The 72089-nt window shown below is 40.9% G+C and overlaps 4 protein-coding genes across 7 annotated transcripts; all 4 read right to left on the bottom strand.

Annotated features, from left to right (window-relative positions):
• Nucleotides 1–14428: 14428 nt before the first annotated feature.
• Nucleotides 14429–16315, bottom strand: LOC118795121 (homeobox protein Hox-B1-like). Its single transcript, XM_036553489.1, has 2 exons — nucleotides 15697–16315; nucleotides 14429–14751 (listed from the first exon to the last, which is right to left on the bottom strand). Exons 1-2 carry the CDS (start codon nucleotides 16313–16315, stop codon nucleotides 14429–14431), a joined length of 942 nt encoding a protein of 313 aa, XP_036409382.1.
• A 13239-nt stretch (nucleotides 16316–29554) lies between these two features.
• Nucleotides 29555–31571, bottom strand: LOC118794115 (homeobox protein Hox-B2a-like). The gene is made up of 2 exons (XM_036552277.1): nucleotides 31157–31571; nucleotides 29555–30311 (listed from the first exon to the last, which is right to left on the bottom strand). Exons 1-2 carry the CDS (start codon nucleotides 31566–31568, stop codon nucleotides 29587–29589), a joined length of 1137 nt encoding a protein of 378 aa, XP_036408170.1. The 5' UTR covers nucleotides 31569–31571; the 3' UTR covers nucleotides 29555–29586.
• Nucleotides 31572–34700: 3129 nt separating this feature from the next.
• On the bottom strand, nucleotides 34701–48345 carry LOC118794110 (homeobox protein Hox-B3a-like). 4 transcript variants are annotated; one of them, XM_036552269.1, is made up of 4 exons: nucleotides 48142–48345; nucleotides 42972–43038; nucleotides 37238–37814; nucleotides 34701–36448 (listed from the first exon to the last, which is right to left on the bottom strand). In XM_036552269.1, the coding sequence occupies exons 3-4, from the start codon at nucleotides 37704–37706 to the stop codon at nucleotides 35685–35687; spliced, it is 1233 nt and encodes a 410-aa protein (XP_036408162.1). In that variant the 5' UTR covers nucleotides 37707–37814; nucleotides 42972–43038; nucleotides 48142–48345; the 3' UTR covers nucleotides 34701–35684. The 4 variants fall into 4 exon arrangements, with proteins under 4 accessions (XP_036408162.1, XP_036408161.1, XP_036408163.1 ...); XM_036552268.1 differs by lacking the exon at nucleotides 48142–48345 and adding an exon at nucleotides 45016–45148; XM_036552270.1 differs by lacking the exons at nucleotides 42972–43038; nucleotides 48142–48345 and adding an exon at nucleotides 45016–45148.
• A 9955-nt stretch (nucleotides 48346–58300) lies between these two features.
• Nucleotides 58301–61310, bottom strand: LOC118794112 (homeobox protein Hox-B4a-like). The gene is made up of 2 exons (XM_036552273.1): nucleotides 60816–61310; nucleotides 58301–60016 (listed from the first exon to the last, which is right to left on the bottom strand). The coding sequence occupies exons 1-2, from the start codon at nucleotides 61237–61239 to the stop codon at nucleotides 59706–59708; spliced, it is 735 nt and encodes a 244-aa protein (XP_036408166.1). The 5' UTR covers nucleotides 61240–61310; the 3' UTR covers nucleotides 58301–59705.
• Nucleotides 61311–72089: the final 10779 nt, after the last annotated feature.

Raw genomic sequence — 72089 nt, 5'->3', positions numbered from 1 at the left:
TGCCCCCCCCCCCCAGCAGGTCCCCTGAGGCACCCGTGGCCTCTGGGTGGCTGGCTCACACGCAGGGCGGGGCTGCAGCTGTGGGGAGTGGGGGAGCGGGGCAGCGGGGGGGGGGTGTATGATATGCGGGACCAGCGTCCCCGGCGATTCATCATACCCCTGCTCCGGCGCGGCATTCCCACCTCGCTGTCATTCATAAACAACCCCACAAGTGCGCCGGCCCCAGGAGCAGAGGCCGTATTAATCAATGTGAAAGGCCTACTCCTGCTCCTCTTTGCACCTAATTATCACCCAGATTTATAGGGACCGGCCGCCGAGCCATGGATCTCCCTCGGCCCCCAGGTTTCGTGATTTACGCTGTCCCTCGGCGTGGGTCCCTGTTCCTCTCAGTCAGTTCGGTCCTGTTCTCGATGACTCGCTTTGTAGGCATGTCAGGAATACATTTGTGTTGCCAATCCAGATGCACAGCTAACAACTGCAACAAGCAGTAAATGTCATCATATTTTTGAGACAAGGCAAAAAGGCTTAATTAAAGGATAAACGCATAAGCCAACATTTTTAAACCATTAAATAACACTATTTAACTGACTATTTACAATGTCATGTGAGGTATTCTTGAGTTTCTCAGTATCTTTCAGGCTATGGCATAGATACTTGGTTGACGGTGCTGTGCTCTCTGTTGGCTCCAAAAATGGACAAGGACCTGTGAACACATCCTCTGCACACTCGTCCTCCTCCCTCCCTCCCTCCCGTTCCTCCCTCAGCCGTCTCCCACCCGACACCTCTCTCATATGTGACTCACGCTTTCCTCTCTCCTCCGCCCGGGCTCCGCGCTCTGTGGTTGGACGTCCTCCTGACAGGCCAGTGAAACATCCCCCAGCCTTCCCCCCACACCCCTCCCTTCCCAATCGGAGCATCTGTCTCCCCGGTGCGGAGCTCCGTCTCCTGCTCTGACACCTCCAGATGGAGCTCACGGCGGGGGCTCCGCCGCGCCGCCGTCTCCCTGACGTACCGAACTCTGCACCTTCGCGTTTTCGCCGACCCCAAGCTCCCGAGAGCAACACATTATGCGAAAACGCCTCCGTTTGTCCTTCTGCATTGCACCAGGCAAAAGCAGCAACGCTCCTGTAATCTGCTGGTGACGATTCTCAAGTGGCATGTTATTGAAATAAGCGGTGCAAGTGCTGAAAATAACTGGAAATAAAAGGCCAGCAACAGGAAATGTACGCCCATATTATACTGAGCTGGTGCCACAGGATCAAAACCAGCACAGAAACAGGTGTTCGTCACAGACATGGTTAATTGGACCAGCCTTCAAAAAGTGTGGTCATTACAAGCCAATCAACAGCAACATTTCAAAGTCCCATTCACATTGAATGAACCGCATTATTTTTCCCTCCTTTGATTTACAGGTAAATGCTGTGGAATTGGTGTAAAGTTGTCAGAAATGGCAAATGATTCACCAACAACATACATCAGTGTTGAAGCACTTTTGTGCCACAAAACCCCATAAGATTTGATAATGTCCTTTCCCAAATAGAATGCTTCAGGGATTTTGGGACATAAAACACGTATTTGCTTACATGCATGTTTTATCATTTTTACAATTAATAACGGTGTATCTTTAAATTATTATGTGGCATATACTATTTACCATCTTGTCTAGGCACTTTCTATTGTGATAAATCACTTTTTGCAATACACTAGAAGTGGGTTTGCAGTTAAGAAACGTGTGTGGCTACACCTCTTGTTATTGAAGACTGTCACTTAACAGTCAAGAATTATTATTGTTCAGACCTTCCCAGAGAGTACCAAAAGTAAGTGTAATACTAATTCTCCTGTGTCAGCATCAGTTTACAATCTAGGAAAATGCTAACTGTTCTGAAGGGACAAGAAATTTGCATTATATGCACATCAGGTGGCAGTGTGGCATGGTGGTAAGGGGCAGGGTTTGTAACCGAGAGGTTGCTGGTTTGATTCCCCACAGGGGTACTGCTGCTGTACGCTTGGTCAAGGTACTTAACCCAGAATTCCCTCAGTAAATATCTAGTTGCATAAATGCATGACATGTAGGAATTGTAACCGATGTAAGCTGACCTGGATCAGAGCGTCTGCTAAAGGATAATCACATAATGTAATATACATATGGATGGCTGAGACAGGCCTTTGCAGCCTTAGACCCATGACCAGAATGTTTGATGCATACCAGAGCTCAGCTTTCCTTAGCCAAACTTACAAAGTGAAGCAGGTGATCCTGTTCAGGAGGCTGCAGAAAATATCCATGAAATGGGCGCAGGTGATCTCCAACTCTCTGTGTCCTGTGATATATTTCACATTCCCTTTGTGCTCCCATGGAGAAAGGGACTGTGGGAAACAAAGGCTGCAGCCTCAATCATGAACAGCTTCCGGTGCTTTGAGATGAGGGTAATCAACTCCGTTTCAGGGCTGCCTCCATCATGTAGACCTCCTGAATGTCACAATGCATGTGTGTAATAACAGTGAGTATTGTCCATCCAGTCATATTTATTTGAACACCTGGCCATGTATACACTATGGGGCACATTCATTAACTGTGAATTATCATTCACTGATGTCCCAGTCCTGGCTACTTACCATGATGTTGAAAGCCTATGCTTTAGAATTGACTGACCCTGCTTGGACAAATGCCGTTGAAGTGTCACTTGTAAAGGGTCTGCCCAACATCACAGAGATAAGGTCGGGCACAGATAGACAAGCTGCTGATATCTAACAATGGCAAGTACGCAAATGATGCCAAAATTGTACAATCGCTTTTTGAATATGGATCACCCAAGCGAGCGATAGCCCTAAGCTTCCTGGAAAGATTCAAAATTGTGTCGCTTTTACAGTCATGTTCTGCAGGTTAGACTGAACCCATGTGTGGCTAATACAGCCGTGCCAGCGGGAAGGAGGAAAAGAGAACAAAAGGCAGGGGCCTTGGCTTCTTTTTACATCCCTCTCTTTCTGGAACCTTCCGTTCTCAGCAAGCTTCCTCTTCTCTAGAAACGGCTTCTCATGGTGAGAGGTGTGAGCGTCAGTGTGATCACGACCGTAAAGCCTTGCCCAACCACAGCCAGACAGAGAGTGGCTTTTGTCACGTCTCAGCTGGGCTGTCCCAGGATCCCAGGTCAACCCCGTCCCCCTGGCAGCGGGAGAAGGAAATGGACGTGCAACAAACGCAGCGTGATGGTCTTAAGACGGAGGGGACTGCCAGGGGGCCAGAACCGAAAGCAGATGGAGAATTTCACCTTCCCAGGGAAAATCACTTGTCACCTCATCACCGCCGACATGCCCGCCTGCAGCTTCTCCAGCAACAGACGAGAAAGCCCGTCGATATCAAAGCCAGACCTTCCCCGGCAACTCTGTGCTCACACTGCAGGAGCGGCCGCTTCAACACAGACGCTCCTCGGAGGGTAACCTGGCAAGCAGGGAGATGGAATATGCATATTGCCCCTGTCTCCCCGCCAGGGTTAGGTGGAACTGGCCTCTCTGTCAGCCCGCGGCTTGATCCTTCTCTTGAGCATCAGGTCCGGCCTCTTCTCCAAGGCGCTCCTTGGCCTCCCCGCTGGATTCCTGACAAGCCCCAATTTGTCACATGACTGCCCGGTTCCAGGGCTATTGGCAGAGTTCTCAGAGTAGACTTCCTTCCTTCTGCCCTGGCAGTCGGAATGCCCCGGCAGGGGAGGGGAATGGAGGCCGCCCGACAGGAATTCGCCATCCCTTGACACAGACGGTCTTGTCATCCCTCCCCATAAGCATCCATAACAGATGAGCGTTCTTATAGCCAGAATGACTGTGTACAGTCAATCAGAGACACACAAGCTCTGTAGCAGCCTCACATTCACGCGTCACATGACAGGGGAAAAAAAGTGAGAGGCACAGGAGACTGCATGCCAGTTGGAGGGGGCGAGGAGGAAGAGAGGGCAGTTTCATCCATGCCAGTCTTCCTCTCATGCCAATCCATTATGGAGGATTTCGAATTTAATTCCCACCCCAGGACACACCTCCTTCTCCTCGCGGCCTTTCTACAACCCCCACCCCCCGCCCAGAGGTGTTATGGAGGGGCAGGGGGGAACATACTGTGTTTGACCTGTCTCTGTGGAATGGTCCCCCCCCCCCCAGCTATTAGCAGCAGCTGGTCTAGAGTTTCAGTCGTAACTATATTTGGGGGGAGTACATTGTTTATTGATACTGATAGCTATGAGAAAACTGACAACTCATGCAGATAGATTTCAGCACTTCATGCATCAGCGGCAGCCGGCTGTGGCAGGCAGAGTGTCTTGTTTATATACGCTGAGTCCTGCGGAGGGGGAGGGGGGAGGGGGAGGTCAGCGGTGGGGCAGGGGCAGCAGGGGAAGGGTGAAGGGAAAGGGTGAAAGAGAGAGAGAATGGGGGGGTGGGGAAATGGACGAGGGCGTGACAGGCAGGTAAGTTCCTTGGATTGCAGGTGTTCTTTTCGGAACGTGTGAAACGATTGAGTCACGGTGAGTCAGCAGGGAGGGATGTCGACTTCCCGCTGTGTGTGTGCGTGTGTGTGCGTTTGGGCGTGTGTCTGTGATTTCTCAGAGTAAGAGATAGGGGCCATCCAGGCGACCGCCTTCTCAAAAATCCTGCCACAGTTGCACTTGAAAACATGTCAAGTATTTGATGCTGACTCCACCAGTGATGACCTGGTAAACCATGCTAGAGACTATGCACTGCTCACGCCGGTGATGAAGCCTGCACCAGCCCAAATCACCAATATTTCACTCACCGTTTTGAACTTCTTGTAAGGTCCACCTCTCTCATGCAGGTACAGCCCTTCCTCCCCTTGTCCCACTTTCCTGGATTCCATGTTGCTGGAACAGCAGTAACTATTGTGTCTGTCTGCCTGGTACTCTTAACCCAACCCACACACATGCACACCCACTTAATCATTACGTCCATATTTACTTTCTTCCGCCCACCTGCTTGAGAAGGGTCCAATTAATAGCTAAGATGGGATGCTATCATATATGGTGTTATGCTCTCCGTAACACTATCTTAAGCGCTCCTAAGATATTCTGTTTAAGTGTGTGTTCCTCAACATGTCAGGTTGTATGCATGTTATGACAGCTTTGACACAAGGGGGGGTTTCAGTCAAAACCGCAAAGTCATCTTCTGGTAAAATAGAATTCAATCAAACATTTAATTTTATCTGTATTCAATAAAATCTATGTTCATGATGAGGGTCTGTCATCATTATAATGGTCTGCTTTGTGTTCATAAAGCCCTAAATTCAAGGAAACAGAAAATTGCAATTAAGTGTGGTCAGGCTGTAGGCGGTAGCATTCTTAAAAGGCTCACACCAACTCGTACACTAGCAATCTTCTTACCTATCTACAACTTCACAATGCCATTTTTTTACTTTTAAATAAACTGCACCATGGACTCACAAAAATCAAAACTCTTAAAGAGCAAGTAACTGAATTTACGTGGAACACCAGCAGAAGCAAGCAATCTGTCAATGAACACTTACATCCACTATGAGGTGACTGTTAGCCAACCAAACACAATAAGGAGATGAAGGCCTGCTCTCCTTTGCTGGCTCCAAATTTGAGGATCAAGCGCTTGAGGCACTCCAGCCTCCGTACCTTTGACACTTTGCAAAAGTAGTGGTTAAAGTGCTTAAAGTGAATCTCACAGCCGGCTGAGTTTATTTTAGCATTAGGATCTTTCTAATACATAGCCAAGGCATTCCTGTAGACCACGTCAATGGGTTCTGACAAATGATGTCCCATGAGAGAGGTGCAGTGGCAACTACAATAGAGGTGTGGGGGAGAGATCCAGTGGGGGAAATGGCACAGATTTCGAGCTCAAAGACCTAAAAGGGCGTTTGGATGAATTTAAAACTTCAGCACAGGGGGAAGAGGTAGCAGGGCACCGCTACCTTGGGTAAGGGTGTGCCCTGTAGTGGCATCCCACACAAAGCAAGCAGTCTCCAGCTACACCGCGGCCCAATCAGTGACTCACAGAACGTTCCTCTGCCATTTCCTCTTGCTGGTGTGGCTGGGTAAGTGTGATAAGGGCCGGCTGTTTGATTGATCGCTCCGGGCATGTCTGTGATCGTGAACGTTGCCACGTTTGCCGTCCACAGTGATCACGCTAGAGTCAGAAGAGCTGTAGCAAGACAGGTGCTGCTCTCATTTACACCTGAGAGAATAAATTAATCCATGCATGCATGCATGCATGCATACATACATGCATACATACATACATACATACATACATACATACATGCATACATACATACATGCATACATACATACATGCATACATACATACATACATACATGCATGCATACATACATACATATGTAAGCTTCCAGATGCTGAGGTGAGTTTATTTGCAGCAAATGTGTTTTACCAGCTTTGTGTAGTGTGTGTGTGAATCCTCTGCAAACTCCCCCCTGGGAATAAAGTTAGATGGGAGAGGTTTTGTGCTTGTGCGTTCATTTCTAGTAGATTTAATTAGTGGGAGGACACGGAGTGATGATTATTGACGGCAAAAATGTGATCTGTGCCCACACCTGGGTGAAATATTCCATTTATTATTCAATAGACGGCGAGAGGAGAAGGTATACATTGTTTTGATTTGAGTTAACGGGACAGAATAGCTGCGTGGCCTTGTTTATCCGTATTGCATATTTGAATTTCGTTAATTGCACGTAATTCAAGTTCAGTGGTAAACCGGTCGATATTGTGCGTCAGCAAATGTCTTCGCGTTAGTCCGATTTTACATGCCATCTGGACTTCTTCATTCCCACGCGCAGAGGTTTGGAATTCTTCAACGATAACCTTTTGATCCGAATTCAACGAAGAATGTGATACATCCCAGAAAAGATGGTTTTCCTCGGAATTAAAAAAATAACGCCAAAACTGAAATTATGTCAGTGTTGTATGTTTAATGTCAGAATATGTTAGACTGTGAATACGATGCCAAAAGTGGACAAAAACGTGCCTGGTGCGATCATGTACCTAACAGTTAACATCGTTTGAATGTAGTCCTATGTGTGCATGCAATAAGCGTTTGAACTTCTAAAAGCGTAAAAGCGAACCCCATACAACAGAAATACTTCTGTTTTAGTGGTAGATGAATCTGCTTGTTTCTTGAAAGCACGCTATTTTGATAAAATAATGTGTTAAATTACATTAAGAAAATGGCAAATCTGCACTTCACACGACTTCATGTCAGAGTTAGTAACGTTAGAGGATAGAATAACGAATATATTCTAGACGTCAGAGAATAATAATAATAAAATAATCATAACAATAATAATAATAATAGTTATTATTATTATTATTATTGTTGTTGTTATTATTAATATTATTAGTAGAAGTAGTATTATTATTATTATGTTCTTGTTGTTAAACTGTGTCAGATTTTGTCATGGATTTTGACCGAACAGTATTGTGACATACAGGCTGCATGTGATATATTAACTAAACGGAAACTAAAAACGAAATGTTTTACCAAATCTGCATAATGCAAACTGTTCTTGACTTGATTCACATGAGTTATAGCAGGAAGGTATTTAAAACCTGATTCCCAAAATGTTAATAAATTTATGTGGAAAAAAATAATTTAGTAGGCTATTTTTATATCATCAAATAATCAAACAATTACATAATATCAACTATATACTTTAATTTATGATTACTTTTTGAAATAATTGTGAAACGCATATTTGTTAGTACCGGTTGTGTTGTTTGTTAACTGAATTGGACCAAACATGTTAGAACAGCGATGAATATTATGTTTTTAATTTTAAAAACCTCTGATTTGTGTTCTCATGTTTATTTAATGAGCAAAAAGGAAGGGCGTGAACAAAGACGGAAATGAACTCACATGCAAATTTGCTTGTCATCCATGAGGTATATGGAAACTGCAGCCGCCAGCCGTTGTGAAATGAGCCATTTAAAAAGCAGGCAAAACATAAAATAACGTTCCGGTTAGAAATTCGTTCCGTTAGAAAACATTACGATAAATGTGATAACTTGCAAGTATAAAAAATATCGGTTTTAGCCTGAACTTGAAAATTAGTCATTGTCATTGCACCGATGTGAAGAGTTACATTTGAAAATATTCTGGTTAGGCCTGTTATGAAAACATAAAGTGGGATTTATTGAACAGTTGTTAAAAGCATTGCGTTTTATGTTGCAATTTCACGTGCATTCTTTAGTTAAATAAACCACAAATTATTGAAATAGTGGCAAATATACGGTTCAGTATCATGTCTTCGCAGTCAGAGGACATCTGTTGAATTAATATGAAACCTGAAAGCATACAGATACCCATAACTCTCCATTACTATTTTATCACTTATTGTAAAAAACATAATAATATAATTTTAAAAAATTAAAATTCGTTCTGACATGTTTCATATTGCACGTTTCCCTTAAGAATGTAAATTGGTTCGAGTAGCAATATCCAGATAAATGCAAATACCTGATAACATGTTTATATAAATATTTTAAAAATAACATGACAAACCGAGCACATTTACCCGTAGAAAACGTTGATCACTTTCTAACATATTTCTCACATTCGGATGCATAATTTCTATCGTTTCTCATTAATAACTGCGGAAGTTAAATGAACATCACACGTCGGAACAATATTTTACCAAGATATTGTGTTGCTGTTGTGATGGTTTTATGTCATTTTAGGACGACATTGCTAAGAGATGTGTAGACTTCGGGCAGATGTAATACAACAGCATATGGACTGTTACACCTCAGCAAGACACTGTGAACGAGACTCATTTGCGCATCTCTTTAGCGAACCGTTGAACTCTGACCTTCTTCTCGGCAAACGTTCCCAAAGTTGGGTGGATGGGTTTCGTTGCTCTTTCGAATCGAATCTGCGTTCATTGTTCTCGGAGAAACAGTTCGAGTCTGCGGACGATGACAAAGGAGAATATTGGAATGGGTTTATCGAAATATAATACTACAACCGAGAGAGGCACGCGGCGCTGCTTGGGGGCAAGAGGGAGAGAGGGAGACCGGCGTTTGACCCTGAGAGATGGAAGCTCACGCGGGCTCCTGACAGCTTGACCCATGCCGTTCGACAATTAATTTGGGACTGAACTCCGCGTGAACCCGGGCCTGAGGGAGAGCAGGTTGGCAGGCTGGGGCTGCTCGAAGCAGGCTCTGGGCAAACCTATCAGCCTGTGTAAATATTGAAGCAGTCCATCAGAGGGTCGGAGATGAAATGGAGCTGTCAGGTCCGCGTAAACTTTTAAGGAGAGGTGAGACCACGAGAGAGCATGAAAAGTTTGGCAAACCCATTTCCTCAACAGTTCTCTCCCCCCCCCCCCCCCCCCCCCCCCCCCTGTCTGCGCCTCCGACTCAGATCCGAAGTTCCGCCACGATTGTGGCTTCTCTTCACCTGCATGCATTAGGCTTGACGATTGAGTTTCTGCCCTGGTCCAGAAGGTTGTTGGTTCAATCCCCAGCTGTGTCATGCCCCAGACATCTTTCTTATGTGGATGTAGGTATTCTTTGCAAAGGCTTTAAATTGTCAAGCTTCTAAAGAGGGACTTTAGGTCTTAATTAAAGGGCTCCACCAAGTTGAACAGAACAGCAGTGAGGCCTTTGGGAAGTCAGAAGAGTTATGTTTAGGATGGAGTCAGGAGAGGAGAGGGGGAGTTAGATTCTTTCAGGGTGAACTCATCGGCTTAACTCTCTGATTCCTATTTTTCCCTCCATATTTCATGTCAAGTTCAGGAGAGGGCAAAAGTTTCCATGTTTTTTTCTTTTTTGGAAGGATTCCTTAAATTTGAGGTGGGTGAGGGAGGTCATGGAAAAAGACTACTACTACTACTAATAATAATAATAATAATGATAATAATAATAACAACAACAATAATAATAATAATAATAATAATAATAATAATAATAATAATAATAATAATAATGTCATTATTGAAAGGAATTTTAAGTTATATTAACAGAACTATAAATTAGTCAAAATCTAATTGGGCATACCATGACGTCTTTAAGTAGTCTTTAATCAAAACATGGCTGTAAGAATCTACAATCGGAAGCTGAAGCTGATTAAAAAAATTGTATACATACTCACCAAATCAGTACTAATTACATTAACTATTATAGTTTATAGTTTTATTATAGTTTTCCAGTAGTATACCTATAGGCAATTTAGGACTGCATTCAAGGATAAATTAAAATAATAGTACTGTGAGACAGCTTCATAGGATAGCAGGCCCCACTCAGTTAAATAAGTATTTTAAGGAAAAGGAAAACGTTTATTTTGCGTTTAAATTATTGATTTTAGCTCTTTGGTTTTATGTTGGGCAGTTAGGTCAAATCCAGTCCTTAATGTCGGTCGTTTCACTTATTTTCTGATGGCCTTGCAACATTCTCAGTTGCTGAGTAAGACATTCACGTTCATCTTTTGCACCAAAAATCGTTTTAATGTGCCAATACAATAACCGTGTAGGTCGATTATGGGTAAAGGTAAAAGACAAAAAAGACAAAGACAAAAAAGATGTGAATCTGACAACAGCTCAAATACATATTATTACATGAGAAATAAATGCTGCCAAAACATAATTTTACACATACCAAATCATGTTCCACGCTTGCAAGCCGCCTACTTTTGAGTATTGTCCTGTGTGTATCATAATGACAGAATACCAGGCCTATTCTCTTTCAGTGCCTTTTTATTTTGAGGCTGTACGACAAACTGTTCAACAGAATTCCAAATTACAAGTTTTTGAACAATTCAGTTTTGGTCCCAAATAACAAACACATTTTCAAAGATGTTACAGTTCTCATTCCTGTAAACTGTAAAAAGAGCTATGGCTATTTATACGCAACGCAATGGATTTCACGTGATGCGATGAAAATCGTAAGAAAATTGTTAAGCAAAGCAATATCAATATTAAACGCGTAGTCTGATAACAGCGCAGGTCTTCAGAATTGATTGAATCTGTAAGCCCATATATTACCTTTCCATTGAGTGATGACCAGTGTAATAAGTGGCAAGCATTGTTGTAAACGGCATTTTCACCTGTCAGTTGTCAACATTTATAAAATGAATAACATAGAGCCTAAAATGGCAATGATGTTAGGCCTATGTGTTTCGTTGGAGTTTCGACAAACTAATTAGATTAAATTTAGTCGTCAGAATTCCCTGCGGTTGTCCTCATGTAGTTAGACATCTCTGATCTGCCGAAGTGGAAGAATGCACATATACTGGCAACTTAAGTATGTCCATAAAATTCAGAGAGTGGTAGCGAGAGGTTTTCGATCAAAGGCGCGATCACAATTGGGATAAACTCCAATCCACTTAACTAAAAGCCTGCGCATTCAAAGTGTTAGAATACAATGCAAAATATGCGCATATCACTAAGGGACCATTATCGACATCTTGTTTACAATAAACATGTGTACAAACTTTCTAACCCCTGTACTGAAAGAACGCATCTCTCTGCATGACAATAAGGGCCGCGGGGCAGTGCGGCCGTATCAAAGGACATTGCAAGGAGAGGACAAACGTTCGCTCAGGCCAGATGAAATGGACACCAACTGCTCCGAAACAGATGGTCACAAGGGCAGGTCCTCTTCAGCGTATGGATCCAGGACAGTGTCTCCACGTCTTTTCGTATTCAGCGTCTATATTCCATGTACTAGCCTGCAGCCTAGCTATCTGGGGGAATAATCATGGGGTTATGTAAGGACATTGGAGAAGGCTCAACTTATTTTGAGTACGCTGCAGTGGCACGGCTGTTTATGTTGCATGGGCTGTCAGTTATCAGGGCAGACGCTCTTTCAGAACGTTTTGGAAAAGTATTTTTTTTCTTTCTACAGTGATCCGTCATTTTTACGTCTAAGGTTGTTCGCAAGTTAGTCATCATAAACTATCTCGAGGAAATAAAAATGACTTTTGATCCTAACTTGCCCCTGTTTTGGGTGGTAGTGTGTTTTGAAGTGAGAAAATGAGTGGAATCGTGGAAATAACACGAGTTGAGGGCAACCGTTGAATGCATTCAAACACGCATTTGTTCCCGGATTCCCAGACTTACCGTGAAAGGAACGACATTAAATCGCAGTTGCTCAACATCAGTTACCCACATCTGCCCCTCTTTATATCCGTTTCTATACTCTGCAAACAAGGGGCTTCATTTTCTTGGTTTGTACATATATTTTCAATTGTGCAGTTCGAACAGGTGTGATCCAATACAAACCGCTTGGTGCTTTCATGTATATAAAATATATTTTAATTACAGTTTATAATAACTTAATTAGAACATATAACTGTGAAATATTTATGTGTAACCAAAATGGGAAAAATTAAACTGAAGTGTATCACAGCTGGTGTGTCAAACGTGCGATCTTCCTTCAATGTGTATTTTGCATTAAATCGCAAATTCATGTTCAATATGTCACGAGCTCTATATGGTCACAGCAGTTATATGAGCTTCTTTAAATTGACTTATAAGTAACATGTCGCTGTATCTGACCTGAGAGAGACACCTCCCTCAGCTCTGGATGTTAACAGAAAAAAAACAGTCCAAGTAAGTCTTTTTCCCCTCCATTGAGAAGTAAATGTGTTATTTACGAAACTGAATACACAATACGTTGAATCGGTGTTCTACAGAAATGCATTTGGCTTGCAGATTCAATGGCTGTGAGGCTCTGAGAGTGTGTTTACATGTTTAGAGATCCCAGGGGCGTTAAGAGGTAAAAAGGTCAGCACGAGCTACCCGGAACGCACTGCAACATTCCAGGCGTTACACAGCGCACAAAACAATACAACCGGCGCAAGCGGCCTTTCACATATAAAAGCATGTTAAACAGATCTGGGTAATTTATTTTAGTAAAAATGCAGGATATCTAATATATCATGCGCGTAGGCACATGTTGAATGAGACTGATGTTTTCTTTTTAATGTTGCCTGTATCCCACGAAAAGGAAGAGGGCAACCGAAGGCCCTTTCCAAATACACAACAAAATACATGAGGGAGTATTTCTGTTAGTAAAATATCTCCATCGAGATACTGGTGAGAGGAACTTGGAACAAATATTACACACACACACACACACACACACACACACACACACGCACACACACACACACACACACACACACACACACACACACACACACTGCATACTTTGCCCAGTACATAATACACAATTATCAGTCCTTTTCAGTTTAAAACAAAACTCACGCGCGCGCGCACACAAACTCTCTCACACACACTTTTAGATAAATATCGAAGTGTAATGTAAATAGACAACGAGTTTCAAAATGAGGCCAGTTTTATTTGAGGTAGTTGCGAACATGAAACAGACATTTCGTTCCGATATTAACCTTTTCTAAACAAATATAATGCAGACAATAACTAATAAAACTCAGTACCTCTGCACACATACATATCATACCGCCTGACGTGTGACGGGAATGCAGAAAACTTGACTGGCTCACAAAATACCTTGCTGCACCAGATCATTTCCCTTTATAAAGATAGTATTGTTGGATGTGCACTAAGATATGTTTTACTGTCTTTTATGGCAACATTACATCTTTAATTAGGCAAATTTCCTCCACATGTAATGACATGTAAAATTACATGTTTTGAGACAACCTCGTTGCGACAGTGTACCATTTGACGTTATAAATACTAAAACAAATATTCTACTTAAATTGGAAAATGTTATACATTCACCCAAATCGTTGCATGAATATGTTGAATCCCTAAAATTTATGACGTGCGCTCGCGCATTTTATTCAGAATATGAACTGACGGGATCTTAATCAGTTTAAGGCTTTTGTTGATTTCTCCCAGACTGTAACTGAGAGACAGACACCTAGCCCTTGAACAGGAAGAATTCATTTGGTGAAAATATATACCCTGTATCCACATAGTGCAAAGAGCCAAGGCTCTTTTCAGTGTCACTAATAATACCGTTGCTTTCCTTCCCCATATATACATATTTAATTAATAAACAAAAAATCACAAAGGAAAAATACTACATCTTAAAAAAAACGAATAATATAAAAGCAAATTGTTAAAGTAGACGTGTTTGCTCACTTTCAAATATGTAAACTTGCAAAAGTGCATCCCCCACATGGGTCTGAAGAACAGAGTTCTTGGAATAACACTGGCCTTGGATCTATAGGTACCTTGGCACAGACCAAGAGCTGCTATAGATATGTCATAGAAACCACTTGATTTAGTAATGTTGTGCTCATTGACTTCATTTTGTAGGAAAAAAAAACCTCACAAAACTGAGTTCTGAATAAAATAAGACAATGTTTCCTTGACTTACGAAAGATTGAAAGTCATTTCATAAAATTGTACTGGAATGATTGGGTCTTCTGCCTTAGATGTTCGGGGGTTCAATGTCAGTTAGCATTGTTTCATGAAGTCTCTGAGCTGGGAGACGCGCTGGGAGACGGGGAAGTTGAATGGTCCGAGTTATCTCCGAGGTCCTTGGAGGAAGCCCGGTTGACGGCAGGAGCGAGCCCTTCTTTCTCGCGTTTCTTCTGTTTCATCCTGCGGTTCTGAAACCAGATTTTCACCTGGGTTTCGTTCAGCTCGAGGGTGGCTGCGATTTCCACGCGCCGCGCTCTGGTGAGGTACTTGTTGAAGTGGAATTCCTTCTCCAGCTCCGTCAGTTGCTTGGTGGTGAAGTTGGTGCGGATTATGTTCTGATGACCGATTCCATAATCTGCTACTTTCGCTGTGAGACAGAAACAACGCCAACAAATTACATAACGAATAAATGAAAATAAATTAATGGACCATTCGTTGTAACTACGTATTAATTTTCACACCCAAATGATTCATGTCTGCCTCAAAAGCTATAGAATACTTTTTGCATAATGCAATGTTTGACACCCTCTGTCCATAGACTCTCTGATTTTGGCTATTTGCACCGGGCACATTGCTATTTATTGCCACAACGCTGAGTTCCATAGTTGAGATGTCACTTTTTACCATAAAGACTATTCACACTGGAGTGGGGACAGGCGAACATTAATCAATGCAAGTCTTTTTTTATTAATATAGTGTTAACATTTCCCGAATTACAGCGGAAATAATTCCCCTGTTGATCATGGAAGGCGAATGCACGATGAAAGGACTCGGTGTTCCGCAAGTTTTTTATGTCCCCTGTGATATGAAAATAGAGTATTGAGTAAGTTAATTCGAGGGTTGAAAAGGTATGAACTGGATTCGTGTTCGCTGATATTGAAAGGGGATAATGGAAACACAACGGAGGGGAAAAAAGCGACCCAGGCCCATCAAAACACTGGGCAAGCTAAAAATAACAGAATGATACCATTTCCTGCGGTGTAAATAGTTGGCCTGCACGAGGTATTCGCGCAAATACTGGGGGTTAGCTAGGTATTGAAGCAAACAGGGTTTGGCAGGTCCGGAGAGCAATGAATATTCAATCAAATAACATCTGTATTCGCACCGTCGCATTTGTAAAAAGAGTGTGGACTGGAGTGAATTAACGTTCACACTCTGGCCCCGCAGACTGATCCAAAACTAAAATACGCGACAAATATTCAACATAAAGTAAACGGACGACACATTCTTTCATAATCTCGGAGGAGAGCTCCTTGTTTCTACGGCAAAGTTGTGTGCTACTAAAGAGGCATTACTGTTCTGGTTAACTGACCTGTTTTAGGGGGGTTCCTCTTAACTTTCATCCAATCGAAGGTCTTGCCCGATGAAATTTGTTCTGGGTGACAGTTCGGATCCTTCTCCCCACCTTGGGAAGGAGACACGTCGGCGTAGGTGCTCTGAAGAAACCCCTGCTGGTGCTCCTGCGCCCCACAGCCGTGTTGCTGATATGGGCCCGTGGGGACCACCCCCGGTGCCCCGCCGTAGACAAAGTTATGCCCCATGCTAGAGGCCGCGATGCCGGACGACTGAAAATATACTCCGTCCGGCTCTTGACTGCCAAAATACTGATGGTGCCCATAGTCCAGATTCGAACCCTGCGGCCCATACGCTGTGGCCCCTGTGTTTGCGTAAGGGGGACCTAGGCCCGCAAAACTTGGTTGGGAATGGTGATGTGCGTAGCCCTGGTGCTGATGTTGATCAGAGGCAACCTGAGCACTGTCGCCCACGAAAAACCGTCCATCAGTATTATAGCTGTCACTTGTTGTACCAGCGGAAAAAGGAGCCGTGATACCTTGGTCCAAATGATGGTATACTGGCTTAGGGGAGTAGGCATTACTCCCACGGTTATAAATTGTGTACTCCAGGAAAGAGTTCATTCTAGAATTGTCCATGTGCAAGTGATGACGAAGGATCGGCCTGAGTTACGGGGGATTCCTCCTGCCCTACAACCTCTAAGCAGTATGTCAAAGCTGTAAACACATAATAAAACGTCTCTCCATGCATTCGTTTGGGGCATCCCTAGAACACATATCACCTTCTGCGGCGAGTCACATGACCACCGCGGCGCCAATTGCGAGGGGCCGCCAGAAGTTTGTCAGCGGACCGCGGTGATCCATCAAACGCCTGACATTTGCATGACAAAGCCACTTCAATCAAACTGGCCCATCAATCTGATAACAACACGTAAACGTCAAACCTTTCTTCAAGCTCCCCTGACAGAATGAAATAAAGAAAAAAAGTAAGAATTATTCAATAGTTACCCCCTTTCGCATTCCCTGCTCTCTCCCAACGTTCCTTTAATGTGTTAAAAAACATTGTTAATGCTGAGGCCCTGGAAACTTCCAGACGTTTCGGGCTACAGCTGGTAGATCCTTGGAGCTCCATCTGAAGGTAAGTGAGACCCTTTTGCACACTGTACTTACTGATCCAGCACTGGTATTGCAGAATCTTAAGGAGTTCATTTTTCAGTATTGACATAAGGATTCCTTCCTGCAAAATTCAATATCTCCTTTCGTTGAAAATCAGTTTATTATCAGAGTTGGAAGTGACGCCACCGTTTCCAGACCTGTGACGAGTCTGTATTGGGCACAGCTAATTGAATCAATAAAGTGATCTATTACACAAATGAGGTTAGTCCGACAGCTCTCCCTTCTGTACCTCCAAAACGGGCAGATAAAGCCAAGAGACTTAAAAATGTTGTTTTGTTGTTGCTTTTGACATATACGACAAATTTAGTGTTTCAAGTGTTGCTGTAATAAGAAAGGCCGTGCCTTACTAACTTATCAAACACATAGAAAGAACTGCTCAAAACTGTTTCTACATTATAACCTTGATAAGTGCGAAGAGATGCCTCGTGAATGCGCTGGTCGATTGTCTCATAATATTTCGTATAGAACTCAACAGTTCAGGAAAGAGGAATAGGCTAATTATTAAATGTGGTAACAATGGAAAAAAACGCCTACCGGTTCATGAAAACGTGTGTTTTCAAAGGGGGAACATAAGTATCTCGCATTTATTTACTTGTCGATGTATGGGAGACAAGAGAAGCCAACAATATGACGCCCACAGTAATTTGTTACTTGTCAGGATGTTTACCGTTGGCTCGCATCCCTGGGAAAATAAAGTCACTCTGGCCAAAAGTTGAGAGTCAGACCAAGCAATTTGTTACTTGTTTTAGTAAGACGTTTTCCGTCCAAAAACCCTTTTGCTGGTGACTCACAAATGTCTTCATCAGGTAGTGGCAGACAGGCCCGACTTAGATTTATACCAAAATACTGAAATAAGCAAAACAAGCAAATAAACATAAAAATGGACTAAGTGAACCTGTGTTTTTAAATTATGTTGAAACTTTGTTTAATTTAAAAACAGATATGGACATATCCCAGGTTACTTAATTTAACCACACGAAGTACAGTAAACGCGTTTGTTAAACTTAATAATATTGCTGCAGCTTTGTATATGTATGTATATTTATCTAGCTTCTTTTACTGTTCCTTTGTATCGTATTTTTATTTATTTATTTATTTATTTATTATTATTATTTTTGAAGATGAGCGACATAGGAAAAGCATATCAGAACGACAGCATGATTAATAAACCGTTTATTTTAAAACCAAGAACAGTTTCCTCAGCAGCTGCGTTGAAATGGGCCTAACACTGACACGCTTAATAAGATCTTAAAAACGGTACACATCTTTGTCTGATTATTAAGAGTCAGCAGCTGTGCCTTGCCTGTGGATTTTATGTTCACAGCTACACCCCCCCTCCCCCCACCAAATCTTTCACTGGCAGAATTGGGCCGTCTCGTGGTATTGCCCCCAATCTTGTTCATACTAACAAAAAAGTAAGATTTTATTAATTACACTACGTTTCTGTGTTATTAATTTGTGATTGAGATATTCAAGGATTAATTGCATCCAGACATTTTGTCTTAACATTGGGCCTGTATACTCTACTGGTCTACTGCATAACAAAAATAAAAGACACCAATACCAATACACCAAAGTTTAAACTAACAGTTTTGAAAAAATATAAAAATACAATCAAAAAACATTAAGCTTAAGCGGCAGTCTAAATATCAATTTAATTCAGGCGCGAAATCGCTATTAAAATGACGTTTGAGAGTATTGCTTCATGAAATATAATAAAATAAATAATAGAATAATAGCAGACATTGATAAGAAAATCATTACGTTAGAACACAATGCAATACTGCGTGTATTTTTTTCATTTAAATAATTACTTTGGTTCGACAGCGTCACAGCTCATTTAAATACACTTTTATGCAGTGTTGTGCTAATTAATTGACATCTAGCTAGCTACCTGGTAAAACATCGACGAAAAGCTGAAGCCTACGCGATATCGCGACACCTCCTGGAAGGAAAGCACAATCTTCATTTTTTTGGCTTGAGGCTTGAAGCCTCGGAATAGCCCAGATCGCTAGAGGGCGAGACTGAAGACATTAGCGAAATGCCCACCGGGAACGGTTTGGAACTGTAGACATGTTACTCAATTACACAGTTCTCGTCGGAAAAATGGATACATTTGAAAACATGACCAAAAATAAATGCAACTCTCTTAGGAGTGTGGAATTATGTCAAAGTTTTTTTTTAATGAAACACTTTAATTAATTATTTAGACTATAAGACAATTTCATATACGTGGGTTTATTTTATATTTTATTTTATTTTATTTTATTTTTATTTTATATTTTATTTTGCATCAATACACGTGAATTTACGTAACTTGGTATGATCAAGCCTTGCCGTAAATTGTAAAGAACTCAGAAAAGGATTCACATCTATGGCAAACAGTTGGCTTCCTACAATAACGCTGACATAATGCAAAAGTTGCAAAAGTTCACTGTAATGACCATGACAAACAGAAGTCACGTGCATGTGCAGTAAGACCTTTCTGGATACAATCGTGGAGATTCACAGTTTCCACTGCACGGAGCAGAGCAAAACAGAGCCCAGGCACCACAGAGATCAGCTTGCACTCCAGTTGCCTCATACTGGGAGACACTAATTTGCGCAACTGTATAAATCTGATATATATTTTTGATACATCCCATAGAGATGAAAGTTATCAACATTGGTCACGACGATATTCAATTTTTGTGATTTAGGATGCACATTAGGAGATGCACACATGCGTAGTTTAGTTTACACATCAGCCCCACTTAAACTTTTATGTTTAAAATGAAAGTCACATGAGAGTGATGTACTTTGGCTCATGAAAGGTCAGAAAATAGTAAATGTAATGTTCTACCTCTGTATATTTGGGTAGGCCATTTTTTAAAGCACCTTCCCAGTACTGGCTATACAAGCTGTCTTAGTTCAGAGCTAGACAACACCACAAGCAAGTTCTATATCTAAGAATGGCAGTCTTCAAAGAGAGTACAAACTAAAGAACCTGCCTGCAGAATTTCCCCATGGGTGATTCACCTTCTGCAGAAGAATAAGAGAAAGACTTTGGATGTGTATAATGCTTTTAATCTGCTTTCATTTTTAAATTAAATTAAATTAGATTCTCTGTAAATTCCGAGAAACACATAGCCTTACTTCCAAGATATATTTTCAGACTTTTATCACATACTTTATTGCACGGAGACCCTAACTGAATGAATGAGAATGTTACTTTTAATGCTTAAAGCTCAAGTACAGCATTTTACCATCTAATACTTAACTTGAATCTGGGGCTGGAATTACATCACAACACTGGCCCACATGCATGTTTAAAATAGAACTAAAGTAATGGTCACAGTTAAAAATTTCAACAGCTCGAAACGCTGACCTTTTGGCCTAACACTTTGGCACAATTGGCATAGCACCACCATGTTAAAAAAGAGTGGCACCAGACTTTTCACTTCTACAAAATAACGGCCCAGCCAAACTGTAAGTTTACGGGTTTTTTTTTTTCATTTTTATTTTGACAAGGTGTTTTAGGGTTTTTTTTTATTTCATCCAGTCCTGAGATTAGTACATGGCAGAGAAAGGAGGGAAATTTAGCTGATGAACCATCCAGGGGCTGCCTAGACCACACCCAGCTATCCTCCATTTGTTGGTTTCAACAGTGTCATAACAGAATGCTTCAGGGTCAAAACTGTGTTGTGAATTCCACTTTCACTTCTCACCTCAGAAATGTATTCAAGCTCCCAGTCATGTCACATTTTTTCCTGTAACATTCTTGACTGTAAATAAACACTAGGGGCAGGGCAGGGCAAACTGATAGCTTAAAGAAGAGTGTCATTTACTGCTGCTTTGATGCAGAGCTGTATATTTTACTACTGGCTGCAATTAACCCACTGCTTAATTGCATCAAGCGCAGTATTGTGATGAGCAACCTGCTGGTGGAATGAAATGGTGAGTGTCTGAGCACTGTTCAATGATCTCAAGAGACTGATCACACTTTTGATGGACATAACAAATGCTTTGACCACAGAGGTCTGCATTCTGTCCTCACGTTACACAGAGTAACCTTTTGTATTGTATGCTGCTACTTCCTTAAGCAATGTCTTTCCACAACGTATCAGTTCATCTGCAGACAGTAATATACAGGTCTGCAAGTCTACAGGTCAAATACTACCAGGGTCCCTCTCTCTTTCTTTCTCTCGCTCTCTCTCTCTCTCCCTCTCTCTCTCTCCATGGAGTTTATTTACAGTTTAAAATATCGTGCCTTTCCACAGCTGGGTGTTATGGGAGCACTTCAGGCCATTAATCTTGCTCAGGGTTATAAAGTGGTTCTTCGCCAGGTATTTGGGCCCACCGTTCTTTGCTCTCCGATCCAACTCCCCTCCCAAAACCCAGCGGGACTTTTCTTGTGTAGCTTGTAAGTACACCCCAAAGAGGAAGGTCTGTGGTGAACAATGAGAAGGGAAATCGTTGTGAAGGACCATAAGTATCTGAGGACCACTTTCACATCAATACAGATATGAGGGCACACCTAACATGAATACCATACTTACACTCATAAAGTATTTCTTTTCTTTAATTTTTTTTAAACACTGTGGCTGCATCTGTCTCATGTTGTCGCAGATAATGAAATCATGATTTAACAAAAATTTAACAACCCAAAGTTAACCCGTTTTTGTTTCCTGTAATAATGGCTTGTCAAAATCAAGAGGCTATAGGCTAATTTTTCACCTCCTGGATTGGCCCAGAACATGAGGTCACCAGCTGTGTGTTTTCCCACTGGGTGTACAGTTCATGGAGAGGTTGCTGCATACTCTGTGATCGGTGCTTGTATGCTCTGGGATATTGGAAACGGTGCTGTCAGGCCCTTTTTACTGTGGAATCGACCTCTGTCACAGAGGGAGTCACAGGAGAGAAGCAGTAGCAGGGGTTGAACCTTCAGGGTATGCTCATTGGCTCATTGATTCATTGACTGGATATTCTTTCTCTTGTGGGGTGGGGTTGGGGGGGGGGGCTCTGTCTCTTTCAGTGCACCACAGCCTCATCATCAATCCTCCTCCCACTGGGTGTTAGTCTCAGCCAGTGCTGTGTGAGAACAGCAAACAACGAAAACATCGCAAGTCCTTCAATACGGACAAGGAATCCCATAAATCAGGCAAACCCTTCCACAGTATATGACATTCAATATGATGTCAAAGGCTTCTTTCCTGTAACTCCATGCAGTTCACTGTTGATTAGAAGGATCCGGCCTATGGTTTCTACACTCAATGCAGACGTGCCACCCTGTTGGTGTGGGGCATGAGGAGCAGCAGTGTAGCATAGTGGTAACAAGTTAGACTTGTAACTGAAGAGTTGCTGGTTCAATTCCTTGCTGGGGCACTGCGGTTGTACCCTTGGGCAAGGTACCCAAAATTGCCCCAGGACATATCCGGCTGTATAAATGGATAATGTGTAAAACTGTAACCTTTGTAAGTCGTTTTGGATATGAGTGTCTGCTACAATAATGTAATGTAATGCATCAGGGTCTACTTCCAGCCGGCTCAGCACTACTTTTAAACGCACAGTTGACTTTGGAGAGCTTTGGGGGAGATATGAGCACAGGGATTTGCCTACATGCAAAGTGCGATTGTGGCATGACTCTTTATTTTCCTGCTGTTTGCTGCTGTTTTAACCACTGCCTAACCTGTCCACACTTTCAATCACGGGGTTGGATTGAATAAATGCAGTGATTTGTTAGCGCTTGTTAAAACTTTGTGTCATAATCTTATATCTGAGACAAAGAAGCTTACCTCTGAATTTGTTATTATTGTGGAACGTTTAAACAAGTGAATACACTTACATGTATAGAAGAGCAGAATTAACTCCAAAGAAAAAAAAAGAATATAGGTTGGCTGACAAATATTGATTGGAATTATCCTATGGGGCTGGTTTTTGTAGACTGGAAATAGTATAGTATTGGATGGCGTGGTAGAATAAGAAAAAATAAAGAAAGAAAAGGCAAAAATATGCAATAAATCAAACAGTATGATATACAAAACAGATCAAAATTTAAACAGGAAGTGCAACTGCATTATATAAAACAGTCCAAAAAACAAGCATGGGAGATAGTTGTTACTACATGAACATTATGTACAAGGAAAACTGTGGCTTCAGACCACATTTAAAACTATCAGCTGTTCTGCATATTTCAACCCTTAGGAAAAGAATTTCACAAGTGAACTGCACAAGCACATGTATGGGTATGGTCAGTAAATCACAGTGGGAAGCCATGTCATAGTCAAGTAAGTGAGGTATACGTAGTTAGGATAAGCTAGATTTAGTATGGTGGCCTGGCCTGACATGGTGCATTTGGAAAAGCAGAAATAGTATGGCTTGGTAGCTACATGTGGGGCTTCATTACAGAGCGCTGCTCTTTCTTTATTTCTCATCGTCAATGTCCTAATTGCTCGTTTAACACTGTACTACTCCATGTGGTAAATACCATGCATTCCTCAGACAATACAGTGCAAACAGTAGACTCTGTTGGGGTGAATTTCTGTCATATATGCAGTGGTCCCCAGACACAGTTTTATTGGAATTAATGTTCCATAAATTGACAAGTAATTCCTAATTAATAAATTCATGGCATCAACAGCATGGTCTGTATTTGTGACCAAACAAAGCTCTGGAGTACACGTGTGAATTGATTGCATATTAAGTGAGGTCAGGTTGACTTGCTGACGTAGTTATGCCACAGATGAGATTAAGTATAGCTGGATTGCATGCAGGAATAGAAAACCATTTAAACTCTCTAAAGTCTCTCTGCGTCATTTTGTTTTCAAAATCTGGCCCTGCATGATCTTGATCACACAGTAATCAACACAATCCTGAATCAGGGCCTTTGGACAAATTAGTAAGAGCTCTGATTATGCATCCTGTTGCCCTCTCATAACACTCTTAACTACCTGTATCAATCAAAAGAGCTGTAGTATACAACTGCACATACTCTGCAAATGTGTTGGTAATTTTGCACGTCTAGCTAAAAAGCTGCGGTCTGAGATGCACGCAAGGGAAACAAAATCAATAACATGGCAAAAGAGCAGTGTAGTTTGCATGTTATCGTTTGCACGCTGCAACGATAACGAAGAATGCTGCAAAAGAACAGCGATTTGCCTGTTCCTGTATGCAAACCGTTCTGTGACAAGCCGATGCGTTTAAGGTTAATTTGTTCATTTACCGGCCCCTCTCCAAGCTTGGCCCAGTCCCATTACCCAGAATGCAGCGGTCTTTAATCATTCCTGCCACTTTGATCAGCTCCAGAGAGATGATGCTGTCTCATCAATGCCGATTCCTTCTCACCTCCCAGACAGAGGTAGATACTGCAGTCCAGAATCCTTTAGATTATGCCATTAGAATACCTTACGCTTACCTACCTACTGCTGTCTTATCACGTATGCCTTTCCAGATGCCTACAACATAAATTGAATACATATATGGATATGGCACGTTCCATCCGAACCTACTGGTTTTTATGTTACAAACCTCAAAGGCATTCTAAAACCTCAAATCTTTGAAGCAAATCGGAAATCATCATGACAAATAACCACTGACAAATATCTCAGACATCATCCCTAAACATTGGGGACATTAGGGACAATTTAGTAGCTTTTTCAGTTTGTGTATAGCTGTAAGGGATATGGTGTATGTATAAAGAAAAAAGGCAAAATGAATGATAAAATTATCTGAAATATTACTTGAATGAAATGTATCTGTTTTCATGATCTTTGTCATTAGTCATGTCATTAGTGAATTTTCCAGTCACAACAAAGAGTTTGGATCTTAAATATGTTGATGAAGTGAATAGTTCAGCAGCTTAAAATTTCATACACTGTCCCTTCTGCTGTTTTCTTGTCACATAAGAGGTGACATAACAGTTACCATGTGAAAAATACTCCTCACACACAGAGATTAACACATATTGTACCTTTGTCTCAGATGATAGCAACAGGTCATCTGTAAAAAGCAGACTGTCATGACAGGGGGTGGGTTTGGGGTGCAAAATGAAAACTCAGAATAAGCCACATACAGTAAGTGCCCACGTCAACATACAAGTTAGCCTTCCAGCATGTAGCTATTAGCCCTCCTGTCTTGCCTGGACTGGAGACGACAAACTGGCGGAAGGGTCTGCCTCCTTGTGAACACATTTCAGAAGCCCAACAGCACTGTCACTGTCACGGACAGCACTGGGAACGGTTGCTTGGTTACCGGGCTTTCCACAGCAAAGCAGCTGTCTGGAAAGACAGGGTGACTTGGCATGAGTGCAGCTGGTGACATGGTTTTGCCCCGGTGCTCGCCCGTAAACTTGATTCCATGAAGGAAAACAGTCTTATCTGCTGTGCTGTGAATTTTGGGGCTGGTGATAAATACTTCTGTGGACGTTAAGGTCCACCCCCACCAGCTCTCCATCCCCAATCTCTCTCAGAATGTGTGGAGCTTGTAAGACTCTTCAACGGTATTTTAAGCAAGACGTGTGACTGAAAAAGCAGGAAGCACAATGATGCGATTGCAAGGGACGCAGCGCATTGCAGCTCCACGCTGCACAGGTGTGAATAATTTTAGAGCATATAGTAGGTGGAAGGCATGGATTTGGGCAGCAGAAGCTGTATAGATATGTCAGTTGAGTGTGTTTTTCAGAACACATAAATTATGGCAAACCTGACCTAAGCACTGAGCTACGTTGGTATGACATAAACCTAAACATTAAACTATGCAGATATTAAAGACTGAGGCACTAGCTAGACCACCATTTCCTCACCATTTTTTCTTTTCTTTTTAACACAAGGCAGTACGGCATTCTAGCCAGGTATGGTAATAAGACAGTTTACTGGAGTGGCAGAGCACAGATTACCTGTAAATGCCAATTCATACTTCGCATGTCAGCCAGACTCCACTGAGGTCCTTAGACCACATCTAACCTTCCCATCATCCCACATGCTCAACATTGTGGCATCAGCCTGAGTGCAAGTGGCGTCAATAGCCCTAATGTTTCATCCTGGACAGAGTTGAGATTTACTGTGCCAGAGGATGATAAATTATATTGTACAGATTTTATATGCCCAGACATTTCACCCATGTTTATGAACCTGTAACATTATCAACAGGTTTCCACTTTATATGGAATATCAGCTACCCATAGCATGGCTACCTTGCATCAATATGACTGCCTGGATGTCCTAAAGCATTATCCTACAGGGTTTCAGTTACCTCTTGGAACCTGTAACAAACAGCAACTGATTTTTTTCCCAAGGTCTGCTGATGACAACTTTTCCTCACAGTTGTTTTAAAGAAAAGTAAAAACATGGTAAAGTTGAGAGACACATGAACATAATGACAGGTAGAACCCACCTCACCATTTCCCTGGATTAAGGGGACCCTCAAAACACATGCGGTCTGTGGTCTAGGGAGGGAGTAAAAACAAAAGGTTCTCTAAACCAGCAATGGCAAAAATCCAAGTGGTAATAATAATAAGTGTTATAATAAGTGGTAAATGGTATTAAGTGGTAATAATCCAAATAAATCCAAATAAATCCAAAAAAAGGCATTAAACCTGCAGTAACATTTTGTGTAAATCTTATTGCTGCAAATCCTAGCAATCCTAGAAGATTCTAGTACCTCCGAATCACAGTTCTCTTGGGTTTAGCAATGAATCTGTAAAGGCTTACATTCAAAGGAGCTTTGGAATTACAGGGGGCTCATGGCTCCTAAATATGATTTGTAGACCCCATCTGATTCCAGGGCCATCTGAAACCACAAGGCCTTTAACTCAGAGGCCAATTAAACACTGAGCCCCATCTTAGCATTACATAGAGGTCCTATTTACCTGTTGCTCAGAGCTAAGAGGCCTTAAGATGGAGGGTCTGAGGTAGACAAAAGGGACCCCTTGACTCAGGTCTCTGAACGATTGAACCACTTGCGCATTAAGAACATACTAATTGTACAAAAGGTGTGGCCGCTTGTGGTCAGAGATCTTTTAAAAGTAATTTGACCCCAGATTTGATTAAGACTGATCTTCAGTCCTAGCACAGTCCACCTTCTTGAAGTTCAGGGGGACTTTCAAAATATTCTATATACATCTGCTAGCTTCAGATTAATATTTACTCTAAAATGAACAATATCTTCACTCGAGCAGATAGTGTAGGAACAAACTGATGAAAAGTTGTCAATGTTGTCAGCCTGCCAAACAAGCAAAAAAAATGCACAAGCACCACATAGTGTTTCAATTATCAAGTGCATAAACCATGCCGATCGAATATTAATTCAAAATCCAGAGCTAACTAGATCTGTTCCACCCAGGTCATGTGTGTAACTGGCCGGAATGTTTGCCGGAGTTCGTGAAGTGCAGGTGTATTGTTTTGTGCTAAATTCAAGTGAATTTGGTAGAAGGTGATCATTCAAGCTAGATGCATCTAGATCCTTGAAGTCTGAATTCACCAGCAAATGAATATGGTCTCTTGGACAAGTTCCAGTGGAACCTTCTAACGCTTTATTACCACTTGTCATAGGGTGGTCATTTCTTCCACATCTATACACAGTTGTGCTTTCTTGCATCACCTCTTAAAAACATAATAGCGCTCTGTCAATACTGAAAGACTGAAGAGATAGACCAAACCGCACATGTTCCGTTGATTCATGCAGCACAGATTTATCCCATGTTTCAAACTTAAGCTGTAAGTATTCCATTTTGGAGTGGAGGGGTCCAAGAAATTTATGCTTGAAATGGTGTAATGAGTTTCACAGATTGCACTAAACAGATTTACCTCTCTGGCAGGTCAGTGTGTTGTGAATTAAATTTGAATACACAGGGACATTTACCTGAATGAGACCTCATACTGCTCCTTGTTGGGAGGCAGGGATGGAGGGAGGGGTACGAGCTTTCTTTTCAGCAGTAATTTCTAAGAACTACTGAAGCTTCCTATAATAATAATAATAATAATAATAATAATAATAATAATAATAATAACGTTACAGACACGCCTATTATGTTTCCTACCAAAGCTTGGTCAGCTGGCACTTATTTGATATGCATTTATCATAGCATGACAAGTTAAGGTTCATTAAAAAATGCTTCTGTCGGGTGAAGTTTTAAATTAATGAAATTATATTTCCATAAGATTCACACAAAGTGCAATCGATTAGATATATGCTTTGACTTAAAACAGTCCAAAGAATATTTAATAAATGTTCTTTGTTCCATCTTAAAATATAATGACGTTAAATTAATCTATTGAAATTGCATGTTTAATAAAAATTTAATAGTAATTTATCTTTAACAGCTCACGAAAATATATGAACTGGTATAGAACGATGCCTGAGTCGTACTGAATCTCTGCTTCCTCCCAGCTAAACGTCCCATAATGGCTGCCCTTATTGTTCGCACAGTCCATTGTGGTCTCAGCGCCATTTTGAAATCAAAGCAACACCAAGCAGGGCCGCAGTCAGCTCGACCGCTGTTCGCATATGTTTCCATTTTAAACCTACATGTCTATCGCGGCAGGTAGATAAAGTGACTTACCGTACATATATTATTTGATACTTTTAACCTTCCGTTTACACCCAGACTTAACTGACACACAAGTTACACAGTGGAAATCGCCTGTATGAAGAACTCGTTCTTGCCATAACACGTGGGAGTCTACAAAAAGGGAAAAATCGCCCCACAATTTATGCAAGCGGTTTTGCACAGTATGAATGACATATCCTGCAGTAGCCCTCTGATATTTCTCATATTTTAATGTCTTAATTTTTGGTAATAATTTTCAGTATCTATACTTGTTCTCAGTTTTTGAATACTCACATAATTCATCTAAAATGTCTTTAATCTCCGAAATACAGAAATGTCTCGTTTTGGTTTACTTGAATTATTACCATACTAAACGTATTAACAATAAATGTAATTACCAAATAATAATAATAACAATAATAATAATAATAATAATAATAATAATAATACATTCTTACGTTTTTTTTATTTTACATTTCAGTTTAAGTGCCCAGCAGACACCATGTAAGAGCACTACATTGTTCTATTTTCATAATAAAAATACATGATAAAGCAAATAGCTAATACTGAAACGGCAAAAAAAAATGTGTTTTAGAATGACCTGCGCTCCCTTAAAACCACAACCTAAGCATGGTGAAAATAATACTGCGATTTAAATAGCGTTCATGATAGTTGCACTGCTAGTCACAAGGATGAGCCTGCATTGAATAATTAACACGCATTTCGTTCACCCGTATAAGTGTTTTTTTTATTTCACCTATGAAAATAATGTACAATAAATTATCTGGAATTTGCTATTAAAGAATCTCAATAAATAAACTAATTCTACAACTCACAAAGCGGGGCGACACCCGTCTCGAGAGAGCTTCTAGAAGCAGTCCAGCTATCCAATACATTTTGTAAATTTCCTGAGAATTCAAGCTTGAGCTGCACTCTGTCCACATTTCTCTCTGTCCTTGATAAATTACTGTAAAGTACATCCACAAAATAAAAAAAAACAAATACCTGAAATTTGGACAGGGGCAGTCCTGATTTAAATAGAACAAAACGTTATAGTTGTTTCCTTCCGTCACAATTTTTGAACTAGAGTACCTTAAACGTGATATTTCCTAAATAAAAATAGAAATGACTCTCTAGCCAAAATGCCACAATGATTTATGGCATTGTTAACGGGGAAGGCTGTCGTCTTCTTTTTCGACTTTTTTGCAAGTTAAAATTGTAAATGTTGTAAATCTATAGTACAGAGGGTGCTCGTGAACAAGTCAAAGTCTTCCTCGGAGAAATCTACTGGGCTGTCTAAGGAGCTTTGCAGACTGGGCGACAGAGCGTCAGAAATCTGTAGGCAGGAATCGGCAGGAAAGAAATTCAAATCGGCGAGCGAGGCGGCGTCCTGTGGCTCCGAAAACGAATTATCCGAGCCAGATGCGCAGCCGTTGCCCATTGTTGCTGTGTTATCTGCAGTGGGCGTTGGGTAGAGGGGGAACCTTGGAGTTTTGTCAGGGGCAGATGCAGGCTTCTGTCGGGTCGACTGGCTCTCCTCAGGAGTGGGCTGGTTATTGTCATTGCTATTCGGATAGGAAGAGGCCGAGTTGCACGTTTCACTTTCCGAGGCTGCAGAGCCCGACGCTTCTAGCGGTTGATTCGAGTACGGGGAGGCAGCGTCCGTTCCTTCCAGAGGCTCGAACCCGCCCGGGTCACCTTCGTGGCCTTCCTTGTGATATGTCGTCTGGCGTTTGTGCTTCATCCTGCGGTTCTGGAACCACACTTTGACCTGCCTCTCGGTTAGATCCAACAGAGCTGCTATTTCCACGCGACGGGGCCGACAGAGATATTTGTTGAAGTGGAATTCTTTCTCCAGCTCCAGGAGCTGCGTGTTTGTGTAGGCTGTCCTGAGTCGCCGGGATCCGCTTCCATTGTCCAGTCCAGTCTGTGCCTCTGTAAGCGCCACAAAATAAACCAGAAATCAGTAAAAGAACAAGAGGCTTTATTTGCTGGCTGTGCAGAGTTAAACCAGCATAAGTTCCCTGTGCTTTCCTGTTCGTTAGAACGCATAGCAACAGTGAAATACTGCATTCATAATACAAATATTCATAATAAAAACAATGTACTTAGCCACTGCCGTTCTGTTATATGTGTTTCGATTCTGTACATTAAGCTTTTATAATGTCAAGAGCATCTCACGTCACATACAGTACATTTTTTCACTCGTCTCCCAAGCCCTGGGTTTTGTTTTATCCCAAAGCCTTAATATTAAATACTGACATCCAACATGGCCACCCCGAGTCCTGAGAGATGATTATTGTAAACCTGACTGCAACGGAAATGTTAAGGTGTTTAAAATTAGAATTTGCAGGCTATACATACATGTGTTTTGTTCTCCAATACACTCGCGTATTTTCATATTAAACTACGTTAGGAAGCACCGCTTATAAATATCCCAGTGTTGAAACTTATAACGAAAACAGACCGTTTTGTATTTATCACTACATCTTCACAGAAGAAAACTCCGCGCATGACGACGACGTTGTCTGTAGCACTTTATTTGCAAGCAAAACAAGATGCTAACAAAGATATGGCAACAAACTAATAAAATATGCATGGTTAGCACAAGATATCCAATTGTCAACACCAGAAATACAAATGGAGTACCATCAGTTAGCTAGTATCACGCCACAATGTGTGTGATTTTCTTAGCACAATATATGCAAATTAGCAGCCACTGCACAAAATAATAATAAATAGGAATAAATGATGACATTTACTTGATTTGGTATACAGACCTGTTGGAGACTCAAGTCCCGCAGCGACAAAGCCGGAGGACGCAGGAGAGGGGGAGGAGGAGGTGGTGGTATAGCCGGGTTTCTGGCACTTTTTCGAGGATTTCTTTTCCTTCATCCACGGGAACTCGGGCGCCGGTGGGCTGTTGCTCTCCGGTGCGATTGGGCCCTGCTGCGGCGGTGTTCGGAGCAGGAGGCCATTAGCAGCCCGTTTTTGGCTCCTCGGTCGCGCCTGGCTGTTAGTGCAGGGATTCAGGCTGGGAATCGTGTGCTCAAAAGGAGGAGGAATTAATGTCGAGTCCTTGATTGATGAAGTTTGAAATGACTCCAGGACAGTGGGAAAAGACGTCAGGCACTCTGCAAGAGAAGGCTGGCTGTTTATAAACCCAGTCTCCCTCTCAAATTCAAAATTCATAGCTTCTCCTGATCAGAACGCAGGCGGAGTATGTAAATAATAAAATTAAATTAAATAAAAACCCGAGTAATTGTGTGTCTCGCTATAGTGTATTTGCGATCTTAAATAATTGTGTATATTGGTGATATTACTGGCGTATGGGGACCTGGATCTGCTAAACTGAAGGCTATGGGAGAAAATGCATCCAATTCGTGGTCACATGATCAAAAACATCCAATAGTGATTCGGGGCCTGGTGTAAAAAAGAAACAATATTTTCTCAAATTGATACAAAAATACGGGGTATTGATTTTAGTTCTGTTAGAAAGCCTGATATTTAAAAAAATGCTTTCTATGGCTATGTGTCTCAAAGCGCAATAGCGCGTGGGAGTCTGTGTGTGGCCATTAATCCAGACAAAAGAGGTTATTTGCGGTGATGTAATTCAGTACCTATAGGTGATTGCAAAGAGCATAACCATAGTATGGAAAACAGGGTATTTATAAGTGCAGGTCATTAATCTTTAAAGTTCTGACAAGGCGAACAGATACTCAAAGTGAAAGGAACATTCTTTCACAACGACAGGCAGTCCCTTGGAGCAAGAAGCTGATATTATTTTGCTGTACTGTAGAAAAGCAGCTTCCTCGCAATCACCATTCAGACACTATAGAATTTTTTTTCATGACTGGAACCACCACTCGGTTGGACACTGCATGAACATCCAGGTTAGTGTAATTTGGGATCTAACAAAAATGTATAAATGTGTGTGTGTGTGTGTGTGTGTGTGTGTGTGTGTGTGTGTGTGTGTGTGTGTGTGTGTGTGTGTGTGTGTGTGTGTTTGTGTGTGTGTATGTGTGTACATCCTAACATTGTAACCCAGCAGGCCTGACTCTTCCTCTAAAAAGTAGTCTCTGTTTACAGTGTTCAAAAAGTTCATTGCGAGGTCGCGTTTTCAGCTGGGAATCCTTGTTTCCAAACAGGAATGTCGGATCTCTGCACTTATTATAATTTGTTACATAGCTAATATATTTTCTAACGTGTCCGTAGGAAAAGACCATAATATTTAGAAATAATCTATTTAGGTGTGAATTTGTAACAAGGTTGAAGTGAATTAGCACGGAGAAGATATTTTTAGAAACGACGTGGTAAAATAATACCAGTGATCAATCTTTTTGTCGCCAAAAGGCTTGACAGAGAGTGCTGCGAGCACCCAAAAGAATTCCCTCTCCTTTCCTCCTGATCATAACAAAGGAAGCCCTCGCTCGTTCCTTGTGGGTTTATAGGTTTTCACACATTAAGCTGACGTTACACGACAGGCGTAATATCGCAATATCTCTGCAATATGAAACATTAAATTGTTTTACTTTTTAAGTTAGGCTGCTGCTTTAACCTCACTCGTTCTGAGCGTTATTTGTGCCTAAAAATATACACGCTGGGACGTCGTTTCTTTCTTCGTTGGGGAAAAAAAGGAAGAAAAATGTGCGTGGGTGTGGGCAGTATTTTAAATGAAGTAAAAGCCGGCGACAGGCCTCTCTGTTCGAGGGACCTGTGAGAAATAACGAGCAGAGCACGTTCAGTCATGGAGGCCTCGTGCCATTTTCGAACATGTCGATTGTGCGTTATCAGGAGCGTTTAAAATCTGAAAACCGCTACCAATAACTTGCGCTTTAAAGGTAGGCTGTGTGTTTTGAGGCTTTCAGATTCTTAATGATGACCCTGTGCCACACCCGATGTTGTGAGGAATTTTATGACCTAGAAAGATACGTCCCTGTGTGTTTCATATGTTTGTGATCTGTGGATGTTAAAACAATATAGCTATCAGAAATGGAAGCTGCGTTGTAATGAATTGACATAAATACTGCAGACACTCTTTTTGAAACCTTTGCTTGTAAAATCAATCATTTAAGGGCTTCAGCGAGCCTTTTCAGTTGTGGAAAATAAATCAGAGTTAAAATATATATATGACAGAAATTAGAGAAATTATAATCTTAATGTAAATAGTCAATAAACTCAGGTTCGTCCCTATTTTCTTCACTTATGGTTCACACTCTGATGCCTTCTAAAATGATTTTTGCACCCCAGTTACGAGGAAGCATAAAATTTAACCAGGAATAAACCTAGGAATACAATACCATAGTGAAAACCATACCATAGTTGCTGTGATAATTAAGCGTGTAGAACCACTAACAGCCAATTTGTAAACGTATCTTCAATCGTAAATCAATCATGTATATACCAAGTCGTACTTATTAAAGCTTGTTTGTTCTTCAGATATATTTATCTTTAAATCTACTAAATAAAAACATATAATCATTCCCTTAAGACATAGTTTAATGTATGCTGTATTTGCATTGCTAATTGGCAGTATTTAAAATGAATATTTCCTATGTTTTCCACTTAATGTTAGAATCTGTAAGTGTTTCACTGTGTTCTCTTTTCTTGTTTCCTGATAGACCTAAAGCTTGCCGTGGTCATGGACCACGTGACCCTGGCAGTCTGCTCAGAGGACTCTCTCAGCGAGTCTGGCGATGCCGAGAGGAGAGACGGAACGCATACTTTCAAGAGGCCGGATTTGCTTGCTTGTGTGTGCACGTGAGAGAGCGAGTCTGCGTCTGCTTGGGATTGTGTGAGTGTGTGTGTGTGTGTGTGACCGTGAGTGTGCATGTAGTGACGTTGAGTTTTGATTGTGGCAAAAATGCAATCCTTCGTTTGAGATGCTCAAAACGCCAGATAAAACTGAATAACAGTTTTTGTTTTTTATTAAAGTATTGTTTAACAGACAACTCTTAACAAAGAAATAAAAGTGACTACAAAGAACTAAGGAGGTTCTCAAAAAGGGTTTAGCTACACTTCATCTAATTCTCGACTATTCAGGAACAGTCTGATTCCGTCCTCATGCCTCCTGTATAACTCATTACACGATTTATGTACAAGGGTAACATAATACTACTCATCTCTACAATACAATAACTAAAATAAATTTGTTACGATGACAAAAACACAACGTCCTTATAACAGGTAAATACTAAAAAAGTACACTTTTATAAATACGTAGGGATAAATAATGCAAAAAAAGAAAATTTAAAACTGTCTATTACAAATAAATATATATTTATGAATGTTCACTTGAACACACATACAGACAGACGCCCAGGATTGAGCTAATTGGAGGCCTTCCGTTTCAAAATATTTTTTTTCTTTCCCGTTAAAATGTAAACTCTAAGTGCAACAGTGATGTCCAGGCGAGAAAGCTTTAGGGAATACCCAAACGTCTTCGCTTCAGCCGTACTCCCTGGACATGTTCACGTATACCCTGTTTTCACGTTAAATCGACAGCTGAGAAAATGTGGGCTTTGCGCGTTAGTGCTGTCTGATGAGCGTTCCCTCTAAAGATTGAGATGGAAGGAGTTTCAGGGAAGTGGAGAAAGGGGGGAAAATGAGGTTCCTGTAAACGAGTTCTCAACTCATCAAACGTATAGTTTTGTGCATACCACAACATTTTGATGCATATGACTATTAACACTCAATGTCGATTCCACTCACACCAAATTCGGAAGCAGGGGGGTCTTGTGGCAAAAGGAAGCAATAGCTCTCGTACTGGAGCTAGCGCAGAATAATTCAATAACGACTGGATTGAGACAGATTTAAGAAAAAAGAGGTAATATGAGAAATGGAATTAACCGAAAACAACCCAGTGGTTTACTTGCGCTTTGTCAATGTGATCACCGTCTTGAAGTGTCTGACCCACTGTGAGTATAGCACTTAGCGCGCTCCTTCATGACGTCTACATGGCTGACTATTCATGCCGAGTCAGACATAAGCTTTACATATAAAGAAAGCTGCACTGAAAAGGGTCCATTAAAGTAAACGTTCTAACATGTAACTATGCCAAACCAACCCTTATCCAAGCGTCTCTTTCTTTCTTCTACTTCATTTTAAGGGACGTGTCTGTTTAGGGTTGTCTGAAATACGCTAAATAACAAAAAAAGCATGTAAACTGAAGGAAAATGTCGTTCAAAGCAAAAGTCCGCGGCATAAACATATCGTGATTTTTTTGGACATATCAGAAAACCACTAGGTCATTTTTTGTTGTCAGTCCCATAGCAGCGCCCCCAATTATTGAATTTATTTCCAAGACTGCTACAGATGCGTTAGCTTGGGTGCTTCCTGGATTCTACCCTGAGAAGGATGGTGCGCTGAAAGGTCTGTGTACGTCGGATGGGGCTCGCATGGTCCATGATGTTGGCTTGTTGGCATCTGCGCGGCACCATTGTAGTCCATGTTATTAGACTGGTGGTGAGGCAGGTGATTAAGGCCGTACATAGATGGACCCGAGGTAGGCATCGAGTCCACGTAGCTCCCTCCAACGTAAGCAGGACTGTCCTGGATATTTGGAGTTCCGTAATTGCCACCGTTACCCTGTAGACCATGGGGGTCGTATTCTGACGTAGTGTTGGCATACTTATGTTGGGAGGGGCAGCTCTTCATGGGGGGTTGGTAAGACGTAGACATTGAATAGGCGTTTTGATGAGACTTATTAAAAGATGGCGGAGAGGGGGCGTCGTAGTTACCGGTCATAGAGTGCATGGAGTTCATATAAGCGGCTGAAGACTGCATTGGGAGGGGCGGACTTCCAGCTGGAGATGGCCCACCAGAAGACGAGCCCATCCCTTTGCATTTTTGATCCTTTTTGTACTTCATTCGTCGGTTCTGAAACCATATTTTTATCTGTCTTTCGCTGAGGTTGAGCAGGTTGGCCATTTCCACGCGACGCGGCCGACAGAGATAGCGATTGAAGTGGAATTCCTTCTCCAGCTCCACCAGCTGCGCGCTCGTGTAAGCTGTGCGCGCTCTTTTGGAGGCCGCAGAACCCGGGGGGCTTTTCTCGCCACCGCTGCTCTCCGCTGGAAATGAAATAAAACATAATTACTACATACATAAATTGAATGCATCATTCCCTAATAAAGCAGGGAACAGGCAACGGAACTTAACCTGAGATATTAGTCGTCACCACTTCATAACGCTGGCAGTTATTAAGAGATCTGAGCCCCAACACTGACCTGGAGTATGAAAATTGTATCAGTCGCCCATGGACTGTGCTACTTTAGATCCATGCAGCATGGACGTAATAAATGTAATTGGTTTTATTAAATTCAACCAACACATCTAGAACCATGTGTTAAAAGCTCATCTGCGGGTTCCTGTGGTTGATTTTTTATTTAACATTTATTGGCTAAATGAAAAAGGTGAAGCATGTATTAATTTGGGTTTGTGTGAGAATTTCGATGACTACTCTAAATTATACTTTACGTATATTTATTTCACACCATTTCTTTCACCATTTTCAAGTAAAATTGTGTGTCAATAAAAGCTAATCAATTGTAGGGGTGTATGATTTTCAGGAAAACAATATCAGCGGTTGGTTCTGCTTGTAACAGCATTCCTCGTCGAAATGCAGCTATGCCGTTATTTATGCCACTTATACCACCAGCCTAACTGTGGAATAAAAATCTCGAATTGAAAAAAAGCCATTTTGTGAGTCGTTTGTCGTAGATACGCCGCAAGAACAAGAAGTGATCATTGTGCAAGCATGACTTAATGGACCTGGTGTTCTACAGCAAAATATTTGATGTTTTATTTGAAAATGCAAGCTGGCCTATATAGCATCTCAGGAACAAAGAGGGAGCACACACCATTAGCTGAACTCGTGCTTGGTGAGCTGCTTTTCTGCTTTGAGTTCTGCCTCGACTCTTTCATCCAGGGGAATATCTGCTTGGTGAGATTGGGGTTTGGGGGGTGGGAGGAGGATTTGGCGGCTGCTTTCGTTGTGCCTCCGCTGCCGCTGCTGCCCGGTTGCTGCGCCGCACTGCTGTTGGTGTTTTTGGCGGCGTTCTGGGGCGGAGAGACCGGGGGTGCCTGGTGATGTTCAGGTGGCAGACCGGAGCGCATGCAGCTCCCGTTGAGCTCTTTCGTTTTGGCATGCTGCTGCGGCGTGCTGCTGCCGACGTTCTGCAGCGAGCAGGCGGATCTCGGATAACTGCTTTCCAGGTGCGCCGAAGGCTGGTAAGCCGGTTGCTGAGCATCATAACTGAAACCGTTGGCCCCTTGGAACGAATAACCCCCGAAAAGCGTCGAGTTGTCGTAGTATGTCGTTTTCTGCATTTCCGAAAATAGTGTCACCGGCTACCAGGGTCCCGACGACCTTCTGGAAGAACATTGGCACCCGAGGTCACGTGACACTCTCCTTCCAGTGGCCTCTTGGAAGTTGACCTGAAAGGTTTTAGGAATCACATAAGAGAGACGCGGGTATAAATCCATCTTAGCCACTGAAAAGCATTCTGACATGAATAGCGCCTTTTCCCACAACCCGTTTCGCAGATGCCATGTCAGACCACAAGCGCCTCCCCTCCCTCCTTCACTCTGTGTATATCACTCACATATATAACAACATACATTCACCGCCATGAGCAAACACATAGAATCTATGTTGCATTGCAGTACAAATATTATGCAGCGATTGTAACGTCTGGTTTTGTACATTTGACTTCTGTTTATGCTGTGTTTCATTTTAAGATATTACAATCACCTGCTTATAATGAAAACCATATTTTTTACAGATGTGTACGCAGCCAGCTAAGGATATGAGATAACGATGGCTGTGGTATTTTACTGCAGAGATCAAGAAGGGGAATTACAAGACTTCAAGTTTGCCTACATAATTAATGGGTTAAACAACATTTAAAAATGTCAAAATGACCAGGTATCCTATAATTTAATACCATTTAACTTGACAGAGGTAAGATTAACAGATTTATCCATTTTGACAAATGTACTTTTTAGGATTATATTAACTGAAAATACTTAACGCATTTAGCAGTGTCCTTAGTAAGCTCTAAAGAATGCTATATACGCATCGATATGCTGCACACAACCACCGGCTTATATTATTCACAAAATATGGACCATTTCAGTTATGACGTTACGAAATATATTATACTCCGTGTTTTCTGAGGCCAAAGTCAGCGCACACGTGACCTTGGGGAATTCCCTGTTTTGTTTTTGTGCTGTTACATAATGTGTTTGGACAACATGAAAATATAAAAAGACAGCCATAACTTTGTTTCTGGCTCCTGTGGTCATTTAAAGGTAATGAAAACGTCGGACGGTTTGATTCATTAAGCTCGTTCGGCCAGAGAACCCCTCCAAAGATGAAAACCCGGCTGAATGGCGAAGGCTTCTCTCTAACACTACCAATGCATCTAGATTCATTTTTCGAGCTCATAACCTAGTTACAAATATTATATTTTGAAATTATTTTGCAGCCCAATTGCTTAGAAGATTTACTTGCCTTGCACTCCAAAAAAATGCATTTTGAGACGTCTCCCAGCATTTAAGTATAAAATAATGATGTTAACATCAACAAACACTGATGGAAAAGCAACTATGTTCATTTCTAGGATGTCTATCACAAATAAATTGACATCAATTTGAGAATAACAATCACGAAGCTTATCTCTCGAAAGCAGTTCAGGCTACCCCTGCAACCTCAATATACACGCACATCACAATGCTTTTGAAATCAAAAACAATCCACACAAAAAGTATAGCAAAACGCTATGATAACTCATATAATTGGTTTCAATAGCTTAGATTGCTGTTTACTTGATAAATACAGTTTAAAACGGCGTATTTTCTACGCCAATAAAAATCCAAGATTAAGAATGAAGTGTTCTGAGAAAGCAAAGTGTGAACAGAATAAAGCGACGGTTATGTGTCTGTGATGGGGTACATAGGCTACAGCTTCTATATATCACTCTCAACATGTCACTAATGTCCGTCATTCATCTTACACACAGACGGCCGGAATCCTTATTATTTACTCCAAGCATTTGTTAGGGGGAAAAATCACAGCAAGAACAACACATATCAATAAATGCGCTGTGCTGAAAAAAAATAATAAATATAATTTCCAGTATCTGTGTATTGAAGTAAAACAAGGTCGTTTTCCTAGGATGTAACCTATTTTACCAGGATTAAGCAAGTAGAGCATGCAGATGAAGAACCCAAATACACAACGGCAAGTCGACGACGACCTACTATTTGGCTCGTTTCGATGTAAGCGTTGTTAAAATTTAAAATATGTGTATGTTTTACGGCGTACACAAGCAAAATGGGGGCATTTTCCACGTTCGTTTTCACAATAACGTTTTATACGGTACGAAATACGCGGAATTCAACCCCAGCAATCTCGCTTAGCCCAGCGTTCAAATAAAAAATGACACAGGCCCGTGTTTATGAATTTAATCACGAAAACGCCTAAATTGTTCATGTGCAAAAAAAAATTACAAGAAATTAAAGTGTTCAGAAATCCAGTTTTGCTATAAAGGAATCGACATCTGTCCCGAAGTAAAGGTGAATCCTAACATGCATTTAGCTGGGAAATATAAATAGCACCAAATCCTTAGCCTAGTTTATTTACAAAGAAATATCGCAGCACAACAGGATAGAGATGCAAAGAGAAAAAAAGAGGAGTTGCGGCATGGAAGGAAGCTTAAAGCATTGTGAACTCTTCTTGAACCGCGATTGGAGTCATATGGTCATAAATCACTGGGACATACTCCGCCATTCACAAACTGATAGCCTATTCTAGTCCGTCTTACCTTAGCCTCCGACGTGGGAAGTACGAGCAGACATCATATATTTCCCCATCCAGCTTCGGTGCTATCAGTAAATGAGAATTGTTTCCCCTTTTTGTAATTAGTACGGAATATTAGGACACCGGTATCTGTAAAGCGGTTACCGTTAGGCAATCTGTGGTTATTCCTGTGCGAATCCTGTCCGTTTGGGATGGGAAGATGGAATAACATCAAAAATCCGAGGAAAGCCCGGGGCTGCGAATGGACAGGCAGTAAGATTCTGGCTGCCCTGTCGACTGGTACGCCCTGCTCGCTGATAACAATGGCCTCAGACTTCCCCCGTCTTTCACGGCGCAAAGCTTAACATCATAATCCAAACAGAACCTCGGCTCGTGGTGAAATTTCCCTGATACACCTCTTTTTGTTGCTCTTTTCGTCTGTTCCTTTTAGTCGTTTGTTTTTGCTGTTCTGAACAGAGGGCCTTTTCGCTATTTGGAAATAAGGTAGCTGGCTTGGAATGCCGGCCAGGAGTGTGAATCCCCATCAAACACAGCGTCACTAGTGAAAAATTATGCTAATTGCGGACGTGGTGGACAGAGGCCTGCAGTGATGGCAAGCCAGTGATTTTTCGATTTGAGCGTTTCACAGCCATGGTGTCAATTTAATCAAATTGTGTTTCGTAAATGGGTCAAGCCTCAAGTTTTGACTGTGGTGGATATTATATGACCGGCGGCGAGCTTCCGTCGTTGACTCCCTCATGACTTACGGTAGACCTTGTGTCCCATCTACACGCGTGCACGCACGATTGTCTAATAATGACTGGCGAATGAAAAGAGAAAGTTTTGTGGAATAGATCACAGGAGGAGATGGAGGGATGTCAAAATCCCAAAATGGAGGGGTGACAAAACAAACAGCTAAAAGGAGAGAAAAGGAATGTTATCTGTGATATTTAGCAGCTAGGGGCACGTCAAATCCATTAAAGTCTTAAAAACACTTACAAGGGAGCGTGTAGCGAAGTTTCCTGTTTTTGTTGTTGTTGTTTAGCGCGTGAGATTTTGACACCAAGGGGACTGAAAAGGTAAATCACCATTACAAAACTTAGAAGGAGAGAAGAAAGCAGAGTCAACAGCAAATGGGAAACAAACGTGACGTGCCTTCGCCTGTCTTTCTACATCACTGATCCACCTCCAAGCCCCCCCAACTTTTATTCACTTTCATCTTTGCGGTGCATGACTTGCTACCTCTACTTCACCTCATAGCTGTGAACAGTGACTTTAAAAAGATTTGGCGTGGGTACTTCAATAGAGAGGATCTGGCGCGATGTAGGAGGAAGACTAGGGACAAAAATGTAGGTGTCTGCAACTTTTCCACCCAGCATTGTTCGTGAAACTATAGCTAAAGAGAAACTAAGGAAGAAAAATAAAAACGCTTACTAATCAATTAATACAAAACGTATTTTACATACAGTCACAAAACAGTGGGATCTGCTAAGAGAGCTGGAAATATCCGCTTCTTTACACGCACGCACACATATGTGTGTGTGTGTGTGTGTGTGTGTGTGTGTGTGTGTGTGTGTGTGTGTGTGTGTGTAGACAGATGTTGAAAGGTGACACAGATGAGGGTCAATAGCCGGTAAACCCACTCATGTGTGCTCTGGCAAGATATGTGTTAGCGCACGGTTTGGATTAAAACATGCTGCCGCTCCTTGATGAAAGACTGAAGAGGAGGATTTCAGTCCATTTCCCTCAACTCATAATAGCGGCAGGAGGTGGAGAGGAGGTTCTCATGCTTTGCCTTTGTTTAAGTTGGAACAGGATATGGATGCGTTTTCTTTTTTATGCAAGGTGGAATACCAGCTCATCAGACTGAGGGAAAGCAGTTCATTGGTAGAATATAACCCCGGTAAACAATCCAAGAACAGGCTCGCGACATGACCTGAGAGTGTGACAGGAGTATGAAATGCGCTGATATAGGTGAATATGTCTTCATATGCGTGCAGAAGAGAGAGAGAGAGAGAGAGAGAGAGAGAGAGAGGGAGGGAGAGAGAGCGAGGGGGGGATCTTAAAATATATTACTTCTTGATAGCTGGAGTTGTATTTCGATTTGTTTACACAGCCGCGTACGGTCTGGTGCAAATGAAACACATGACTAATGTACATGATGCAGCATTCGCCCCGACCATTACCCTTGCTTATAAACACCGGGATGTAAACATCTACTACTAGTGCTAACGAAGAAGTACAACATCCACCAATTTATGTATCTGTAATGCATAATCGACACAAAATTCGTTCACAAAGACAAAACATAAACGGAAAACAATTCGTTTGACTGTCATTTTCCGACAGCTCTAAAACGAATATGGCCCCATGTTATCGTGATTTTACTTGAAGGGTACTCGAGCAAAATCCAATTTCTTCACTGTTTAAAAAAGTTGGAGTCAGTTTTATCATCATGACTCCCTGTTAAGCACTATTTTCACAATTGCAGCATATAAACAAACTTGTCACAAGCCACAAAAATCATACTCGACTTTAACTGTTTACATGTAATCTTAATATGGGCCACTTCATGATGATAATCGTAATGTATTTCAAGTAATATATTTTATTCGACTGAAGCCCTAATGTCGGCCACTACATGAATGTAATTATTTCATACTCTGTCAAATAAGTTCATAGACAATATTTTACAATAAACATTTCAAATACTTTGCATGTGAATATTGACCTCCCACAAAACGAGACAAGATCAATACATTTGCAGTGCACATGAAAACTTCATCACTTACCTCGATAATGCAGTTTATCAGCACTAGATATTATGCAAGAATATAGCGTCTTGAAGTGGTGTAAAAACTAGAAAAGAAAAAAAAGAGAGAAAGATGCGATCAAAGGGGTCGCAGAAAATTCAATACTGTTCAGGCGACCCCTTGTAGAAAAATCGAACTGAGAGGCTATTCGACTTTTTCTATCGTGACAGGTATGATTAACCTAAATTATTTTTCAGATCTACAGATAAAAATGGCCCGCAATCGAACACAATCTGGGTGCACCCTGGCAACACGTTTTCATTGATTTATTATATTCATGTATTCTTGTATTTCCATTTGGTTCTCTGTGTCTGATTCCATATTCATGTATGATCAGTCATTTCCCTTGATTTGCAATGTCAGGATGTAACGGCTCGATCATTTCTGCAATAATAAACATTTTGTCTTTCTTCCAGTTTTTAACTTGTGCTGAAAAAATATTATTATTATTATTATTATTATTATTTCATTGTTGCATTCTTTCGCTTCGTGATCATTATCATTCCTAAGTGTACCATCTTAAAAGTACAGAAATGATCAAATGTTAAAATTAATTTCCTCCAGTAGCATCAGATAAGATCATCCCGGGGCAACTTCGACATTCAAGGTCCTACTTGCAATTAATTAAAAGAATTTGGTAAGAAATTAATCGGAAGGGCAATTCATTAATGTTTCAATAAAAGTTTATTCCGAACGAGGTCGTGCCATTACCATAACGAATATAAACAGCAAAATAATAATAATAATAATAATAATAATAGTAATAATAATAATAATAAATTCAAGCACAAATTAATCACACCAATATGTTAGTGGTGAACGAAATAAATTGAGGATAGACCAAAAAATCGTACACAGAAACGCAGGAACGAAAATAACAAAAATAAATTCACACTACCATGCTGGAAACGAAGAGAAAATAATCAAGAAAGGGCGGCTCCCAGAAAAACGGCAGCGTTTATGTATGTATGTCAGTGCGTGGATATATACACCAAATGGTAGAATATAAGACACGCGCAGAGCGACAGAGGGAGAATAAATAAAATCATCTTGGTGGTTTGCATAGGATAGATCTTACTGGAGTAGAATAAAAACGTTCACGCTGGCTTGCATGGCTCCTGACAGGCACCCAAGCACATAAATCACAAAGAGGATTCCCTGACCTCCTCGGCTCTGCGGCCTATAGCACTATAAAGTTATTTATTGCTTCCACACACTGATTTGGCTTTCCTCCATCCCTGTCGCTCCGGCTACATTTTCACCGGTGTAAGCCGCTCGCTTGATTTTTCATCTTCTTCCGAATGCAAACGAACTTAAGCCCAACACGGACAAAATAAGTTACCTATGAAGACCAGAGCACTACGGCCTCGAGCTCGCAGCGTTACACAGCAGAACAAAGAGACGATGCATCTTTATGCAGAAGATTAACCAGTTCCACAATGTAAGAGTCAGCCGATATCAAACATTCAAGGAGCAACCAATACTGAGTGCGAATTCAACTAAAATCAACGAAACTTCTGAACTGTGAAAGGCTTGCCTAAATAACAATAATAATAATAATAATAATAATAAGCAAGAAAAGAATTTATCTAATTTCTGCAGGGGATACAACAAAGCAATAATGCACATACCCAAATACATACAAAAAACAGCAAGGTATCGGGGGTCTAAAATACTTTGTTTCGCTTTTCCAATATGTGCACTAAGACCATCTAAACCACATACAGAGGTAGCAAAAAATTCATCGGCGGCTTGGCTCAAACTTTGTGGTCAGGTTTTTTCCCCGTTATCTCCTTAAGCTTCAGGAGGCGAATACCTCACATTCTCCCAAGTAGTACTCTAGTTCGTATTCCACGGTCGAAATTATTCCTATTACCAGCTAGCATGTGCCTTGCTTCTAAAGTTTGAATTGGGAACAAAAAACCCAGACAAATACGGAGGGCATGCGGCGTAGCTGTGATTTCGTTTGACAGATTAGTCCTCGGCTTTCGAATGACCTAAGCGTTGAAGAGTAATAACTCACCAGATTAATGATCAATCAACGGAGGTACATTTGAATTCCCTCGTAATGTACCCCGACTTTATCCCATTTGTTGTGTTATTTACTTGGCATTACTATTAGCAGAGTTGGTGGCTGAGTGAAACACACTGCAAGATGACAAGGGCCCTTCCAAATGCCAAAAATAATGCCTCGAATTACCAGATCACATGATCCGCCTGCGTCAACATCCTCTGATTTCAAAGGTGATTCTAAAACGTAACATTTCCCATGCTCGAGCTCTCAGAAATACACAATTTCTTTAATTTTCCAGAATTATTCGCGATTTGGTCCCCCTGTTCATCCAAAAAACGCCCAAAAATTGCCAGATTTTTTTTCCTTGTCTTTGTGAATGTGTTTTCGCCAGGCTTCACATTTGAATCGGATCCAGCTCGACCGACTGCAATCCAAATGGAAAGAGGCGACTTGCAGGGAGAGGAGAGACTATTCTTTTTTCTTTCTCATCCTGGCGGATGACATATGACTTTCAACACTTCTCACTCGTGGGGAAGAGGAGAGATGCGAGGTCTCTGGCTGCAATCTTAACAGGGGTTTCTGCACTTCTCACTGGAGGGCGCAGAGAAGGGGGTTTGGTTTACTCCCACGCAGATATCCCTCTGCCCAAATATCTGTGGATTATAATTCGACTCTTTATTTGTGCCCTGCAATCCTTACTCTCGTGTCAATATCAATGCGAGCTAACTGAAGGCTGGATTCGCTCGACATTTGTCTTCACCTTTGACTCACAGTAACATATAAGACTTACTTTTATTTTTCACGAACATACTCTGAAGAGATTATCGATAAGCACAATTATTTGGATACATTGTTTTATTGGATAAAAGTAACACTTAAGATGGTGTGCTATTCAAAGTTCAGGACAAATGTCCTGGCTAAATGTCTTTTATTTTGGGAATGAATTAATGCTGAACTTTCTATGCTTGCTTATAATTTCACTGGTATACGTTTTGAGGTTTATTTATCTAAAACATTATCATCGAGAAAGGTCGTATAATCTATGCTAGGCAGGAGTAGAATATGGAAGAATGTTGCTTTCCTAGACTTTCTTAAGTGGACCAATGCCCCATACAGCGAAGGGTCTAGTCTCCCTTGCTCAGCTCTTTAGAAAATCTCCACTATTCCTTAACCAGGGCCTTCTTAAGAAAGTCGAGTTAATTTTTAATCAGAATTGTCCAAAGAAGTAATCTTTAACAGAGAGTCCAAGCAGAGGGCACAGACAAAGGGTCACGCGGACTGGGAGGAGCGTGGGTCAAACTGCCCTCTTCACTCGCGAGACCTCAAATCTGCCAGCTTCACAAAATATAACAGGGGAGGAATATGATGAAAAAAATACACACAATACTGCTATTCATGTCCAGTTTGCAATGGCTTACAGTTCATTGAGTAAAATTTCTTTACGACTATGAAATAAGATTCATTGAAACGAAATTTTCCATTTCACAATTTACATAGCTACATCGCGACTGCTAATTATGTATGCATCTTGGGCGTGTGCGTCAGGGTCTGCTTGTTACTCTGTCCTTAATTACAATAGTCATTGTAGTAATAAAAAACATACACATTGCTAAGGGGAGGCCAGGCTAACAAACACACTGTACAGTGAAAATATGCAAAACATCAACAGCTGTCGACACTTACACAGTGACGCATCGCATTGTGTTTTCAGTTATTCTTCGCTGTTCACTTGTGTCGGTGATGTATGATAAAATCTGTTCAATTACAGGCACACAGGGTTTTGTGGTTTTATTCTTGTGTTGCACTAAGGCACGCAAACCACTGGGTCGGGATTCCCATTTTTCCTGGGGGCTAACGAAACTGAGCTAGAACGGCCGGAGTACAGGGCAGAACAATTTTCTGGCTAAAACCAGGCAGCTGGAGAGAGCGGGCCAAACCACGTGACGGGGTGCTCGCCAAAAAAGACTTGGAGGCAATTTGTTATACTTTCTTTCAACAAAGTAAGGGAGGGTTTGTGAAAAGCACAGTTTGGAGCTACCACGAAGCAAACATGGAAAGCGGCGGGATGCTCCAGTCAGCCCGCGAAGTCTTAATGATTAAAGGCACTGTAGCCTCTGTACCCATTTTGATATTCCCATGCATGTAGACGTATGTCAATGTCGCAAAAATGTTTCCGTTATTCAGGCTTTCTCCGCAGGTCACACACTGGAAAAACAGGCTTCAAGACCTAAAAAGTCAAATCAATATTTTCCATGTCAAAGACTTCTGACATGGAATGATGTTTTGTGCGCTAATATATTAGAGTGAACTAGTGTAGACATGGGCCTAAAGATATAGGTGTACATATCTTTTTTCAGTGGTATTCTGAAATCAAATTACTCATTCCATTACGCTTCGATGCGTAAAGAGAACGCTCTCCACCTCTGAGAGTTTTGTTAATAAGTTTTTAAAACACTTAACGGTCAACTTGAATGATTTGTTTATCTTCCATAGACGATATTATTCAAATTGCCAAATAAGTTTGCAGTTTTGTCGAACGGCTGTTGTTTTGTACCCAGTGATATGTGAGAACATTTTCAAAGCGAAACTAAAAGAATGCTGCCATGCTTACCGTAAGGCAACATTTGGGGGAAAGGTTGGGCTAAATTAAGTGCAAACAATCCTCGTCAGGGTCATAAATCATGTTCACATGCACCCTCTTTTTACACCAACCTTCAAGGTCCGTTCGCAGAGCGTCTCACTCATTTATTATTCCTTTAGCAATTGTATACCTTCCAGTTCTGAACTTTCTAAGAACTTCTTAAAAGATGCCTAAGTTTGGGAGTGTGTTAGCTTTTCGTGGAATTAAGAGCCAGTCCGAACTAAAGAGAGAAAGAGAGAGAGAAGGAAAGTCCGATAGAGATAGAGAGACGGGGGAAGGGTGAAGGGAAATAGAGCTGCCCTTTAGTTTCTCGGTTACCTATTTAAAGGCATCCGTCTAATCTGTTAGCAGACAAAAGCTCCGCCACTGCGTGAAGATCTAAGGTTCCCTCTTGCATAGATCACACAACGGATAATTCACGGAATTTATCTGTTCTGGAACCAATACACGACACGGGGAAGTGCCACTCGTCTGTCGTAGCCTGGAAAGCTTACCTGTCTTCCAGTAGTCTTCGGGGTCTCACGAGAAAAAGGTTGGCCAGCGTTTTGGAATACCGCTTACAAGCAACCGTGCACTGAAATGTATATCAGTTACTTGTGGATTCAAGTGTCAAAGCGACCTAATGGATTATGAAAACGGACATCCTTGTTTGTATCGACAGTTTGTTGAACATTTTTAAGCCCTATCAATCCCCGAAGAGCACGTGGGACTGAAAGGCATGCGCGCAGCCGCGTCCGACCCGAGTGTTCTCGCACGCAGAGCCCTGTCCGCTTCCGCGAATCTTCGGTTTCAGCGAAATCCAAGGCAGCCGAGAATGCCTCCTCTCGTGCTCGTTACTCTGCCCCTCGGGGGCTTAAGAGGGCTGATACAGTGGCCTGATGCAACGGGCAAGGCATGCAAGATCAAGAGGGCTGAAGGCGCACTGTCCATAGCGCAAAGGCTCCACTGCGAGGCCGACACCAGGGCCACACGGAGATGGCCACCCTGGTTACCATAGAATTTTTTTCGTTCTTGTTTTTGTTTTTTTCAAGATGAAATTATATTTAAGGAAAATAAATGCGCCATAAGGCTCATTTGCTGTCAAAACGAATCGCCTAAGTCCACGATATCAATACTGAATACGCGTATTATCGAAACTAAAAATACTGAAAAAAAGAGTTTTATGTACAAGGTCACATGTTATTTGAATGTTTATGCAGCTAGCCAGAAAAAAAATTATATGCTGCTCTTTCTAAAGCTATCTCAACTGGCGTGTGTCCTTTTTGAGACCACTGCCTGTTTGCTTCCAACACACATAAGTAGACAAAAGCGGAGAAAGTTTAAATTATGACAACGTAAACGTAAAGGTATGGTATCATCTTCGTCTGCTTTGTCTGCACTTTATCACGCAGTTGAAAGGCTATAAACCCTAGTCCGATTTTCTCCGGAGCATTTCCAGGTCACTTCTTTGTCGCAAAATGCAAGCTCTTCAGCTGGGTAAAGTATTTCCTCACCGTATTTGGATACCCTTTCTGTGTTCATTTCCAATTGGTTTTGAATAGCTCGCCAAGCAGTCCCGTATAAATAAGCACGAGAAGTGATATTGATTCGTTTCCAAAAGGGTAATCATTCCGCCATTAAGGTGAAGCAAAAAGACTTGGAAAAGCATTACACCCACTCTGAGCATCAAAACGACTAACACATTTGGCTAGTAGTAATAGCAGTAGTAGTAGTGGTCCTTTCATAATAATAACACCATTACAAATGCTACTAGCATTATCTGCTTGTCTAAGCAAATACTTCAGCTGCCCTTTGTCTAGAATCATCAAGCATCAAAGAAGCATTTTATGTTGCTGTATGTTATTATGCCAGGAGATATGACAAGGCTTTGTTGCTTTGGTGCTTTGTTGTACCCAGCTTATTTCGTGACTGATCCAAATTAAACAACATCTGCACGGTCAAATAAATTAATATCGCCCCCCTCTATTGCGATGTCGACACAACACTCTCCCCAAACAGATATGTGCCTTAATACACGATTTATTTCCTTTGTAACAACAAAGTTGTTTGTTTTAATTAGGCTTGGAAAATTAAAAGGGTGACGGGAATCCTTAACATTCGTTTTTTCTCTCTCTCTCTCATCGAAATCTTGACTGGGAAAAAGAATAACTAAAAATTCTCGTTCCGTGGTTTCATGCATGCTGTTGATGTGAATTTCAATCTGAAAGAGTGTCCTCAGTTCTCAGCAAAATATCACAAGCCGTGTTTGTGTTTGAACACCTATTTGTGTCCATGTGCTGTAATGTGGACAGTGCGCCTTTACCGTCGCATTTCCTCTGTCCCTACACGGCTGTTACTGTATCTGCACGGTTAATGCAGAGAAAATCAAAATGTAGCCTATAACGTGTACCCAAATGCACCAACGAGGACCAACGCGAATTTACAGTGCTTTGTCGCATTTTAAGCCATTTCATTAGAACACTGTTGGTAGACATGATGAAATAGAATCTGAACTAGACACTGTGTAGGCGGCTGGCTGCAAGGTCGCGTGTGAAACCACAAAGTGCTAAATGTGGCCGCTTGTTCAGTTCGCGTTGTATAGGGAAGAGCATACCGGTCAACTCTGCTTTGACTTGGTTTTTCAGTAAAACACAAACACACACACACACACACACGCACACACGCACACACACACACACACACACACACACACGCACGCACATACACACACACACGTCGAACGCACGCACATGTAGGCAAATCACAAAGCCATATTTATACACATGCCTATGTTTGACTGAGATGCATTTGTACAGGCCACGTTTATCAATCCGTGAAGAAGAACCTACTGCAGCTGCACTTCCAGAGAGCCGTTGGGGCTGTCTGTAATGCTGGGTTACACAGCCCAGAAGCTCAACAGGTAAAATACGAGCGAGGGCTGCTCGAAACCTTAAAGGACTTTTTTTTCATTCACAAAGACCCACCTCCTCTAATAAGAAAACCGTAAATGTATTAAAGAAACAAATGAGCTGGAGTAAAATAAATGGTTTGTATATGGAATTATTATTACTATTGTCATTGTTGTCACTTCTATTGTTTGTAGTAGTAATAGCAGTAGTAGCAGCAGCAGTTGCCGTAGAAGTAGTAGTACTATAAGCATATTTATTTATGTAGCTACTTATGAAGACCATGTGCACCTTAGGACAGGTTACAGCTCTGGGTAATTGAAAGAACCCACAGTAATATAAATCACAAATGGCACAGTCTGAAGACGCACCATTGATGCCCTTCTGTAAAACATGGCCTTTCCTCACTCCCCCCATCCTCCGAAACGAGTCTGGATATTGTTTTTGACAACGCCACCGGATATAGTCTGCGCCGAAAAATATACATTTTTAAAGTGATGCCCCTTGCAGCCGCGAACCATTAATATTTGATGGAAGTCGCGGAGTTACGCTAATTTTGCCACATAAGGGTTTACACTAGCCAGGTAGAGGGGAGGAGTCGGAGCCGGTAAAATAATTAATAATAAAATTAAGCATTCCCAAAACCAACAGCAGTATTTGTCTTATTTGTGCATTATTGTTATTGTTGCTACCGATGATAATGTTAATGCAATTTCATGCTATAGTTAATACGATAGTTGTCCTTAATAAACACACAATTTAAAAACATATCATTGTATGAATCTCATTGTCTTTGTGCACTGCACTTCAATACACTAACACTGCTGTCTTGGAGCGGCTATATTCATGTAAAGCATCTTGTACATGATCTGCAACTGACTGGAATAAGATGCATTTGCAGTGATGTATAAAAATACAATGCACTGACACATTATCCTCATTCAAAGAATATTTACTGATGCATGTTCTGTATATTCGGGCTCTCAGGCACACGGTAACACACGAGCACAATACAATGAAGGCAAGTACATTTGAAGAACATCTCCATCCCGATATATTTCCTACGTTGAAAAAGCCAACATATACATTCAACTACATGCGTTGTGCAATATAGCATAAAATTATAAGAATTCTCATGAAGCCGGCTTTATGAAGCTAGGTCCGGGTATGCCCCTTCCACTGCGGGACGATGATACTGGTCTGCCCTCACGCTTGTTTATAAACGAAATATGCGCTTAATCCTTCCTCTTCCTCTTTGTATTTTAGTTTGGAAGTTTTCTTCCAAACATAAAACTATAGTACATGAGACTTTACTGGCTGTGAATTACAGAAAATCTATCCGGCTCGTCTGTACTATTTTTATTCTACCTGGGGGTTCCCGTTTAGCCAAATATAAACAAATGCTTCCGTACTCGGCAATGGCATACGATTGAACCCAAAAGCGGTAGCTAGCGTTCATATTAATCCCTTATCCATTACTGTAAACCCTCCGCAACAATCAACAGGAGAGGTACAGCTGACTGAAGGCAGAAAAGCCGGGCGAAGTGCGAGGTCCAAAGACATTTCCTCCAAATCCCACCGTATCATCAATTGCCCATCATTTTCTCTGAGAAATGATTTATCGTGGACACGGCCATAAACAACACAACTCCCTCACAAATACACAATGGCAGCCGCGCCACCGATGACATATATTTCGCTATAAATCAACGAAAGTAGCTGGCGGAGAAAAGTGAAAAGGAGACAGAGACATGGAGGAAAAGGGAGATGAGAAGGGGACAGTGAATGTGACTTTTAAAACACATATGTAGTGATGTTAATGGAATACTATATGGACGGATGTCACATCGCATGTCTCGTGTTGCCACATCTGAAAATAAACAATGGGAAAGCTAGAGAATGTATGGAAATGCACAAGCACAGAGTAAAAGAATTTTCACATGGCTCTTTTGATACATTCACCAGAATATAACAAACAGAAAATAATTAATCTACATCTACGCACCAGGAACAGCGCAGCAGGCACTTGCGTTGAAATATAGGGCTGCCTTGTTCGCTATACTTACAATTTCACCAAGGCGAGACTGTCCACTCCAAAATTATTTTATTGCCGCCTCTGTGTGGCTCTCCCTCTCTTTTTCTCCACTATAAGGCTTGTTTTTAAAAGGACAGTTGAATTTCACGTCAGACACAGGGAGACCATGTCTGCGATATTCCTGACGAATACATATCTATTCTGCAACCTCTGCATTAATTATTTAATGAATCACGTGACCGCGAGGGGGATGGGGGTCTTCTCTGTGCAAGCTCGCAGATCCACTCTGACCTAACATTGAAGCCCCAAGCTCAAACTGCAATAAAAGAAAACAACGGGGACTACGCTATACGATCAGAATGTGCATTTTTCTTGTGCTTTACAACACGTTTGTGTCAAAAGGGGACGTATGGTGAGTTGCTGTGCAACGAAAGAAATTGTACTACCGAAGGAAAAAATAGCAGCAAATAAACCTGCCGTTGCTCGTTTTGTCTATTCGTTCCAACGAATTTTCTGTTTCTTTCAAGTATGAAATGTTTTCGATTGACTGAAAACATTCACGAATGCGATTGCTGTGGCACACATGCTGGTCAGTTTATTAGAGTTGCATACATTTTTGCTATTTTACCATAATAATTCTTTTTTGGGAACTGATGCGCCCTCTTTTAAACTAAAGTAAATAGGACGCAAATATGATGTTGTCTCCCTTTTAGTATCAGCAATAAACAACAATACAATTGTCATTATTAATAACATTATCCTGCACCACCCTGACAGCTGGTGGTGTTTCTGCAACAAATACTTAGCTTGCTGCCAGTACTCTTGTGTTGCTCACTTCTACCATGCAACCACACTTGCAAACAGTCATTTTGATCTGCGTCTGACTATATTCAAACTGGAAGGATGTGGAAGACAAAGAAATAAAACTGAGGACTCCAGACTCTGATATTTTAACCCAATTATACATGGGTTACAGAACCCCTCGGTTTAAGTGTTATTTGCGCTCAGACACACGCTATCCTCGCAAAGCGAAGGAGAGCCAGGTACAACAAGACAATGGGAAGGAATTGTATTAATCCTGCAGGGCGAGTACTGCAATTATAAGACCAATTCTTTCCTATGAGCAGCCAAGCCTTGGCATATCAGAACAATAGACCTAAGACAGTGTCCAAAAAAGAAAAAATAAAAGAAAGCGCCTCGTGGAGCATCCTGGAGGTCACACAATAGCTGGACTGGGTCTGCTTTTACGAAATTGCACGAGCTAGACCGGTAGCCATTGTGCTCCCCCCCTCCTCCACATCATCAACCATAAGCGATACAGCTCAAGGAATGAAATATGACACGCTGCACACTTCCCCCGTAGAAATATATTAGCAATTATCCAAACTACTCGAAACCAAAGTCAGCACGGTTAGATAAGCCTTTTGTCAGCGTTTCAAACTGGTGTGACCCTGTTGATACTTTTACAGTTGCGCAAAATGTTAGTAATGCGCTACTGAAATATACAGGCACAGCATGGAAGGTGAAAATATTCACTGACAGAACGTGTCACTTCTCATATTTCTGTTTTACAATCAACCAGCACGAAATTGCAGCACATTACGTAAGAAGGTTTAGGTTTTTGTCCTCACTACCACTACTTCTACTACTATTACTGCTTTATTATTATTATTATTATTGATGTTGTCGTTGATGATGTTTTTGGTGTTGCTGGCGATTGTTATTCTTATAAATTAGTATCACACTAAATAAACTATGGACATAAAACAGAAAAACTATTCCAGTCATAAATAAATGCCAGTTTCATCTAGAAAATGAAAAACCGCTATTTTAGCTCGATTATCCATACAGAAATACAGCAACAAAGGCCTACATATAAACATACGCTAGAAAAATCTAAAGAAACAATAACAGCACGCAAACCAGCCAAATTAGAACATTTGTGTCTCCGTACAACCATTATTGCTTTAGCAGTGCGGATAACGAAAATAATAACAGCAGTCATGGAAAAGGTTGGAATTTCATTCCCAAATCCCAGCTCAGGTAAATATAAATGGCTTTTAGTAAATGGCAAGTTTAGTGGTGAGGAGATAGCTTTACAGATTCGAACCTCCCTCCCTTTATTGTGGATCATAAATCTGTCAAAGCACATGCTGCGCATTGAAAAAAAAAATTAAATAATGTTTTGGCAAAGCATTCCGCGCTAGGCAAGTTCTTTCGGCTCACTCCAGTCTCTCTCCAGCTTATTACTTTACTCACAGCCAGGTTAAAATCATGCCAGCATTTAATGCGTTTTGCTGTTTTTTTTTTTTTTTTTCAAAACAGCCCAAATGTCATGCAGGTTTTGAAATGTTACAAGTGTTTACAAGTGGATGTTCAGTAGTTTTGTATCAGACCATTATATTATGATTATTTCAATATAACAAGAACAATAACCACAATAATAATAATAATAATAATAATAATGCCATACTAAACAAATATAAGAAATACTACCGTACTTTGCTGCAATTGAAATTGTATCAATCATCTAAAATAATATTGTCCAACAGCAGTGTTAACTGAGAGAACCCAAAGTCATACCAAAATCGCACTTTTAATTACGTATCATCCCCTCTCGTTTCTTATTTCACCAAAACTAAGCCTTGGTTTTTAATACAGGAAATGCAATTTCGTTTTCTTCAATCTGTTATTGTGCAAACAAACCAAAATAATCATGCCTTTAATACCCCTAAATAAATTAGCAATAATTCCACTAATGCCATCGGAGTGTTCCTTAACGCATTTAAGAAACAAGTAACATACCTCAGAAATCGACAACCCAACCCAAATATCCAACAGTATGGGTGAATAATTAATAGCACAGGGGTCACCTGTAACAGTGGTGCCCAGCATCATCAAAACTTGCCCTGCATCAAAACGAGCACGCTTTCGTGCACTACGCTATAGCGCGGGTCATAGATCTACATGCACCACACTGCGCTAACCCAGCACATCTTTTGAGAACTATTATTCAACAAAACTTGCGAGCTGTTGGCTTCGCTGTTGCGGGCTGTTTTGTGTCCTGTTGTTGGAAAGCGCAGGCCCCACAGCACCACAGCTATGTGGACCAACGGGTGCACGGTACACCACACAAGACCCAGTGATATGGTCTGGCAAAATATATGCCACGCATTTTGGAAAAGCCTCCAGACCCCGAGCCCAGGGTCAGTGCTGACGAAATGTGTACTCCGGGTCACACTGTATTACTGAGAAATAAAGGGGGGGGGGGGTAATAATAAATAAGACATTGAGTAATCTGCGTATTAAGACAAACAATGGATCAAATACTGAAAACTGAAGCGCTTCTGGTGTGAGTGGGTGAACGAGTGTAGCAACGCAAACGCGGCCGATCTTGACTTGTCAACCCTGCATTGTTATGACCAACCCGTTCCTGGTTTATGTTGGCAACATTACAGAGAGGTGTCCAGTCTAAGAGAAGGTCACGGGGTCCGGGGGGTCAGTCTGTGATTTCGCAACGGACCTAATCGCATAGAAAATGTGTCCCCTGGTTGAACTCCACTAGGTCATTCTGCTGTCCGTTGCAAACATCGATTTTTTTTCCCCGTCTTCCCCTCTCGCCCTTAGTATCATTAGTTTTATTTTTGCCATTTGTTTCTGCGCACGCACCACTCCACGCATCACGTCACACCACGCCACAGAGGGAGAGCCAAAACGGTTCACGCGAAACACCAACCTTTGCAACAACGTGAGAAGAGAGATTGATTCTTCAGGGTTAAACGCTGGTGAATGCCTTTCTGCGGCATGCACGCTCACTCAACGAAACACACAAGCACAGCCGCATTACAGGGTAGATTTGTTAGAAATAGTTCGTTTCATCAAAATCGCCCCTAGTCTGTTTAAAAAGCAGCCATCCATTCTCACAGTTTCGATCCTTATCTGAATAATTGGCCCTAAATGTTTTGCTCCAAATCGAATCGCACTTCCAACATGTGGCCTTTTACAATAAACGTCTTATTCATCTCTCAGCCAACCAATGACAAATGTAAAATGTGGATCTGGAAAAGACAAAAAGATAGGCCCACAGAAAAGCCTGACTCATCGACTATTCTCACCAAAGGCTTAACACTGATTTAATGTATCCCCACGAAGCAGTTGATCAAGTATCAATAACTATGGCGTCATTTGGTGCTAAGAAAAATAATTTCGTTAGAATATCAAGGAAAACACAATTCACACGCATTGCCAATTCTCAAGCTGTAGGACAGCTGAGCTACGAAAGCCCCTGGTCATAAAACCGCATTCCCTCCCTAACCAAATGCGTTTCTGGTAGCTGACTGTGAAACCTGGGCCATAAAGCAATAAAATCCAACAGTAAAACCAACAAAAGCTCTTACCTCTACGGCTTCCATCCTCTCTCCTCCGACCGGTTTGACTTGTGTTAGCATTTAGGCGGATTTTCACAGAAAAAAAAAAAAGTTTTCTTAAGGCATGACTTGGTAAGGAGTGAGGGATGAAGAAAAAAGAAAAAAACATCGAGTGTCTTCCAAGGCTTCTCTTGCCTCCTGGCAGAGGGGTCCGTCCAGATTTGCTGCTGAATAACAATAGAAGAGAAACGGTATTTAAAGAAAAGGAGTGATTAATGATTTTTTTCCTTTAGAATCCTCGCATTTTTTCGACTCTATCTACAAATAACGGCTGTGAACTTTTGGCTCTATTGAAATTTGTTCACTTTGTATTCACCCATCTGCGACAGAGGTTTTGATCTGGGGCCTAAGAATAGAACTCCTAGGTGTATATTGTGTGTGATGCCACACACATACATCTGCTTTACCAGCTATAAGGCAGTGGACCCTTTCATGAAGGGACATATGTGCACGTACCCATGTAGATGTTACTTGATATTTAAACAGATATTGCCAAAATTATAAAATAGCCTGTTAAGACATGAATCAAGCAATGAAATTTGCTTGAAGATTTCAACAAGATACAAAAAATAAATGCGAAATGTTTTCACCTTCGAAGCTTGTGGTTTTATTTCTCGAACAAAATCGGTTTTATTTCTCGAACAAAGTTGCGATGTACATTGCAGACACACCACCTCAAACACCCAGCAGAGACAAAAGACCGAACAAATGAGGTCATCATAAATGTTCCTTTACATATCGTCGGAACCCATGGCATTCGTTGAATTTCAAGAGCATTTTGATAAAAAAAAAAAACTAAGGAGAGAAGCAGATAAATGGACAGCGAAGGCAAAATGGCAGGGGCCGCGCTGGATGATACCAACGATCCCAAAGTAATAGACCATCTTTTCTGTGCCACGGAATGCTAGCAAACCAATTTGAGGCCACACTTTTGTTTAGAGTTCTACGCGGCACAGCAAATGTTATTTTTCTCCTATATTTTCAATACTTGTTCCAAGAAAGTAAATGAAAATTAATATATGAGGTACGCCTCACAAAAGAAGTCATTTGTCTTCTTGATTATCTATTTGGTTGTCAGGGTTTGAGCTATGGCACCGGCCCGCTTCTTTGTAACATAAAAATACACAGAACCTGCAAAGCACGGAGAAACAGCTGTGCAAAATTACAGCCATTAATGCGAGTGATGCTTTAACTAGCAAACTATTAAACTTTTTAAAAGCTGGCGTTCTTGACTGCACTGTTCTCACAGCTTCAAGCAATCACCAAAATAAATGGACAGCAGACTAAATCGGAAAGTCGGGTTTTGGGTTTATAAAGAGACAATGCGCAATGCAGGAAGATTATTTGTATCCAGACGATGTAAGTCACGGTTAAGAAGGCCTCAAGGTCTTACGACACGTATACATCAACAGGAAACAGTTTTTTTTTAAATACATGTCTTGCCAACAAGAGAACATCTCCATAGAGCAAAACATTTCAGCTTTAGGGTGGAAAAAGGGGCACAGACAGGAACAGAAGGACAGGACACGCGGACGGGAAAGGGTGTTTTTTTTTTATTTATACTATCCCTATTTACAAATATTAAGGTAGATACACGAAGAACAAGAAGATAAAGACCGACATTCTATTAAGGGAGGGAAATAACATTTCTGATATAATCTGTAGCAAAATTCTCCTTTGGAATATAAAGGGGGCAAATAAAAAATGAATTAACCAAAACAGAGTGCGCGCGTTTTTATGTGCTGAAAAAAAGATGAGAGAGACAGAGGGAGAAGAAAAATATTATTTTTGTTTCAGTCATGCAATATACGCAGCTTTGTATGTCATAGACCTGGGCACACATTTGCTTAAACTACATTTGACTTAAAAGGTATGAATAAGTACTACTTCCGTGTGCTCGCCAGGAAAATCGATTGAAATTGAAGCGGTGGCTTCATAACACAAGACAAAAACATTTAACATAATCACAAATTGAGGTAATAAAATGCCAAAGTGTGTAATTCACTGCGATGTTAAAACGCAGGGGGTTCTCCAGGGCAATTGGTTCTTCCTCGTTTAAGTTCGCCTCACTTTTGAAAAGCAAGCATTTGCTGGCTTTTTTTTTGGTTTCAATAACCTCCGCACTTTTTCTCATCTCCATTTTAAATGCACCAATTAATGAAAGCGTACACAGGTAAACAAGTCTCTCCCCCCAAAAAACGAGCTGGAATTCACAAGCATTGTCAGGCCAGGCTTATTGACAGAGCTTTCGCAAACTAGAACAAAACACACACTCCGAAACCCCAATGATTCGTTTAAACTCTTTTGCTTTCGCTGTTGTTAAGGAGCATCAAAACGGAATAGAAAAAAACATCTCCTCTTGACGAACCAAGGGGTCATTTATAAGTACAACGTTCGACGTCGAGGTAATGGCAGGCCTACGGTTCATCCTTTGTACCGTAGAGTAAACATGACAAATGGGTCTGCGTTTGGCGTGATTAAAGATGAAACACGGATCCATCTTCACCAAATCTGAACGATGCTATCTGCTGCATTCTGCTTTAATGGAGGGAAAGACAGGAGGAGAAGAGTGCAAAAAAAGGAGTGGATGGGGGGGGCATAAAAACACATATTCGTGTCTAAGTTCAGTCTTCACCCCCGTTTATTTCATAAATATAGTCGTTTTCGTGTGTCTGAGGTCCTCCGATACTGAGGTGTTGGGGCACCGAGGGCTATAAGCTCGAAGGAGGTCCACAGGTTCTGTTCTGAGAGTTCCCTTGTGACTGGCTGTCGCCTGTGCTCGAGTTAGTGGACCTGATTTTGGTATTGGGCAACTTGTGGTCTTTTTTCCATTTCATTCGTCGGTTCTGAAACCATATTTTTATTTGTCGTTCGGAGAGGCAGAGAGTGTGGGCGATCTCCACCCTGCGTCTCCGGGTCAGATAGCGGTTGTAGTGGAACTCCTTCTCCAGCTCGAGGACCTGCTGTCTCGTGTAGGCTGTCCGAGACCGCTTGGGCTCCCCCCCAGTATAATTTTGATTCACTGTGGACAAGACAGTAAAATATTTACTCAACGATTAAAGTGAACAAAGACTATGCACATTTTATCAATAAAATCCACCGAACAGGAACACGTTCGTAGTATGTTTGCTGATCCTTCAAAGGAAAAGCACAGTTCTAGCTGTTTTCACGGGCAAATGATTCTATGTAGACCCTGACTGGACGTAAACATCGGTCTAAGACTTCAAACCCTATCGCCCACATTCAGTGTAACATTGTATTGCACAGAATTCATCTCTGACAGCTCATAAGAAAATTGTCTTACACCATGGAATACGTTCTAATAAGCGCTGACCTTAAAGCTGCGTGTTTCCATGCGCTGCACTCTTTTCAGCAACATACTAATATAACCGTGACTCACTAACCGACCCGTTTCGTACTTTTAACATTAGTGTTATCGCCACGAAAATTATTTAGCTTCCATAAACTTTCCCACGAACAACAGAAAATTGACAGAGGCTGCAAGTTTATGCATCCAACCACTTAAATGCATATTAAAAACACATAAAACTTAACTCATGGTTTGCCAGAGTCGTAAAATTCCTTCCAGTAAGAAATTAGAAGAGGAAGGTTGCATAGACTTCAAAGGTATTTGGCCAAGAAGTGTAATAAAAATTTATGGAGGGTGTAATTATACTGCCCTGCGAAAAGCCGATCGTAAATCTCGACCAAGGGCTTATTCACAAGGGGAGCAATACACTTACTGCCGGACATTCCGCTTTCCACACTAGGTGGAATAAACGCACGTAAGACCCTGAGTAGGAGAAGTTAGCAGCACTTACCGATGTTTACATGGACTTTTTTCATCCAGGGGTAAATCACGGGATCTTTACACGAGCTAGAAGAAGAGTTGCTTTGGTTGACGGAGTTTTGACCGCACGCAGGCGGAGGGCTTGGGGTTACGGAGTGGCAATGATGGTTTGTCTCAGGGAGCTGAGTTGAGAGTCCGGTCTGGGGGAGGATCGGAGCCCTTGGAGACATCACTACCGCGGGATGCCCAGGACCCTGGCACGGTGTGTAAGGCGGGTCGGTGCAGCCCGACCGCTGGTGGTACATCGGTTCATCTTGGAACGCAGGCTCTCTCCTTTGAGCGCTGTAGTAGTCCGGAGAGTGGCTGGGTAGGTAGTCATTCTGCGAATATTCCTCGCAGGGAGGAAACTTCGGGTCCACATAGTTGGAGTTGATCAAAAAGGAACTCATGGCCATTAATTTCTTTGAATTGCACACAAAATATACTAAAATTTATTGCTGTTCCTTTACTCGTTTTCCTGTTTCGTAAAACCCTCCTACTTTCTGTCAAGTGAACAAAGTTAAGAATCCATGTGACACCAGGAGCCAATGGTGTGGTTCCCTTCGATTCCCGGATAAGGAAATGGGATTACGCATAGCAGCGCCTATGCAACATCTGAGTTCGTTACGTTCAGATTTTGCTTACTTTTAGTCTGTTCGCACGTTTACTGTAAGCAGGCGACAAAATCGAAACAACAACAAAGACGAAACGAAAAAATTCACCTTATTCAACAGCATATCCTTCAGTCAGTGCGAGATCGGCTCAAGCAACGGTACATCCCCTTTTTCTATTAATTAACGAATCGGGACGGCTGCATACCGTGTCCCGGTGTTGAAATTTTATATATACTATATATACACACATTTGACCAGCTTTATTGGAACTAGACACAAAGGCAATACATTGTAGTGTAGCTGCCATGGCCCCAACGTTTATAAATGTCAGTGGTGGTGAGAGAATAGCCTTAACAGCGCATAGGCGAACCTTGTCAGAGATAAATCAGAGCTTGTTTACGATCGATAGAAAATTCATCTACTAATTCGGGTTACCGAGCCTTCTAAATCACAGCAAGACCGTTTCGTCCACGGCCAAGCCCTTACGCGCAAATGGTGCACATCTATACAAATAGGTTATGTATGCATCAGGTACCATTATCGTACAAAAATTAAAGTCAGTCGTATTTTAATATCGATATTATAAGAAACAGATTAGTAATATTCACAGGACGTTAATACCACAGTGAAAAGTAGTACGTCTGTCTATTTAACAATCGAAATATGTGCACAGGTCAGAGAAAAGAACAGAAAAAACACACACAAATGCACTTTTTGAAAGTTCACTTCTCTAAAACTCAACAAAAAAGCCCAGCTTCACCGTCATAACTAAGATCCCCCTGGTTACTTTTCATTCGTACGTTTACGCAAAAGCAAATGTCAGCAATAGAATAGTACAATTTAAAAAGTGAAAATGACGACCACTTCTGTTGGGCATTCCATACTGGCGTAGTGTATGTATCAACTACATACTCCCCTAGATACGAATTTGTGACCGAGTGTCAGTTCACACAAATTCGGATCTACAGGGTATATATAGATGACAGTTATTCTCTGGCATCTGAAGAAAGGTGCTCACCTGGACTGTACAGTGTGACTTTCAAAACACGGTGTTCCTCAGTTGAATGCTTCCTCGGGTATATTTGTAGCCCAGTCATAGATAAATAAAAGTCACGTCATCATGTGGGAAATTTACTTTACAAATTTATATTTCCGTTTCTAAGAACATAACAAAAAATGTGCAATAGCGCCATGTGCGCTATTTGCTTTAAATGCACATTTCTGTAAAAGAACGTACCCAAAACTAAATATACAAGATTCCTAAACTAATGTCTTCAATCAAAGGTACAAATTCTGCATAGGTTTACATTTCAGCAAGGAAAATACGCCGTCAGCCCGACATACAGTCAATCGAAGTGTACAACGACCATCCAGCAAGTAAAGTGCTGAGGTGAAGTCGATGCTATATGCTGTTCTTCCTCTGCAGTTAGCTGTTAAGGGAAAAAAAGTTGCACATTTAAAACAGATAGAAGAGGGAGTTAGAAAAAGAGGAGAGAAGCTCGAGCAAAGCGTGAAATAAAACATGTGGCCTTTATGGCAGGGTCCTTTTTTGTTTACGGCTCTCCTGCACCCGCGATCAAACACAGCCGGTATCCGGCGATAGGGGTATAAAGCAATAAAATATGCACACAGAGGAAGAAATCAGAAATCTTTTCACATCCTCAAAGCGCCAGAACAGTATTTATGACTTTTTTCGCAACTTCGTTCTAACTTAAAGGAGGCTGCTAGCAATCCGGTGAATTTAAACAGTTCGTCTCTTTTTTAGGCCGCTTAGGGCTCTTATATGGAGTGGAAGGTACAGCTTCCACATAGTCAGCATACGCTCCGTCGAAAGCTGTCAAATTAAGGTAAGAATTTCCTCGGTCCATTTTAAAACAACACTAATATTGACGAGGTTAGGTATCTGTTCTTTTGTTATTAGTCTGTATATTAAGCTTTCAAAAAGTGCAACCTAAATAAAACAAGACAGTAAAATATTTGGTTCTCAAATATATGGAAGCAGCACCATAAAATTGTTAAAACATATCATAAGCGTTAAAATTCAACAGAAATATCTGAAATAGGAATTAATAATAAAAGAAATAAAATTGAAAACGACGTGACTTTTTGTATTGTACAGACACGACAACAGCAGCCTAAGCAATGGCCTCTTAACCTCTTAACGATTTTTATAAGCTATGTGTTTTTCTCAAATTTGAAAACTTTACAAAATTCCCACAAATTCTATTTTCTCAGGGTGTCAAAGCAGAGAACCACTGGTAATATTTAAATCCTCCGCCGTTCTTCGTATGAATATATTGTTTGATGTATTGTCAATCTTGAATTGAAATGATAAGTAATAATTGCAGCGGAAATTATTACATTCAGATTTTTATTTATTAATAACATTCTACGGGTTTTCACGGGTATATCATTTTAATAACACATTTCAATGTAAATTTAATTCCCTTTCAATGCATTTAAATCTTAGTATTGTTGTTTAACAGCCATCCCTGCATAGTAGCCATTTTACTAGGTATTATTAGTATTATTATTATTATTATTATTATGATTATTGTGAATGCTTCAGATCTATTAAACGAATAGTGAACATGCGGTTATTTTAACATGTGTTTATAACAAATGTTAGGCCATTATGAACGAATGCATAACACAGTAAGGTCAGCAAATACAAAAGATTCAACCAATGTTAACGAAAAAATAGATTCTAATGTTTGTAGGCAATATAATTTGCTGAAAAAAAAATAACAAAGAGGACGATATTATGAAAATCACCAGCACCCCTAGCGTTTACACAAAATATGCGGCCTGTTTTATTCCAACATAGGCCTTGACAATACGATGTAAACAACAATTTCCAAATTATAATTTGCAGTAGTCCCCTCTGTCCCCGTGTCTTCTTCCTTCGTTTGTTACGTTATCACGTGCTTGTCTATAAGTTGTACTTATTTTAACCGTTCATGGTGGAAAGGTGGAAAGCTTTGTGGGGAGAAAGTGAAAGCGTTATCCACACGGTCTATTCTAATGCTCCCTTTACAGACATAGGTAATGCCACGGGTTCCTAACCAAGCTGGGAAAATGCAGCCCAAATGCCTCCAATTCAGACATCCACTCCCTAACTCTTTCACGCCCCACAATCCCCGACCTTGCTTTCACCCCAAAACCGTCGCTTCAAAACAGCAGAGGGAACCGAGCCCTTTAAAGAGTAAGGTGTGCAAACTAGGACGCAATATAGAATCAGGACTGAGACCGACATAAAACAGTAAATAAATCGATCATCATCACACCAGAAGCCAAAACATCGCTCATATAACTGCAATACATTTCACTAACTCGTTAATGAAAGGGGGTTGGGGTTGTCATGGATCTGCTGCAGTGTTCAGCACGTGGTCTTCCCAGGCAAGCACCTGCTGTAGACCAGAACGATATGTAAATCAAGCACCAAATTTCTACTTACTCTCTTCCTTCGCATATTTCAGGTCGCGACTCCCCCGTCTTTCACCTTCTGCACATGTTACGGGGCTCGACTCCGGTTATTGTCGTTTCCAATCATTCTTTTTTTCCCGTACCGCGAGCCTTGGCCCCTCTCTTTTCTCTCGCGCCACAGGTTTTGACCTCCCCGTGATACCTTAAACACATCAAGCTCCCCCTCAGCGTCGCTCGTACCAATTCTGCTCACACAGCTTCGGTGGATAGAAACACGGACATAAAAATCTTGTCAGACACATACTGACACATAACTCGCATCTACCGAAAGAGAAAGAAAGTAAAAAGACTGTGCCGCACGAGGCACCTTCAGCCAACCGAATGCGTTCACTCCACAGTCGCCTTAATATTGCAGTGGTGGCCAGAAGCGCTATTTCCCATGCTAAAAATACACAATACCCCGCAACAATTCTCAACGTGACAAACCGTCAGGTGCTCTGGGGGGATTTCGTAGTGAAGTCACAAGTTTTCGTATTAATCTCATAGTTTTGGCAGTCTTTGTTAAACAGCTAGGCGTGTCGTGAGTCCCAGTACATTTTAATATTTGTAAGACGCGCTGACCTGTGTTTCACCCCTTTTCTGGGTCCCTCTCACTGGCCACTTCTATAGTAATGCATGCATAGCTTGCCTGGTCATTTTGAATTGTGCCCAGGTCATTACTTTGAAGAAAAATGGCTAGGAAGGGGGGAGGGTCATTCAAAACAGCCACCCGAGCCTGAAAAACAGCTCAAGCGTATTCCTTCATTTTCTTTGTTGCATTAATATTTCTCTTATCAAACTGGATAGCTAAAATGCGCGCTCAATATACCGTGATATTTCATGCAATCAGCAATACAGTAAAAACTGTGGGACATCAGAAAATAGGATATATTTGTATTTTATTTCGAGATGTCATTAAACACATTTTGTTTGCGTAATTTATCCCTTATGTCTGCGGCACGATTTATGCATTATATTCGTATTGTCAAAGAAGTAGCAAGTGTCCGATCTCTAAATATTTTATAAAACTAGACACTGAACATGTTTGTTACCTGTGTAGATTTGTTTGGGTGTTTTTGGTCATTCGAGGAGAATCACCAAAGGCCATGGCTATATATGTTTGAAAATAACTGCGATATATTTCACGCACAAAGAATATCATCCGTAAATCTTTAAATCATCGAAATATGCTTCAAATTCTTCGATTTTAATTTTTGTAGATTGATTACTCTGAGAAATCCGGAGAAAAATTAATGAGTTGTAATCGTTTTGGAATCATAGAGCTACAGATATTAAAATTCATGGTGGTTCTCTGCCAGGCAACGGTACAGGTTACAATGGAATCAAAATTAATGCAGTGACCTCAGAATGAACTCCAAATGGGACGTGTTTCCAGTACAATGGTTCTCCATTTATGTACACTGTTCTACAAACAGCGACCCGACCAGAATCGCATCGTTCTATACTGCTAGCTTTTCACCAATTCTATGATGGTAAAGAAGCAATTTATGTTGTGATTTATTTATTTCTGTCCATGTCTGTACGTTCTCCTTTCTGGCTGTTCTGCGACCACGAAATCCAGCATATTGCATGGAAAGAACAATTAGATTTGTCCAAAGCATTTAAGAACATATACTAATTTATGTAATTTTATATATTTTTATTGTTGTGTTTTTATTTATTCTATTATTATTTTTCTGGCATTCACATTCCCATATTCAAGTCATATCGAATATATTGAGAAGATGTTGCCGCAAAATTTGTAGAGACGTTATTTCATATCTGCAATGTAGTTAGTATGTTAATACACGAACAAAATCATGTAGAGTGCTATCAGCGCTCCATTAACGCATATACTTCATGGTATTTATTCACGTGGAGTCTTTGTGCCTGTTAACTGACGACGTCCTCAGAAAGTAAACAAAATTCAGTTGATGATCTTCCGTGTAGAATTCGTAATTTATTTTCGAGTAATTCTATTTTAATTGTTTATTGTGAATAAATATCTGCACATGAACCTGAAAAACGGCAAACTAATCCAAACATGTTGCAGTAAACTGCATTATTATACCGTTCAGTGTGGCTGCACGTTTGAACTGGAATGAACTTGTAATCTAGACTGTATTTCAGAATTGTTTTGATTTGCAGATGTAGTTAGTGCGTGAGGTATATTGACTAGGCAAAATAGCAAGCAGTACTCCATAGAATGCGGGACATAAATGCAAGATAACGAGCTTAGACGTTGTTTCTCGTTCAATTTGAAAATGTTAAAAAGTAAGCCTTTATTTAACGGGACACTCGTATTTCCTTCAGCGTGCATATATCTTTGAAAGGAAACATGGGAGGCACGACGAAGAGGTCTATGTGTACAGACAAGAAAAGACTGCTGTGTGTGTACGTGTGTGTGTTGGGGTGATGTCCGATTTTATTTATTTATTCTCATAGCCTGACTGTTTCTTCAAACCCTGCCCTCTTGATCAATAAATACTGAGTGCTGCTTTTTAACTTTTTAAATACACAAACGAAAAATCCGTGTAAAGCAACTTCGTGGTTCGTGGTACTCTTACAAATATCAGGACTGTTTCTAGCAGTATGGCGTCCTGCTGCTGATGGCCCAATTACATATATGACTGTTATTACAGTTGAACAAAGCGGACATGCAGCAGTGTTTTAATATTAAATAGGGAAATTGTCCCTCTTCAAACAGATGTGTCTGTCCGTTTCAGGAACAGCATGTCTTGCGGTGTAACCAGTAAGCTTAGCTAGACGAATGAAAAAATCCAGCATATGACACATTCAAAGAGCCCTAGAACCTAATTCGCATTTGTTATGCTACCCTAATGCGCATTTGTTATGCTACCCTAAAGCTGCTGTTTGAATTCAATTATATTGTCAGTGATATGACTCATTCAAGATATTCAAAATAAAAATTCGATTATTTTAATACACAATGCTTTACAATTTACTATACGTAGCGCTTTGGTAGGATAGAAGAGACACCCATTCCTATGACGACATTTAAAATAATAATTTTACCTATTTATGCTACGTATGCTACAGAGGATATTAAATTTTCTTGATCCCGTTGCATAAGACGAATTTCATTTTAAAAATAGTTAAGGCTCTTTCTTCTTTCTTTCCGTCGATTTCTTTCGTCAGCTCACAGTATTAATGAAATTATTTTGAGACATCCGCTGTTCAGTAAGGTTATACAATATAATTTAGACCTTATAAAAGTTACAACTAGAAAAGCAAGGTAAATCACTGGCAGACAACTGTAAATATTTCCTCGTTTCTCCTGTGAGAAACGCATAGAAGGAGTCAGCCGCATTGCGCACAGGTGTCCAACGCCATCTTTCACACCTCCTTTCCCACATTTATCGGAGTATCTCGCTCTCCTTCTGCGTTTTTGGTCTCGTGCAGTGCCACATGTTACACTATTAAGGTCAGGCCTATTCCTTCCATCCTCGCGCCCCTCTATCATTTCTCCCATCATAAAGCAAGCTGCATCCATTCACCCCCGCCCCCTCCCTCCCGCCGCCCCTGTTCGCCATTTAACATACAGCGATGGGTCTAGAATAGACTCGGCAGCCGAGTCACGCACGACGTAAACTTTTGACCCTCAACTTTTTGACCCCTCCAGCTATACTGCCGTCCTAACAAGACTCGATTCACCTTCACTATCTCCGCGGGATGACCTCTTCTCGGACATTTTCCCTTTGAGACATTTTTTGCTATTTATTGTTTCTTGTGAGCGTGTATTTGTCTTTATTATAGTTTTCTGTATTTTTTTAGTTAATGTTGTTTGCTTGTTAATTTTTGGGGGAGCTGGGGGTTGAGAACATCGGTGAAGGAAAATATTCCAGGGACTGTTCTTTTCAACGAAGATGCAAATATGCTTTCGGCTTCAGGCTATTTAGTCTTCTTTGATTGCAGTACACGGGGTGAAAGAATGACGGATGCTGAATTTTAAATAGGGTAAATGGAGAGTTTGGGTTATCATTCAAAATATCCGATGAGTTGGTGCGGATCAGGCTGATCGCGCGGCTCGTTTGGTGGCTGTGAACTTGGTCTAAGGCGGGCTCTGCTGGCGATAGGGAAGCGTTGCATCCTGAGAATAATACCCTGGTGTATCGCTTTCTCACATATAAAAGAAAGACTCCACGTCTCCTTGTAGACTCTGCAAATCACCAAAGCACGCGACTTGACTCAGAGTTGACGTTTCTCCAGCGGCCTGTTTTTAAAGTTTGATTGGGACGTTTAAATATTACATTTTGCCTTTATTTATGGAGCACAGTTTTTTTTTCTTACAAAATAACGTACATGGAACATGTGAGATGATGGTGCCAGTGTTTCATTTGGCTTAAATCAATCAAACCCCTTTGAAACGATAGTAATATAAACATCAAATACTAATTTATTCTTTTTTGATGTGTCAGCGTTAATGCGGAAAAAAAATGACGGATTTTGTGTTTTTAATAACAGTGTCGTTATAGCTATAATTGTAGCAGAAGAAAATAGTGGGCGGTGGTAACAGTAGTACTGTTGGTAGTATTGAACTGTTGTTGACATCATCACTTCCTGATTAAACGCATAAACGCCCATTGCTTACAATTGTAGCGATCTGTGCAGAAGAATAGCCAATAAAGTGAGGTTCACTAGAAATCGAAGTACACAGGTAAATCCCGAAAATAAGAGTCATGAATAAGGCACATAAATTACAGTATACTCTTTGAACATGATGCATCTCACATAATACTCAAGGAAAGGTAGCTTCGCGTTGTAGTCAGCTGCGGGACTTTCAAACCTCAGCGCTCAGATTACGTGTACCAGTGTACGTGTATTATTGTTATTATTATACATATTAACCCTACAGATGACAACAATAATGACAATAATAACGATGACGACCATAATAATCACTGTTACTTTTTAACTAACTACCAAAGCTTCTAACTTGATTTCATTGACACATGTATTTTACGACGTCCACAGCAGTACGCGCAAATATTTGAAGAAAAGTACAGTCTTATCATGAAGTATTGCAGAAATATTTTATCAACTTCGTGTTCAAGGTCTTATCTAAAATCACAATGGGAATGTCACAATTACAAAGCTACGTCTGAAAATTGCCTAGTGATGATACTGATAACCTAATGGATGTGGATATAATGACAAAATAAAATATAAAACCTATATATATATATATATATATATATATATATATATATATATATATATATATATATATATATATAGTTAAATGTATTGGTTTTATATTTTATTTTACATAGAAAGACAGATAGTTATTTTATTTGCACATTAACATGAACTGTTACATGTTGCAGTTACACGTGACTGTGTATTCGTGTGGGATAAACTTGTTTGTTTGTTGTGAGCCAGTGACTTGGTGGAGAACCTGTGCAGCTCGCGTCTGCTGACCTCTGGATGATCCTCATCCTATGAATTATTGATGAGATATGCCTGCCGATTACCCCAAACAATATGCAAAACATATTACAGCCTACTGTTTAAATGGCAGTTTAATCGTTCAGAATCGTTACGTTTCAAATCGTTGTCTGTCTTTGTTTTAATGCGGGTAGCTTGATTCGTAAGATTAAAAGTATTAGAATGCCACGCGAGTCTTTATTTTGAATCGTTAAATATAATGGCTGAAATGTGTCGAGGGCTTCCTATTTACTTCGTATTTAATTTGCTTTAGGCCTTAATTATGTAGTGCTTAGTCAGATTAAGCATATAGAAAAGCGTTGAAATCATAACAATAGCAATAATAATAATCCTTAATAATCCCAAATTCTTAGGTACAGAGTGTTCCAATAGACTTGTAGGCCTACAATATATCTTTTTAAATTTAGAAAAGAGAAACGATTCGCGCCAGCACTTCGACGCATCATACAACACGCTCACACATGCACTTTGGGTGGAAACATCACAGTCGCTCAGTAACTCACCTACACACGCACAACTAATAATTATGCCAGAGCTTCTTTCTACTGTTTAAAGTGTGGTAAGGGGATATCTAGAAGGGATTACTTTGCGCAAAAAAGTCTACCAATAACAACCTGGTGGTCTGAGGCTCGAAGAATAACTTTGAAACTAAGAACTTCATCTCACGCACAAGTTCAGCGCGGGGCCCGGAGCCCTTCTGACTGTATCATTAAAGAGAGGAAGTAGATGAAAAATGCAATGGAAGTCCTCGCCTTTCTTCGCGGTCAGAGCTTCGCTTTCCTGTTTACCCCCAGAAACTTCCTTACTCTTATTAGACAAGAAGGGAATAAACTTCAGGAGATATAAACTCGTAAAGCTACAACAATAAAACACGCGGGAAATATTTAATTCAAAATTGAAAAGAAACAGAAAACAAGATGTATGACTGTAAAATGCATCGCCTAGAAATGTGTGAGTGTTTGTATTTCGAAATACAGACAGGCATGTGGTGTGCTCTGCACAAATCCCGTTGCCCACGGTCATTTCAATATAATCCACTTTTTTTCAACAGGAAAGTGTTTTTCTTATCATCTCTCCTGGGCAGAGGCTCCGAAAAGCTGAACCACTGAGTTCAAATAGTTGATCTTTCGTGTAACTGTTGCCTCTAAATATGAGCTTCAGCGAAATAATAACAAAATAAAGCTCACAATCCAAAGCTTACAATATTGTCAAGGAGGCTTTGGCAACCCACCCTTGTATTAAAGGCTAAATATAAAAAAAAAAATCATCATTCCATATGAATCAGAAAATGACAAATAATTATACACAAATCTTGAGCATGAAGTTTCTGGAAAAGTCGATATTTGCTTTCTTACGAGACTTACGCATTTTATTTCGAGTCCCTCCTACAGCTCTCCCCTGAAACAATAATTATATGAATGCGACGATGCAAAAGTCGTAAGCATGCTGAACGCACAGACGTTTTGCCGGGATAAAGAACAATCAATTGAAACAGATTTACATAAAAAATCCCTTTAACATAGGTACCTACTTTTGAATAGGGAATGTATTTAGAAGTATCACTAATTTGGTGTATATTACAGTTATACAGGTGTGGCTGTCTTGAATGAAATATAAAGTTTTCACCTTGGGATGCCCCATTGTTTTAGGTCATCTTCTGTCAAGTGCAAACCACTAACCAACAACAACCAGCTTTCTTTTTGCGGATATGACTGTTG

The sequence above is a fragment of the Megalops cyprinoides genome, chromosome 19 (assembly GCF_013368585.1).
Source record: "Megalops cyprinoides isolate fMegCyp1 chromosome 19, fMegCyp1.pri, whole genome shotgun sequence".
In the NCBI taxonomy this organism is placed as follows: Eukaryota; Metazoa; Chordata; class Actinopteri; order Elopiformes; family Megalopidae; genus Megalops; species Megalops cyprinoides.
The sequence above is the reverse complement of the archived record's forward strand: the minus strand, read 5'-3'. Positions and strand labels throughout refer to the sequence as shown.

What these genes read in the sequence shown, in the direction of transcription:
- LOC118795121 (XM_036553489.1), bottom strand. Translation starts at nt 16,315, where the DNA reads ATGGACAATTCTAGAATGAACTCTTTCCTGGAGTACACAATTTATAAC. An exon ending in GAGGAACCCCCCTAAAACAG is followed by an intron (nt 14,752 to 15,696) that starts GTCAGTTAACCA and finishes TCTGTCTCACAG; the next exon opens with CGAAAGTAGCAGATTATGGA.
- LOC118794110 (XM_036552269.1), bottom strand. Translation starts at nt 37,706, where the DNA reads ATGCAGAAAACGACATACTACGACAACTCGACGCTTTTCGGGGGTTAT. An exon ending in AAGCACGAGTTCAGCTAATG is followed by an intron (nt 36,449 to 37,237) that starts GTGTGTGCTCCC and finishes TTTCATTTCCAG; the next exon opens with CGGAGAGCAGCGGTGGCGAG.
- LOC118794115 (XM_036552277.1), bottom strand. Translation starts at nt 31,568, where the DNA reads ATGAATTTTGAATTTGAGAGGGAGACTGGGTTTATAAACAGCCAGCCT. An exon ending in GGGACTTGAGTCTCCAACAG is followed by an intron (nt 30,312 to 31,156) that starts GTCTGTATACCA and finishes TGGCGCTTACAG; the next exon opens with AGGCACAGACTGGACTGGAC.
- LOC118794112 (XM_036552273.1), bottom strand. Translation starts at nt 61,239, where the DNA reads ATGGCCATGAGTTCCTTTTTGATCAACTCCAACTATGTGGACCCGAAG. An exon ending in AAAAGTCCATGTAAACATCG is followed by an intron (nt 60,017 to 60,815) that starts GTAAGTGCTGCT and finishes TCTTGTCCACAG; the next exon opens with TGAATCAAAATTATACTGGG.